General features: G+C 40.9%; 1 protein-coding gene across 1 annotated transcript; it reads left to right on the forward strand.

Annotated features, from left to right (window-relative positions):
• The first annotated feature begins 22,977 nt into the window (after positions 1–22,977).
• Positions 22,978–43,216, forward strand: LOC129532627 (solute carrier family 35 member F5-like). The gene is made up of 7 exons (XM_055382807.2): positions 22,978–25,408; positions 27,487–27,591; positions 31,483–31,642; positions 33,830–33,920; positions 37,718–37,872; positions 39,066–39,163; positions 41,796–43,216. The coding sequence occupies exons 2-6, from the start codon at positions 27,513–27,515 to the stop codon at positions 39,139–39,141; spliced, it is 561 nt and encodes a 186-aa protein (XP_055238782.1). The 5' UTR covers positions 22,978–25,408; positions 27,487–27,512; the 3' UTR covers positions 39,142–39,163; positions 41,796–43,216.
• Positions 43,217–72,089: the final 28,873 nt, after the last annotated feature.

The following is a 72,089-nucleotide window of genomic DNA, read 5'->3' on the forward strand; positions in this document are numbered from 1 at the left end:
GTTTCACCATGTTGGCCAGGCTGGTCTCAAACTCCAGACTTCAGGTGATTTGCCTGCCTTAGCTTCCCAAAGTGCTGGGATTACAAGCATGAGCCACCATGCCCAACCTGATGCCAGGAGTTTTAGACTAGCCTGGGCAACATAGCAAGACCTTGTCTCTACAGAATATTTAAAAATTAGCCAAATGTGGTGGTGCCTGTGTATAGTCTGTCTCCCTCTCTCTCTTTTTTTTTTCTTTCTAACTTTTTGTGACATGGTCTGGCTCTGTCACCCAGGCTGAAGTGCAGTGGTGTGATCATGGCTCACTGCAGCCTGAAACTCCTGGGATCAAGTGATCAATCCTCCCACCTCATCCTACCAAGTAGTAGGGACCACAGGTGTATGCCACCCAGGTCTTTCTATGTTGTCCAGGCTGGTCTTGAGCTCCTGGCCTCAAGCAATCCTCTCACCTTGGCCCCCCACAGTGCAAGGATTACAGGTATGAGCCACCATGCCTGGCCCCTACCCTGCCTACTGAGAACCAAAAGAAGGACCCAAATTCTCCTTAGCTCAACTCGAGCCATTTCCTGATTGCTTCATCAGCAAGGAGCTGGTTATTGGGCTGTCCAGGCCTCCCAAGCAGCACAGAAATGAGGTGAAGGAGTTTTCCTGTTGCTCCACTCTGTAAGGAGTTGGAGGGTGATGTTTACTCGTTTGCAGAGAGAGATGCCTTGTAGGCACCTCAGGATGGAGAGGACCCTGATTCCAATGTCCTTTTTTTCTTCAGAAACAGGACCTTGCCCTGTCACTCAGGATGGAGTTCAGTGCTCCTATCATGGCTCATTATAGCCTCAAACTCCCAGGCTCAAGCAATCCTACCATGTCAGCCTTCCCGTAGCTGGGACTACAGGTAAGCATCGTGACACTCAGTGAATTTTGTTTTTATTTTGTTGTAGAGATGGGACCTCAGTATGTTGCCACAGCTGACCTTGAACTCCTGCACTCAAGGGATTTTCCTGCCCTGGCCTCCCAAAGTACTGGTATTACAGGCATGAGCCATTGTGCCCACCGTCTCTGGTTCTTAACCTTCTGCCTCCCTCTTCCAGTTTTAAAGAATGCTTGTAAATACATGGGCTCTCCTAGATACTCCAGGATAATCTTGTTTTAAGGTCAGCTGATGAGCAACATTAATTTTATCTGCACTCTTAATTCTCCCTTCCTATGTAATTGTGCTGTGTAACATAGGACATGAGCAATTGGTGGTGGTGGGGGTTATTACTTTGGCCACCACAGTAACTATTTTATGCCAGGTACTCAGCTAAGCACTGGTGAATTAAGCATGAATAACACACACTCCCTAATCTCCATCCATTCATGAGAGGAGCACTTCACCTGCCATGCTCCTGAGAATCTCGGGAGTCAAAGAAGTCTTCTATGAGGAGGTGATGCCAAAGCAGACAAGTGACAGAGGAGTCGAAGCTAGCTAGGAAGAGAGTAGAGGTTTAAGGGGAAGCATATTATAAGCAGAGGATATTACCCACTTCAGAGACTCCCAGAGGAGAAAGAGTGTGTGTTCAAGGGGCAGATGAGGCTCAGTTGGACTCCATAGCAGATGAAATGGAGAGGGGCAAGCAGTGAGGCTGCCTTGCAAGGCAAGGCAGAGCAGGGGCTGTTAAGGAGTTTGGACTTAATCCCTGAGGCAAGGAGAAGTGATGTAAATGGGGGAGTAACATGATGAGATTCATGGATTAGAGACATGGCTCAGGCTGCTATAGAGAAGGCACCAGGGAGAGCAGATGGCTCAATGGGTGTGCAGGAGACCTCTCCCTGAGTTTAGGGAGAGGTTTTTAAAACAGAAGAAGTTTGAGTAATTTAAATGATGATGGGAAGGAGCTAAAAGTGGGGGATAGGTTAAAGATACAGGAAAGTGGGAGGAAGAACTGACAAGTGAGGTTCCAGAGAGGGCAGGAGAAGAGGAGATTCCCATAGGGGGATTAACACTTTCTTTTCTTTTTTCTTTCTAAGACAGGGTCTCACTCTGTCGCCCAGGCTGGAGTGCAGTGGCACAATCTTGGCTCACTGTAGTGTAGACTTCCCAGGCTCAAGGGATTTCTCCCATCCCAGACTCCCAAGTAGCTGGAACTACGGGTGTGCACCACCACCACACCTGGCTAATGTCTCTTTTTTTTGGTACACACAGAGTCTCACTATTTAGCACTGATTGGTCTCCAACTCCTGGCCTCAAGCGATCCTCCTGCCTAGGCTTCCCAAATTGCTGGGATTACAGGCATGAGCCACAATGCCTGGCCTCTGCTAGTTCCGTATTCTCTAGAGTTGTCTTTACTTTGTGCTAGTGTGTCCCTCATTGTGCTGATCCTCTGTAAAAATTAATCTTTTTTTTTTTTTTTTTGAGATGGAGTTTCACTCTTGCTGCCCAGGCTGGAGTGCAATGGCGCTATCTCGGCTCAGCGCAACCTCCACCTGCCGGGTTCAAGCGATTCTCCTGCCTCAGCCTCCCGAGTAGTTGGGATTACAGGCATGTGCCACCATGCCCAGCTAATTTTGTATTTTTAGTAGAGATGGGGTTTCTCTATGCTGGTCAGGCTGGTCTCGAACTCCTGACCTCAGGTGATCTGTCTGCCTTGGCCTCCCAATGTGCTGGGATTACAGGCATGAGCCATTTTGCCTGGCCAAAATTAATACTTTTTATATTAAATTTACTTATATACATATATATACGTTTTTTCTTTTTGATACCAGGTCTCACACTGTCACCCAGGCTGGAGTACAGTGGCACAACCTCTGCTCACTGCAGCCTCCACCTGCCAGGCTCAAGCAATTCTCCTGCCTCAGCCTCCCGAGTAGCTGGGATTACAGGTAAGTGCCACCACACCCAGCTGATTTTTGTGTTTTTTGTAGAGACGAGGTTTCGCCGTGTTTCCCAGACTGTTCTCAGACTCCTGAGCTCAAAGCAGTCCACCCACCTTGGCCTCCCAGAGTGCTGGGATTACAGGTGTGAGCCATCTTGCTCATTCTAGTTTAAACTTTTGAGTGGTTTGTGTCTCCTGATTGGACTCCTACAAATACAGAATTGATGCTAGGAAGGGTACCAGGAGATAGACGCACACAGATGGGATTTGGGAATAGGTTTGGTTATCCAAGGAGCAGAGCTGAGCTCCTTGCTAATGGGATATGGGATGCTGGTGATTTCCAGGAAGTGAGCTCACAATGACTCAAGCTGCCACATACTGTTGATTGTGAAATGCCAGTTGAAGTATATGTCCTGCGAGCTTAGGGGTGCTACAAGTTGACCACTGCAGCAGTAAAGATGTCTCTGAAGAATGGCGTGGGATGGATCCTTTCAAATGCACTTGAGCAGCGGTCTCCAACCACAGGGCCACAGAGCTGGAGGTGAGCAGCAGGCGAGTGAAGGGAAACTTCATCTGTATTTCTAGCCCCTCCCATTGCTTGCATGACCACCTGAGCTCCATGTCCTGTCAGATCAGCAGCAGCATTAGATTCTCATAGGAGCACAAACTCTGTTGTGAAGTGTGCATGTGAGGGATCTAGGTTGTGTACTCCTTATGAGAATCTAATGCCTGATATTCTGTTACTGTCTCCCATCACCCCAGATGGACAGTCTAGTTGCAGGAAAACAAGCTCAGACATCCCACTGAGTCTACGTTATAGTGAGTTGTAGAATCATTTCATTATATATTACTATGTAGTAATAATAGAAATAAAGTGCACAATATATGTAATGCACTTGAATCATCCTGAAATTATTCCCTCACTCCCAGTCTGTGGAAAAATTGTCTTCCACACATTCACTCTGTTTTTTGGTAGAGGCAGGGTCTTAATATATTGCCCAGGCTGATCTCAAACTCCTGGCCTCAAGTAATATACCTCTCTCAGCCTCCCAAAGTGCTGAGATTACAGGCATAAGCCACCACCCTCAACCAAGACTTTCTTAAACCAAATAAAAATTAAGTGAGATTACTTGAGCCCAGGTGGTCAAGGCTGCAGTGAGCCTGATTGCACCACTGCACTCCAGCCTAGGTGACAGAATGAGACTGTCTCAAAAAATAAAATAAAATACAAATTAACCCTTTATGACATTCCCAGTAACTTCCTAAGTGTTCCCCAGAAGTCTTTGAATTCTGTTTAATTTTCACATAACATTTAAGACATTTAAGAATTTATGTCTGTCTGTGTCATCCGTTTATGTCAAAAGATGTCTTTTTGTCACTTCCAGCTGGATCTACCATGAAAGACTTCTGAATCCAGGAAGAGAGACTGACTGGGCAACATGTTATTCAGGTACAAAAAGATTTGGACTGTAACTTAAAAATGATCAAATAATAGTGCATGCATCAAGTGCAATGGGAAGCTCTTCTGGAGAGTGAGAGAAGCTTCCAGTTAAGGTGACATTGAAGCCAAGTCCTGAAAGATGAGGAAGAGTTGTATGAGAGTGGGGAGGGAAGGGGGAGGTGGAGGGATGGGGAATGGGCCGGGATGGGATAGCGCAAACTGCCCGGGAAGGGAAACCAGCACCGTACAGACCTGAACGACGAAGATGGCGTATTTTGTTCAGGGAATGGTGAATTAAGTGTGGCAGGAATGCTTTGTAGACACAGTAATTTGCTTGTATGGAATTTTGCCTGAGAGACCTCATTGCAGTTTCTGATTTTTTGATGTCTTCATCCATCACTGTCCTTGTCAAATAGTTTGGAACAGGTATAATGATCACAATAACCCCAAGCATAATATTTCGTTAATTCTCACAGAATCACATGTAGGTGCCACAGTTATCTCCATTTTATGAATGGAGTGATGAAGCCTTAGGAATAATGAATGATTTGTGCAGGCTCACCTGGATATTAAGACTGAGTCAAATGTTGGGTCTGGTCTGACTTTAATGTTTGCTTTGTTCATGAGCACCACATATTGCCTCTCCTATGCAGTTAAGCAGGTAGGTGACAGAAAAGCCCATGTTTGTCTCTACTCACACACTTCTGACTGAATGTATGTATGGAGTTTCTACACCAAATTCTTCAGTGCTCTGGATATTAACTGGGTATCCCATGACTTTATTCTGACACTACCTGGAGTTAGCACAGACCCCACAAGTTAGGGGCTCAGTCCCACGAGGCCATCCTCACTTCAGATGCCAATGGCAAGTCCTAAGTTGTCACCATACTTTTGACCAACCTGTTACCAATCGGGGGTTCCCATAACTGTCTTCTTGGGTTTAATAATTTGCTAGAACAGTTTACGGAACTCAGAAAAACAGTTTATTTTCTTTTTTTCTGAGAGAGAGGGTCTTATTTTGTTGCCCAGGCTGGTGTGCAATGGTGCAGTCATAGCTCATTGCAGCCTTGATTGTCTGGGCTCCAGTGGTTCTCCCACCTCAGCCTCCCTAGTAGCTGAGACTACATGCCTGCACCACCACATCTGGCTAGTTTCTTTTATTTTTTGTATAGATGGGGTCTTGTTGTGTTGGCCAGGCTGGCCACAAATTCCTGGTCTCAAGTGATCCTCCCACCTCAGCCTCTGAAAGTGCTGGGATTACAGATGTGAGCCACCACATCTGGCCAGTTCATTTCCTATTACTGGTTCATTGTGAAGGATACATCTCAGAAACAGTCAATGAAAGAGACGTGCATGCTGGATGCAGTGGCTCATGCCTGTAATCTCAGCACTTTGGGAGGCCAAGGTGGGAGGATCGCTTAAACTCAGGAGTTTGAGACCAGCCTGGGCAAAATGGTGAAAACCTGTCTCTATAAAAAATTAAAAAATAATAATAATAACCGGTGTGGTGTTGTGCACCTAGAGTTCCAACTACTAGGGAAGCTGAGATGAGAGGATACCTTGAGCTGGGGACTGGGGAGGCTTAGGTTACAGTAAGCTGAGATTGTGCCACTGCACTCTAGCTTGGACAAAAGAGCCTGATCCTGTCTCAAAAAAAAGAAAGATACCCAGGGCAAATTAAGTTCGGAGGGGCACAGAGCTCCCATGCCCTCTGTTGAACATGCGACCCTCCCAGCATCTCCTGTGTCCAGCAACCCTGAAAGCTCTGCAAACCCCGTTCAGGGTGTTTATGGAGGCTTTATTATGCAAGCATGATTGATAAAATCTTTGGCTGTTGGTGATTAAGTCGGTCTCCAGCCCCTCTTCCTCCTGGAGTTCAGTGCATGAGGCTGAAAGTTCCAAGCCTCTTACCATGTGGTTGCGTGGTAATCAGCCCTCCTCTTGAAGAAATTTAGGAGCTTGCAGTCACCCAGTCATCTCAACAACATCCCCAAATGCATTCTTACCATGCTGGAGATCCCAAAGTTCTTAGAGGCTCTTGTGTTAGAAACCTTGGACCAAGACCAAATATTAAAACAAAAGATGTTCCTGTCACATCTATCACTGAGGTCTTTGTAAGAGCTTTAGAAGCTCTGTGCCAGGAACCAGGGACAGAGATTAAATATATATTTCTTTTCTTTTTTTTGAGACAGAATCTCCTGTGTCATCCAGGCTGGAGTGCACTGATGTGATCATAGCTCACTATAGCTTTGGCCTCCTGAGATCAGGCAATCCTCCCATCTCAACCTCCCAAGTAGCTAGGACTACACATGCATGTCACCCATGCCCAGCTCATTTTTGTAGAGTCAGAGTTTTGCCATGGTGGCCAGGTTGGCCGTGTTGGCCAGATGGGGTCTTCTTTTGTTGCCCAGGCTGGCCACAAATTCCTGGGCTCAAGTGATCCTCCCACCTCGTCCTTGTAGAGATGAGATTGAGTTATGTCGTCCAGGCTGATCTCAAACTCCTGGGCTAAATCGATTGTCTCACCTCAGCCTCTCAAGGAGCTGGGACTACAGGCGCATACCACCATGTCGGGCTAATATTTATTTTTATTTTTTTCTAGAGGGGGTGGTCTCACTGTTTTTCGTGCTAGTTTCAAACTTCAGGCCTCAAGTGTTCCTCCTGCCTTGACCTCCCAAAGTGTTGGGATTCTGGGTGGGAGCCACCATGCCCAGCAATCACAAGGGTCTTTATAAAAAAAAGAGAGTAGGAGACTCAGAATTGGAGCAGGAGATGTGGTGATGAAAGCAGAGGTAAGAGAGGGAGATTTGAAGATGCTTCACCTCTGGCTTTGAAGATGGAGTCAGGGGCCATGATCCAAGGAATGGGGGTGGCTTCTAGAAGCTGGAAAAGCCAAGGGAACATATTAGAGTCTCCAGAAGGAATGCAGCCCTGCTGACACCTTGACTTTAGCCTTAATAGACCTAGTTTGGGTTTCTGGCCCCTAGAACTGTAAGATGGTAGATTTGTGGTGCTTTAAGCCACTAAATGTAGGAAACTGCAAACTATGTTGCAGCAGCAAGAAGAAATGAACATGAAGCCAGGCATGATGGCTCATGCCGGTAATCCCAGCACTTTAGGAATTTAGGCAGGAGGATCACTTGAGGCCAGGAGTTCAAGACCAGTCTGGGCAACATAGTAAGACCTTGTCTCTACAAAAAATGAAAAAATTGGCCAGGCATGGTGGCTCACGCCTGTAATTCCAGCACTTTGGGAGGCCGAAGCGGGCAGATTACCTGAGGTCAGGAGTTTGACACCAGCCTGGCCAACATTGTGAAACCCCGGCTCTACTAAAAATACAAAAATTAGCTGGGCGTGGTGGCACACACCTGTAATCCCAGCTACTTGGAAGGCTGAGGCAGGAGAATCACTTGAATCTGGGAGGTGGAGGTTGCAGTGAGCCGGGATCGCACCGTTGCACTACAGCCTGGGCAAGAAGAGTGAAACTCTGTCTCAAAATAAAATAAAATAAAATAAAATACTAAAAAATTTAGCCAGGCATGGTGGCACGAACCTGGAGTCCCAGGTACTCGGGAGGCTGAGGTGGGAGGATCGCTTGAGCCTGGAAATTTGAGGTTGCAGTGAGCTGTGATTTCGCCACTGCACTCCAGCCTTGGTGACAGTGAGATCTTGAAAAAAAGAAAGAAGAAAGTAAAGAAAGAAGAAATGAGCATGGTGGGCATGGGGACAGATGGCAATGTTAAATAGAATAGTCAGGGGTGGCCTCCTAAGTGAAAACTGAGTAAAGATTTGAAGGAGGGGAAGGAGGTGGCCAAGGTGCTGAGGGAAGAGGATTGTAGGCAGAAACAATAGAATAAACTGTCTGAGGTGTGTCTCTGGCTCTGGAAGGAGGCCCATGGAGCAGATGGAGAGAGGAAGAGAATTAGGGGAGGGAGCCAGGGAGTTGCTGGGTGGGGATCAGTACAGATCACATAAGCCCTGGGAGGTTATTGCTGGGGCTTTGGCTTTTACTCTGACTGAGATGGGAACTGCGGGAGGGTTCTGAGCAGAGAGGCGACATGATCTGTCTCCCGATTTAAAAGCATTCTCTGGCTGCTGAGTTGAGAAAGACTGTGGGAAGATGTGATAGAAGCATGGGGGCCAAGCTTTGGCAACATCCAGGCGGGAGATGATGGTGGTCCTGACCAGGGTCGTGGTGGTGTTGAGAGATGGTCAGAGGGGAGAAGTAGGGGAGGAGGCCAGGGAGTTGCTGGGTGGGGATCTTTAGTAGATATCGAAGACAATCAACAGGATTTCCTGACAGACCGGATATGGGGTGTGAGAGAAGGCAGTGGTCAAGGTTGAGTTTGATTGTTACTGAAATTATTAAGTAATTTTAAAAAACACTACTGCCTTTCCCAATCCTACCAAGTATGGGATGCTAGATTAAAGAAATCTCTTCAGGCTGATTGCAATGGCTCATGCCTGTAGTCCCAGCTCTTTGGTAAGCAGAGGTGCGAGTATCTTTTAAGGGCAGGTGTTCAAGACCAGCCTGGACAACACAGCAAGATCTGCTCTTTACAAAAATATTTTTCAAAATTAAATAAATGTAGCTAGGCATGGTGATGTGTACTTGTAGTTTCAGCTACTCAGGAGGCTGAAGTGGGCAGATCTCTTGAGGTCAGGAGTTTGAGGCCAGCTTGGGAAACATAGCAAGAACCCTCACTCTACAAAAAAATTTAAAAAATAACCAGGCATGGTGACACTCAACTGTGCTACCAGCTACTGGGGAACTGAGGCAGGAAGATGGCTTGAACCCAGGAGGTCGAGGCTGCAGCGAGCTGTAAATGCACAGCTGCACTCCAGTCTGGGTGACAGAGCAGTACCTGTCTCACAATACAAATAAAAATACAAGTAAAATAATATCTCAAGTCAGAGCCTTTTGGCTCTGCAGCCCTTGAAACCCCTCAGCCGTGCAGTGGGGTTTGCATCGCTGGGAATGAGGAGACCCCTGCCCGGTGTTGTTGCCTGGCTAATCAGTGTTTTAAAAGATACATTAATCGGGGTGGGCGCGGTGGCTCACACCTGTAATCCCAGCACTTAGGGAGACCCAGGCGGGTGGATCATCTGAGGTCAAGAGTTCAAGACCAGCCTTGCCAACATGGTGAAACTCCTTCTCTACAAAGAAAATACAATAATTAGCTGCACATGGTAGTGGACGCCTGTAATCCCAGCTACTTGGGAGGCTGAGGTAGGAGAATCACTTGAACCTGCGGGGCGGAGGTTGCAATGAGCTGAGATTGAGCCACTTCACTCCAGCCTGGGCAAGAGAACAGACTTTGTCTCAAAGAAAAAAAAGTATTATATCAACATGTAATGGTTTTATTATTAATATGTAATGAATATTAAATATTTTTAAAATCTTATATCAACATGTAATGGCTTTAATATGTGATGAATAATATTTAAAAATTTGGGTCTTATTTTCTAGTTTTCATACAATTATCTACAGAAAGAAATAGTCTTAGAGATCTTCAATAAAGTTAAAAAAGGTAAAGGGATGTTAGACCCCAAAAGATTGAGAATTTCTAGTTTACAAATATTCAGACTAAGCCACATACAGCTTGCTACTTGAACTACTTTTTTTCTTTGTTTTTTATTGTAGGAGATGGGGTCTCACCCTGTCACCCAGGCTTGAGTACAGTAGTGCTATCACAGCTCACTGCAGCCTTGAACTCCTGGGCTAAGGGTACTCCTACCTGAGCCTCCTGAGTAGCTAGGACTGTAGGTATACATGACGATACTTGGCTAATTTTTAAATTGTTTTGTAGACATGGGGTCTCACTTTGTTGGCCAGGCTGGTGTCAAACTAATGGCCTCAAGTGACCCTTCCACCCCTGCCTCCCATCCTAGAGGTATGTGCCACCACAAGGAGCACTTGTTCAATTTTCTAAAGAAAAAATTTCTAAAGTAAGGCTGTGGGATGATGGCAGGAAGATAAAAGAAAAACGAAGAATAAGTTAAAATGACTTATTCACACATATTCTTTTGACAGCAAGAAGAACTTTTAGTATATACATTCCTTACAAACAAACAAACAGCAGATAAACAATGTTGTACAGGAACTTCAACACACACTGTACAATATTCCCACTTTGCTGACATAAGTTATGGAAATTTCGTGGTTTACTTGAGTGTCGCTACCAGTATTTTGCTTCTCTGATGATTTTTATCAACTTCCTCATCTGTTAACTTCTCTCCAAGGTATGTCATGTCATGACATACTGCTGTTGCACGAACACGGCCAGTGTCTTCCTATTAAACATGTAGAATGCTTTCCTAATTTCTCTTTTTACTCTCTGTCTTTGTGTTCTGCATTTTCCTTACTTTTGTTGTCAGAAACTCCAGAAAGTCAGTCGTACTAATTTATCACGATTTGCTTTATTTATTTATACTTTGCTTATATGGAATTTTGCCCAACAGACCTCATTACAATTTCTAACCTGTTTTATTTTGTTTTTTTTTTCTCTGAGACAGGGTCTCACTCTGTTGTCCAAGGCTGGAGTGTAGTAGTGCTATCACAGCTGACTGCAGCCTCAACCTTCCAGGCTGAAGCGATCCTCCCACCTCAACCTCCCACGTGGCTGAGACTACAGGTGCTTGCCACTATGCCCAACTAATATTTGGAATTTTCGTATACGTGGATTCCAGAGAGGTGACAGCGAAACGTGAGTAAGCATGGATTTTGGTATATGCAGAGATGGGGGCTGGAACTAATTCTGTATACTGAGGGACGGCGACTGTATATGTTTTTACAATTACGCTGTAGGATACATACTGTTGCGTAGCCTTGAAAATAATAATTTTTAATTGAGTGGAATAATAATAATAATATTGCTAAAAGTAGCAGCTGGCCAGGTGTGGTGGCTCACACTGGTAATCACAACACTTTGGGAGGCTGAGGCAGGAGGATGGCTTGAGGCCAAGAGTTTGCGATAGGCCTTGGAAACAAAGGGGGAGTCACCATCCCTACAGAAAAATACATGAATTAGCCTAGTGTGGTGGCATGTTCCTGTATTCCCAGCTACTTGGGAGGCTGAGGTGGGAGGATCACTTGAGCCCAGGGAGGCTGAGACTGCAATGAGTCATGATCAGGCCTCTGCACTGCAGCCTGGGTGACAGAGTGAGACCCTGTCTCAAAACAACAAAAAAGTAGCAGCTAACATCAACTGACCTTTTATACCAGGTGCCTATTGATATCATAGTTTAATTTCTTAGAACTGTTTCTTATTTCACTTACCAACTCTGTCTTCAGTTACTCCCAGATTTTTACTGTGTTTGTACAGATGACCTTTTGTTTAGATTGAATTGTCTCCCCAGAAGTAAGATTACTGTGAGTCATGGTGAATGGACATTCTCATTACCCTTGATGTAAATTGACAGGGTTTTGGGTGCCTCCCAGCCATAATCTTAGCACTTTGGGAGGCTAAGAGAGGAGGATTGCTTGAGGCCAAGAGTTGGAGGAGGCAGTATGGCAGTATGGTGAGACCCTGTCTCCATTATTTTAAAAAATTGACAGGCTTTACCCGGGAAGGCTTATACACAATGTAAACACCCCTCATAGTATAAGAAAGTGCCCATTTCACTGCACCTTTGCCAGCACAGGGTATTATAATTTAGTAAGTCATTTTTTGTTTGATTATTTTAAATAGACAAAAGACCTCATGTTACTTTACTTGTCACATTTCAACATCTTTCCTCAGCTTATTAGCTCTATCTCTTTTCTGTCTGTAAACAGTTTTTGTTGTTTTGTTCTTTGAGACAGGGTCTTGCTCTGTCACCAGGCTGGACTGTAGTGGCATAATCATGCCTCGCTGCAGCCTTGACCTCCCAGGCTCAAACTTCAGCATTCCGAGTAGCTGGGACTACAAGTGTGCACCACCACTCCCAGCTAACTTTTTTCTTCTTTTGGATAGAGACAGGTTCTCACTGTGTTGTCCAGACCGGTCTCTAGCTCCTGGCCTTAAGCAATCCTCGTGCATTAGCTTCTCAAATTGCTGGAATTTCAGGCATGAGCCACCATGCCTGGCCTGGGCTAGTCCTGTATTCTCTAGAGTTCTCTTTACTTTGTGCTAGCCAATCTCTCATTATGCTGTTCACCTGTTATAATGAATAATTCTCCGTATTAAATTTTACCACTTTAAACTTTTGAGTGGTTTATGCTTCCTGATTGGACTCTGACTAATATGTTAGGAAGGGTCCCAGGAGATAAACCCACACAGATGGGATTTGGGCATAGGTTTGGTTTCCCAGGGGGCAGTGCTGAGCTCTTTGCCAGTGGGAAATGGGATGCTGGTGATTTCCAGGAAGTGACCTCACAATGACTCAAGCTACCACTTACTGTTGATTGTGACAAAATGCCAGCTGAGGCACATGCCTTGGGAGCTAAGTGGTTGCTGCCCTTGACCACTATGAAGACTGGTGTGGGAAGGGTCGCTTTGGATGCACTTGAGCAGGGGTCCCCAACCCCTGAGCCATGGAGCCGTAGGGAGCCACACAGCAGGAGGTGAGTGGTGTCGAGTGAGGGAGTGAGGGAAGCTTCGTCTGTATTTACAGCCACTCCCCTTTGCTCACATTCCCGCCTGAGCTCCATCTTCTCAGATGAGCAGCAGCATTAGATTCTCATAGGAGAACGCACCCTGTTGTGAACCGTGCATGTGAGGGATCTAGGTTGTGCTGTCCTTATGAGAATCTAATACCTATTGATCTGTCACTTTGTCCCATCACGCTCAGGTGGGACCATCCAGTTTCAGGAAAACAAGCTTAACACGCCCACTGATTCTACATTATGGTGAGTTCTATAATTATTTTATTATATATTGGATATCTAATAAATATATATTTATTATATATATTAATATGTTAAATATATTAATATATTAAATATATTATTATCTATTGTAATAATGGAAATAAAGTGCCTAACAAATGTAAATGTGCTTAAATCTTTTGGCCCAGCTCCTACTTCCCGGCAGCCTCTCCAGGCCCAGAACTTTCTCCAGTCAGCCTCTACAGACCAAGCTCATGACTCACAGTGGCCTATTTAGGCCCATACCCCACCTCATGGCAGTCTCCGCAGATGAGCCTACTGCCTCACAACAGCCTCCACAGGCACAGCTCCATCGTTACAATGGCCTCTTTAGACCCAGCTCCTGCCTCCCAGCCTTCTCTCCAGGCCCTGAGCTTTCTCAAGTCGACCTCACCAGGCCCAGCTCATGCTTCTTTGCAGCCTCTCCAGGCCCAGCTCCTGCATCTTGGCCCCTCCAGGCCCAGCCTCTGCCTCCTGTCGGCCTCTACAGTCCCAACATCTACCTCACAGCAGATTCTTCAGGCCCAGCATCTGCCTCACTGTGGACCCCCCAAGCCAAGCTCCCAACCTTTCAGCAGCTTCTACACACCCAGCTCCCGCCTGCCAGTGGCCTCTTCAGGCCCATGGGGCTCATTCCTCACAACAGCCTTTCCAGGCCCAGTTTTTCCCTTCCGGCGGCCTCTCTGGGCTGAGAACCTCCTCAAGTCGGCCTCTCCAGACCACTTGCACCCTCCGGGCGTCCTCTCCGGGCCAAGCTCCTCTTCCTGGCTGTGTCTCCAGGCCCGACTCCTGCCTGTCAACAACCTCTTTGTACTCAGTGCCTACCCATCTCCTGGCTGCCTTGGTTAGCCCACAGCTTCCTCAAGCCACGCTCCCCAGGCCCAGGTCAGTCCTCACGGTGGCCTCTCCAGGATGAGCTCCTGCCCTCCGATGGCACCTGCAGGCCCCAAATGGTCTCCGGTCGGTGGGCTTCTCCACGCCAAGCTTGGGCCTCCCGGCGACCTCTGCAGGCCCAAGTTGTCCTGAAGTCGGCATCTCCCGGGCCTGCCTCCCAGCAAGTAAGCAAGCTCTTTTGGCTCAACTCCTGCCCAGCTCCCAACCGCCTTTGTAGGTCCCGAACTTTCTCCAGCCAAGTTCTTCGGGCCTAATTCCTGCCGCCCGGTGGCCTGTACGGGCCCAGAAATGGTTGGAGAGTGGCCTCTGCAGGTCCCACTCTTGCCTCCCAGGGGCCTCTCCAGGCCCAGCTCTTGCCCCCACGGCGGCCTCCTGGGGCCAAGTCCCTGCCTGCCTCCCAGCAGCCTGTGTGCAGCCCAGCTCCTCCCTCACGGTGGCCTGTTGATGCCCATGCCTCTGGTACCCTGCCCAGAGGCATGAGCCCCTGCCACACACTGGCTCCTCCCACGCTGAGAGAGGTCAGCATGAGCCGCTTGCCTCACACCGGCCCCTCCCATGCTGAGAGATGTCAGCGTGAGCCCCTTGCCTCACACGGGCCCCTCCCACGCTGACAGAGGTCAGCCTGAGCCCCTTGCCTCACACCGGCCCCTCCCACACTGACAGAGGTCAGCCTGAGCCCCTAGCCTCACACCGGCCCCTCCCAGGCTGACAGAGGTCAGCCTGAGCCCCTTGCCTCACACCGGCCCCTCCCATGCTGAGAGAGGTCAGCGTGAGCCCCTGCCTCAACAGGCCACCGTGAGGGAGGAGCAGGGTCGCACGCAGGCTGCTGGGAGGCAGGCAGCGACTTGGGCCTGGGAGGTCGTGGTGGGGCGAGAGCTGGGTCTGGAGACACTCCTGGGAGGTAACAGCGGGGCCTACAGACTCTGTTCTCCAGCCGGAGCTGGTACTGTTCAGGTACTGGGAGGCGGGATGTGGGTCTGAAGAGCTTGGTTGCAGAAACTTCGGGGTGTACAAACGCAGGCGGGAGCTGAGCCAAAAAAGCTTGTTTGCTGGGAGGCGGGAGATGCAACCAGGAGAAACAGCTGTGCCTGCAGAGGCCGCCATGTGGGAGGCGGAGGCCGGGCCTCCTCAAATCGGCCTCTCCAGACCCACTTGCAGCCTCCCGGCGTCCTCTCCGGGCCCAGCTCTTCCTCCCGGCTGTGTCTCCAGGCCTGACTCTGGCCTCCCAACAACGTCTTTGGACTCAGCTCCTGCCCAGCTCCCAGTGGCCCTGGTAGGCCCACCACTTCCCGAAGCCAAGCTCCCCAGGCCCAGCTCAGGCCTCACGGTGGCCTCTCCAGGCTCAGCTCCTGCCCTCCAATGGCAAGGTCAGTGGGCTCCTCTAGGCCCAGCTTGGGCCTCCCGGCGGCCTCTGCAGGCCCAAATCGTCCTGAAGTCGGCCTCTCCAGGCCCAGCTCTGGCCTCCCGGCGGCCTCTGCAGGCCCAAGTCGTCGTCAAGTCGGCCTGAAATTGGGCCTGGAAGAGCAGCAAGTCGGCCTCGCCGGGCCCAGCTCCGTCCTCTCGGTGGCCTCTCCAGGTGCAAAACTTCCTCGAGTCAGCCTCTCCAGGCCCAGCTCCTCCTGCCTCCCAGTGGCCTCTTTCAGCCCAGACCAGCTCATGGCTCTTGGCGGCCTTCCCAGGCCCCGCTTTTGACTTTTGGTGGCCTCTTCAGGCCCAGAACTTGACCTCCAGTGGGCCTTTGCAGGCCCGGCCTCCTGCCTCTCGAAGGCCTGCATGGGCCCGGACTCACAGCGGACTCACAGCGGACTCTCCATGCCCAGCTAGCTCTCGCCTCATTGCGGCCTCCCGAGTCCAAAGCTCCTGCCTCTCAGCCGCTTCAGCAGGCCCAGCTCCCGCCTGCCAGTGGCCTCTTTAGGCCCAGCTCATTCCTCACAACGGCCTTCCCAGGCCCCGTTTTTCCCTTCCGGCAGCCTCTTGGCCTCTAATTTGTTTATCTTTTGTGTATAAATCCCAAAATATTGAATTTTGGAATATTTCCACCATTATGTAAATATTTTGGTAGGTGATTTATTTGGGGTGAGTTTCTGCACCAAGCCCGAATTTTTTATTTTATTTTCCTTATTATTTGGTGTTAAACAGGTTTAATGACGGTCATGGCAACTTTTTGGCACAATGAAAAATATCGCCCATGATCAACGTGTTCTGTTCTGGGGAAGGGGGCAAAGGCAGGGTGAATCACTTTCTTAAAAAGTATAGCTCAAGTTGGGAGTGCAGAGGGAATGGGGAGAAAACCCTCCCACTGCCTGTGTCGAAGTGCAGGAGCCCCCACCCCCATACTCACCTGAGTCCAGCCCCTCTGGAGAAAGAAGGGGTGCATGAACTCCCCCTAGTCCACAGGCACCTCCCTGTGGCCCAAGGCCCTCTTCACACTCCATCTTGTAGCCCCAACAGGAGCTATTTTCCGAAAAGTGAAAAGCTCTGAAGGTCCCACAATTCATGGTATGTACACCTCCCTCACCAGGGGCTGCAAAGTGGCCTGGAGCTCCATACTGAGTAGAAGTCTTTGGGCCAGAGTCAGCATCTGGCTGACGGTCCGGATATCCTGGTTGGAGTGACCCTGGTGCTCCCTGCCAGGGCCTGGTGCCGCTTGCTGAAGATCATGACCGCCACTCATGGGCCACCGGATGTGGTCCTTGTCCCATTTGTTGGGGCTGCGTCCATCCTTCTCAGAAGATGAGTCCTGTTCCTTGCGCAGGGCACTGAGGGACTGGGCCTGACATCATCTGAGTGGTAGAGGCAACTGGGTGTCAGGAGACATGATGGAGAGGAAAGCATCATCATGGTCATTCTCTGTCTCACTGTCCAGCAGGGACTCCCCTGAGGGGCCCAGGGCTCCTCCTCCATGGTGGGAGGTGAGCTTTTACCAGGTTCCACCACCCCCAAAGTGTGTGGGGTTGCGGGCCCTGGGCTTTCAGGGCAGGTGGCTCCAGGGGGCCACCCAGGGTCAACACTCCCTGTCCCACCTGGTGGACGCTCATGAGCAACAGCTGCCAACTTGGCAGGTTGTTTTCTTTGGTTGGAGGCCACTGAGTGACTGGCAGGTTGCTGGGCCTCATGTGGCTGCAGGGAGGGGTGAGGAAGGGGATGGAGTACCAGGGGAACACGGCCGCAGAGTGACCTTCCACATTCCTCCACACGAACATGCTGACGCCACGGGAGGCCTCACTGAATGCAGGCCTGGGGGCCGAGTACTTGGTCCGGGCAGGGGATTCCTGGCAGGGGCTCACACCTCCTCACCCCCTCCTCAGCCAAGGTGGCTTGGGCCCAGAGAAGGGGAGGTTGGAGAGGAGCAGAAGGCCAGGCCTCAAGTTTTGTTTTTTTTCTTTGTTTTTTTTTTTTGTTTTTGAAATGTAGTTTGACTCTTGTCACCCAGGCTGGAGTGCAGTGGCACGATCTCAGTGGCCTTCATACCTTCCTAATTTTTTGTATTTTTACTGGGGGTGGGGTTTTGCCATGTTGGCCAGGCTGGTCTTGACCTCCCGACCTCAGGTGATCCACTCACCTCAGCCTCCCAAAATGGGATTACAGGCATGAGCCACCGCTCCCAACTTCATTCATTTTTACTTGAAAAACTCCATTAAGCATTTTTTTAAGGTAGACCTAGTGGTCCTGAATGCCCTCAGCTTTGTTTGTCGAGGAAACACGTTATTTCTTTTTTCTTTCTGAAGGGCAGCTTTGTCCGACATAGTATTAGTTGCTGGCAGTTTTTTTCTTTCAGCACTTTGAATGTATTATTCGATTCTGTCCTGACCTGCAAAGTTTCTTTAACTTTTGACTATTTGATTATATTGTGACTTGGTGAGTATCTATTTGGTTTGAACCTCTTTAGGAATCTTTAAGCTTCATGGATTTAGATGTGTAAATCTTTCCCATGATTTAGGCAGTTTTCAGCCATTCTTTAAATAAGCTTTCTTCTCCTTTCTCTACTTTCCTTCCCAAACTCCCATAACCTGACAATGGTTTGCCTAATGGTGTCTTGTTGGCTTTCTTTTCTCTGTCTCTTTTTTTTTTTCTTTTTCTTTTTTTGAGACAGAGTCATGCTCTGTCACCCAGGCTGGAGTGTAATGTGTGGTCTCGGCTCACATTGCACTCCAACCTCCGCCTCCTGGGTTCAAGCGATTCTCCTGCCTCAGCCTCCCAAGTAGCTGGGACTACAGGTGTGTGCCACCACACCCGGCTAATTTTTGTATTTTTAGTAGAGATGGGGCTTTGTCATGTTGGACAGGCTGGTCTTGAACTCCTGACCTCTTAATCTGCCTGCCTCGGCCTCCCAAAGTGTTGGGATTACAGGCTTGAGCCACCACACCCAGCCTTCTTTTCTCTTTTTTATTCTTTTTTTCTTTGTCCTCTGACTGGATAATTTCAGAAGATCTATATTGAAGTTTACAGATTCTCTCTCCTGTTGAAGTTTACTATTGTGTTATATCACCCAGTCTGGTCTTGAACTCCTGGGCTCAAGAGATCCTCCCACCTTGGCCTCCCAAAGTGCTGAGTTTACAAGCATGAGCCACTGCATCCAGTCAGTCCCAGCACTTTGGGAAGCTGAGGTGGGAGGATCACTTGAGCTTAGGAGTTTGAGACCAGCCTGGGCAACGTACTGAGAACTTGTCTCTATATTTTTTTAAAAAAAAAAAGTCTTTGGGAGGCCAAAGTGGGAGGATCACCTGAGGTCAGGAGTTCGAGACCAGCCTGGCCAACATGGCAAAACCCCATCTCTACTAAAAATACAAAAATTAGCCAGGTGTGGTGGCACACGCCTGTAGTGGTGGTGCACGCCTGTAGTCCCAGCTACTCAAGAGGCTGAGGCAGGAGAATCACTTGAACTGGGAGATGGAGGTTGCAGTGAGCTGAGATCACACCAGTGCACTCCAGCCTGGGCAACAGAGTGAGACTCCATCTTATAAAAGGAAAAAAGAAGAAAAGAAAAATTCCATATCTGAGTGTTTACTCCTGAGTTTTTGAGATTGTTATTAAGATCGTGCTCTACTGTGATGATTTGGGTTTGTTTGATAATCAGAAAAAAGCATATTCTTTTGGGTGTTCAGCCACACTGCTTTGGTGTCACAACTGCACATTGGTTTCACAGCTGCAGGACAAATTCGAGCATCTTAAAATGATTCAACAGGAGGAGATAAGGAAGCTCGAGGAAGAGAAAAACAACTGGAAGGAGAAATCATAGATTTTTATAAAATGAAAGCTGCCTCTGAAGCACTGCAGACTCAGCTGAGCACTGATACAAAGAAAGACAAACATCGTAAGAAGCAATAGTTTCTCCTACTATTCTGAGAGCCTTATCATTCTACATCCCATCTTCCTGTGAGATTGTCTTTGTAGCATTTAACTCTAATTGCAGTTCTCTTTTTAAAAATTGGCTTGCTTATTGTATACTTTCCCCAACTAAAGCGTGAACTCCTAGCAGGTCGTGGTGGCTCATGCCTGTAATCTCAGCACTGTGGGAGGCTGAGGTGGGTCGACTACCTGAGGTCAGGAGTTCGAGACCTATCTAGATAGGCATGTGAAATTATCTAGGAAATCAAAGGATTGCAGATGGAATCAGAACCACATTGCCACAGTTTCATTCTGGCTTCAGCCTTGAGTACAGTATGGACTGAATGGAGACTACTAGGCTCTCAGCCATCTGCTGCGTTCTGGTAGTGCTCTACAATCATGTGTCTCTACTACTTCTTTTCAATGTAAATACTAGTGTAAAACTACTCAGCCACAAGCTCTGAGAGAGATCGAGAGATGTCCTTCTCTTAATAGAGATAAGTCATTTGGTGGAATAACTCTTCGAGTCAACCAGTGTAAGTAACAGAGACACCAAAAACCAGCCATTAGTTTAGTTTGCTTGACCCAGCAATCTACCTCTTAGTATATGCTTTGGTGACACTCATGTACTTATGCACCAGGTGGCAGGTGTGTACTAGAATTAAGATATTCATAGTAGCATTGTTTCAGATAGTAAAAAAGTGTTATCCACAAAAAATGGATGAATTATCAGTGAAAATTACTGAACTTTGGACACACACACATCCTGCCAACCGTCATCAAAAAAAGTATTATTTCTTATTCTCCATCCTAACCTAGATAAGTGGAAGAGAAGAAAGAATTTTTTAAAAAAAGTCCTGATAGCTGGAAAACTTCCTTCACTGTATCCAAAGTTATGAGAACTCTTTGGGTTGTGTCTCCAAACTGAGATTCAGAAAAGCAATCACAATTAATCAATAAATTATCATTTTCATAGGACATTTCTAAATTTCCAAAGTGAATATAGCCTTTTATTTTTCAATCCAGCTAGCTAGCTAGGTCCATCCATATCCATGCACATCATCTGGTTTAATAGATTTCTCATTATGCTGTATTCATCTGTATATATTCTAATGTTGGAGAATTTTCTCAAATTTAAATATGATTTAGATAAACTTAACAGAGTGTCAGCAGTACTTAGATAAAGCAATTTTTTTTTTTTGAGAAATGGTCTCTCTGTCACCTAGGCTGAAGTGCAGTGAGGGAGTTATGCCTCACTGCAGCCTCAACCTCCCAGGCTCAAGTAATCCTCCCACCTCAGCCTCCTGAGTAGCTGGGATTACAGGTGTGCACTACCATGCCTGGCTAATTTTTGTATTTTTTTTTGTAGAAATGGGGTTTCACTGTGTTGCCCAGGCTGGTCTTTCTGGGCTCAAGCAATCCACCCACCTCAGCCTCCCAAAGTACTGGGATTACAGGCATGAGCCACTACATGCAGCCTAGATAAAGCAAATTTTTAAATTGATTTGATACTTGATTTTACTCATTAAAAAAACCTGAATGCTAATTGTTAACCAACTATTGTTAAATTTTAAGGGCAATTGGGTAGCATGGTCTTAGGTCTGATTATAAATGTTTGTCTTTTTTGGGAGCCTGTGATTTTTTCAATACAAAGCAGCTTTTAAAACATCTTGTGAGAACGGTATTTAGGAGGAGAACAAAAAAGGGAATTCTGAATTGTAATGACAGATGTAAACATGTCTTTCATTAGGGTTCACTTTGGTTTTCTTTTTCTTTAGTGGTTTTTGGCAAATTTGTCATATCAAGAAGCACTTTCAGACACACAAGTTGCTATAGTTAATATTTTATCTTCAACTACCAGTAAGAAATTTGTCTTTAAAAATCTGCATTATAAATCAGTGTATGTATTTCTGGTATATATATGTGTACATGTACAACATTTTAATCTTGTTATAGCTTCTTACATTAGTTCTAATATACATTAGTCTATTATAACTGCCTTTTAATCTGTATACAGTCAGGTGCTGCATATGATGTTTTAGTCTACAACAGACTGCATATACGATGGTGGTCCCATAAGATTATAATACTGTATTTTTACTGTACCTTTTCTATGTTTAAATATGTTTGGATACACAAATACTTACCATTGTGCTACAGTTGCCTACAGTATTCAATACAGTAGCATGCCATACAAGTTGGTAGCCTACAAGCAATAGGCTTATAGCATATAGCCTATCTGTGTAGTAGGCTATACCATTTAGGTTTGTGTGAGTATGCTCTATGATGGTGGCACAAGGATGACATTGCCTAACGACACACATTTTCTCTATATTTATCCCTGTTGTTAAGCATGACTGTAGTTTCATGCCTTAGCCTGTGCTATTTATGTTCCTTCAAATACTTTACAATATTTTTTATATAACAACATATTACAGTTTTATAGGCTGGCCTTTTGTATTGTAGTTGCCTTTCCCTTCACACATCCTTTCCAGAGATCTTTTTCTAGACCCTTTGGCTAAAATTTAATTGCTTATTTCAGAACTATAATTTGCCCTATGATAGGTGTTTTATTTTTAAGATTGAATCACCTTTCAAATCTGGAAGACAAAAGTATTTTTAAAGCTATAAAAGTAACTTTAGGGACACAGGCTTGATTATGATGATGTCAGCTTGTTACTCTGAATAAGATTTAAGTTTCCTATTAGTTTAAAATAAATAGGACTGTACTTGATCTGTACTGTTGAAATAAACATGGTTTAGTTTGGAGGCTATTTTATGCATGAACTTTAAACATTTCAGTCTAGTCATTACTTAACTGCAGTCATTTTCTTAGTTAAGAGTGACAAAAATAATTTGAAAGGTAGGTATATAATTTGCTTATTTAAACAATGAAGTTGGTAGTAAAAATGTAGACAGTATTTAAACTCATGTACCATTTTTAAATTCTTTTCTCCTCATAGGACTTTTTACCTTAATCCTTGCTGCAGTATTTCCAAGTAAGAGTGGAGATAGATTTACCCTTTCTAAACTATTAGCTGTAATTTTAATGTAAGCATGTAGTGTGATAGCTAGTTTACTCTGCTTAAAAATACAATATTACAATTTCTGATAGTGGCACCAGGGTAGTTTGTATTGTAAGAGCAAAGAAAGATGTGGATAAAAGAAGGCTTTAAGTGGACATGATGCTACTTAGCCCTGTCACATCCTGCACTAGGTTTCTAAACCTTCCTGGGTAGGGTAACCAGAGGGAAAACCCCAAGGCTGCTTTGGTTCCCATTCATGTGTCTGCAGACTCATCAAGTATCGGACTGACATTCACACTTAATGTGGCAGCTTAATCCTCATAATCTCCCAAGTTTCTATTTCTTTTTCTTAAGGCAATTTCCCCTCTTTGTTTTGATTTTTATTTCTCCTTTTTCTACTTCTCTTAGAAAGCTAACATTCAGTTTTCTCTAATTGTCTAAGCCTCAGGTGATGTTTCAGTTATTTTCTGTATAATTCATTTGGCAGTTTTGCACTACTGCATAATATGAGTGTTGCTGATAACTATACTTAAATATTTTAATTTAACTTTGTGTATGTTTGTCTTGTCTTCCCTACTGGTTTGCAAACACTTGAAGGCCATAGCCTTGTTTTATATTTGTGTCATCAAAGACCTAGCATAGGGCTTTGCCCATAGACAGTATTGAAAAAAGATGTGTTGGTTTAATAAAACTTATTTTATGAAACAAAATCAGAGAAGGTAGCAGGATGATTTGATGGAGAGTAGTGTTTCTTGGTTATCAAAGCTGAGATTGAATAAGAGCTCTGCTGTTTGCCCTGGGGCAGTTTCCTTAAACTCTGAAAGGGTTTCCTAGTTGAGAAAATGATATTATCTATTTTACCTTGCAGCCTTGTTTTAAAGTTTAGTGGTAATAGCTATGAAGTGTCTGGTATTGGGCAATCATAGAAGACTGGTAGCTCTTAATATTAAATGTTTTTCTTTTTTAGTTATAAGGGTAAATTAACCACGGTTGCTCCAATGGGCAGCTGGTTGATCCAACTAATTTATCATTTAGACTTTATGGCCACTAGGGATTTATTCTTTTACATGGTTTACTAATGTTTTAAGCCGAGCAAATTTTTGCATTAGGGAAATATGTTTGTATTGGAGAAGTAAATGAGGTTTTATTTAACTTTATTTAAAATATGTGCTAATTTATAACTTTTCTTCGTGGTATCTTAATAAAGACTTGATAAAGAAGGAAATGGATATAAAATATTGAACTTGTAAGTATTTTGACAGAGTACATTACTTCTTCTCATTAAAGTAGGTAGACGAACAGAGGTTGGCAAACTATGTTGGGTCAGCTGCTGGTTTTGTAAATCAGATTGTATTAGAACACAGCCACTCTCATCTATTTGCAAATTGTCTATGGCCATTTTAGCACTACAGAGGCAGAGCTGAATTGCAATACCATGTGGCCCAGAAGCCTAAAATATTTACTATCTGTACCTTTAAAAAAAAAGTGTTACTTAGAAATTTTTTGAGTAAGTATATGTTCTTAAGAATTATGTATTAAACATTGTTTAATATTTTGTTTTGAATTGGCGTTTTACTAAGAGATTCAATTTCTGAGGCTATAAAAAGAATTTTACATAGCAACAATCTTGAAGGGAATCTAAGCAAAGAAATCTCATTTCATCAATTGAGAGACAAGAGTGTGGCCTCAAGCCAAACAACTTGGAATCCAATCCCATCTCCATCATTACTAGTTTTGAGATCTTGAACAAGTTCCTTACATTTCTGTGCCAATTTTCTCATCTGTATATTGGGGATAATAATAGGATTTCTCTCATAGGATTATTATGAGGATTAAATGAGTAGAAGTTCTAAAGTGCTTGGAACAATGTCTGATACACAACAGGAGGTGCTCACTATATTTAGCCATTATCATAATCATCATCATTTAAATGGAAACAAAATCCCTGGTTTCTAATATATTGTGGATACTCAATAAATAATAGCTGAATCTGAATATGAACAGTGATTATTACAGAAAATTGTGATGATTTAATTGAAGGGTTTGCATATTTAATGTAAGGACTACACTTGAGTTCTGATGACATCTTTCCGTAAGGGAATACATATTTTCTTTCATCTTCCTCTCCCACTGCCACACTGGTCTTTCTCATCAGGGTGAGAGAATTAGGCTAATTTTTTTTAATTAGCAATATCTCATCTACTTGAAAACGTGTTACAATTTATAAGATTCATAGAAATAGACAATGTAAAGAGTTCCCTGAGGACAGGAACCACATCTGTATTGTTCACTTCTGTAACCCAGTGCTTTGCCCATATTAGATGCCCAGAAAATAACAATTGAGTTTATGAATGACCTCTGATATCTCTACATCCTTAATTCAGTCTTATTTTTATCCACTAAAATCATGAGATTAGTGAAATTGTTTAAGCACGTAAGGATAGTTTTACTGTTAATTTAGATTTTACCAATAAGCAAGAGTAGTACCATTGGTGGATTTATATGGGTTTGATATATTTGTATAATCCAAAAGAAAGATTGGAAAGGGATGACAAGTTGGTTAATTCATTCTTAACTGAAAGACAGTGGATAGCATAGCACATAAAAGCACTGGACTCTGGAGTAAAACTGCCTGTATTTCAGTCTCGGCTATGTGATCTTGGTCAAGTTACCTTACCTCTTTATGTATTAGCTTTCACATGTAAAATGGGAATGGCAGTAATAAGACTTCCTTATAAGGTATAATATTGTACATTTTGTGAGGATTAAATGAGTTAATACAAATATAACACTATATTATATTGATATTGTTAGATATTATTATTGAAATTGCTAAATTATTTGATAGTTTTACCCAAAGTTGAGATTAGTCTTGATCACTTATAAATAATTTTTATCTTTATGATTAGCCTTTTCAGAATTCTTTAGCTCATCATTAATGACTGTTATTCTCATAGCATTGGAGGTGTTGTACTGGTAAACCTGTCAGGGTCTGAAAAATCTGCTGGAAGAGGTACAATAGGTAAGTACTTGACTCTGGATTCTCTCTGTTAGAGTAAACAAGAAAGATACATGTGCGTGCTCATGTGCACAGATGAACGTACGAAGGGTAGGCCCTAGCAGGGTTTTTTTTTTTTGAACTTTTCCTTTGGAAATAACATAAAAAAATGCGTAAATAGTTTAGTGAATTCTCATAGCCTTCACCCAGATTTTTCAAATGTTAACAACTTACATAAATATTATACAGTTATAAAAATCAGAAATTAACGTTGATTATGATACTGTTATCTATAAAGCCTTTTCAAATTTTGCCATTTTTTCCACTAATGTTCTTTTTCTGATCCAGGATCATTTATTGCATTTAATTGTCGTGTTTCCTTAGTTTCCTTTAAATGCAGAAGTGTTCCTCAGTCTTCTTGTCTTTTATGACCTTGACACTTTTGTAGGGTACCACCTAGTTGGTTTGTAGAATGTTCCTCAATTTGCATTTGTCTGACATTTTCTTTGGTTAAATTGAGGTTGTGCATTTTTGGTAAGAATATAATGGAAGTGATATTGTTTCCTGATCAGTGCATTCTACCAAAAGGCACATGATATTGATTTGTCCTGTTGCTGGTAATGTTAATTTTAAGGTGGTTAAAATTAACCACCCTACTCCAGTGTAAAGTTACTAATATTTCCCACTGTAAGTAATAAGCATCTTGTGGGGGATACTTTGAGGCTATACAAATTTCCTGTTGCTGTCATATCTTCACCCACGAATATTGTCATTTACTCTTGATTCTTGATTCATAGTTACTGCTATGGTGAACACTTAGATTTTGATCCATTGCTTAGACTTAACAAAAACAAAAGTAATCAGAACCTAGCTGGGCTGAGCATGGTGACTCATGCCTGTTATCCCAGTGCTTTGGGAGACCAAGGTGGGAGGATCGCTTGAGGCCAGGAGTTCAATACCAGCCTGGGCAGCATAGTGAGACCTCATAATAAAAATTAAACCTAGATTAATTATTTCTCTTTGAATACTTCTTTAGATATTTGAGGTTTATTGAATAGAACAATGCTTTCTGAATTATTCCTAGCTACTACCCAGTGAGCTGTGCTTTGAACCTCCTCACCTCTTTCTCACCCAGAGCAGCTTTGTGTATATAAAACAATGTATGTATTTGGTATGTGCATGTGTATGCAAGATTTTGTTGACAGGCTTTTCCTTAGCTTTAAAAAAAGTTTGAAAATAATAAAAAAAAGTAATAAAACATTCATCTTTTGAATAATTGATTAAAGTATTGAATATGACCACTTGGCAGAACATTATTTAGCTGTTTAGAAAAGTTTAAATGTTTTTGAGAGTTAATAAAGAGAATCAGTATTTATTATTCATGTACTGTGAGATCTGTATTATGTTAGCTATTTCGGAACATTAAAAAGTATAAATTATGTGTTTGCAGTTTTCAAGGAGTTCTTGATTTGGAACAATATGAGATTTATAAAATGAAGCTACTAGGGATTAAACTAATACCATACTTGACAATAGTAAGTATTGTCTAAAACAGAAGACAGGACAGAAATACAGCCGATTAGAAAGAGGATGCTTTGTGGAAGAAACGGAACTTTAACAGAGCCTTTAAGATGGGAGTGGTAGTGCAATACATATTAAGAATGGTATATGGGGGTAAGGAAGACAATACAAGCAACAGCTTAGTGATGGAAAAAAACATTTGTTAAGTTGGAAAATGCCAGGTGTCAAGATTGTTTATGTAGGGTAAAATAAGAAACATGCATTTCTAAATTAAAAACAAAGTGTTACTTTGGAGTTGTATTATTATAATATGTATAGGTTTTGGTCGGATCATTGAGGTGAATGCTTTTGCATTTATTTGTTAACACATTAAACTCCTTCCTGTACTCCTAGAAGACTTGGATGGGGTAGGCTATACCTTTTCATTATATATCTTTATATCAATATAAAGGTGATTTATATCATTATATATCTTTTCACTTTTGTATATTCTTGCAATATTATCTGACACATTATTGGATTTTAAGCGTATATTGAGTGAGCTAATGAGTGATTGCTTTAAATCACGTCCATTTTTACAGGTTCCATTTGGTCTCTTGCTGGAGCCATGCTCTATGCTGTCTATATTGTTATGATTAAGAGAAAAGTAGATAGAGAAGACAAGTTGGATATTCCAATGTTCTTTGGTAAGAATATATGTAACTTGGGAGGCTATTTACTCTAAATGATTAACACAGGGTTTTGCTTTTGTTTTTTGGAGGGAATAGGGAAGCCTTTTTTTTCCTTCCGTATGATTCTTTAAAACCATTTAAAGATTATGAAGGCCAGTCCCAATGTTTTCCTTACTTTATCCTGCATAGTTGTGCACCTATGAGGGAGTGCCCGTCTCCTCAGTGTGAGACAGAAAGAAACTCCTAACACTTTTTTCAAATTGATGTCTTCAGACTGCAAGTCAGATATTTATCTCACGGATAGGACAGATTTATGCTCTTATAAGCATGTGAGAGTTTACCTGCTGTATTTTACATTTTGCCATTTTTGAATAGTTAGCAAAGGACTGGGGAGACTGCCCCTGAATTATATGTTAATGCTGTCGCAGTCTATGTACTTATGTACATTAAAAATTGTGGGCCATTTAAATGCTTTTCATTTGCATTTTATCTTTAAGACACAGACACTTTTATAACATAGATTCATTCTCAAATTACCCAATTATAGTTTCTGGATATGGTTTATAAATTTTCCTTTGCCTGACATCAGTTCAGGAAAGAACTTGCGATATCTGTAGGACTGCAGATGAAGAACACATTGACAAGATAATCTTTCAAAAGATATCTGAATATAAATAGATAAAGAAGCTCCGTGATAAGAGTTCAAAGTGCAGCTTACAAGGAGTCAGGAGACCTGGAATCCAGCTGTTGTAACTTTATTTATCTCACAGGCATCTGAAATATGAGGAAATTGGACTAGATGAATGGCCTCTAAACTGTGATTTAGGGAATAGGTAGGCTTCTGCGATGGTTGGAAGGAAATACAGTTGCATGCAGGGGTCTAGTTCTTGGACTCCTTTGCTGCTTCACCTGTGGAACAGCTCTACTTTGTTGAGCATTTTGCATTAGAATTTAATTTATAGTAAAGATTTTTCTTATGGCTGGGCATTGTGGCTCACGCCTGTGATCCCAGCACTTTGAGAGGCTGAGGCAGGAGGACTGCTTAAAGCCAGGGATTCAAGATCAGCCTGGGCAACATAGGGAGACTGCATTTCTATTTAATTTTTTTTTAAAAAGACTATTTTAAAACTATTTTAAAACTAAAAATAGATTAAATACTTGTACCTAAAGACTAACAAAAATAAAATGTTTGAAAAGCCATGAGGCTGAATGATTGCTTAAATTCTTTTTAAATATAGAATTCAAGAAATATAGCATAATAGCCAGGTTTGGTTACATGTGTTTGTAATCCCAGCTGCATGAGAGGCTGAGGCAGGAGAATCACTTGAGTCCAGGAGTTCGAGTCTGCAGTGAGCTATGATTGTGTCTCTGCACTCTAGCCTGGGTAACAGAGTAAGATGCTGTCTCTTAAAAAAGAAAAGATAATTTTAATGATATTTTATTTGAGAGTCATAGAAAATTTTATTTGGAATGGAATAAAATGCTAGTTTTTTTTAGTGTTATAGGTAGGTGGTTGGGTCAGTGGTACTTTTTAAAAATTTATACATTGACAAGTTGCAAGAAAAATTGCTTAATTTACTCATATTAGGGAGAGTGCATATAGACATGTGGCTTGTGTTGGTCCTGTTCATATGTGATGTGATATGTAAAGCAATATTGATCTGCCCTGGGCTTTAGAATAGACAGGATTTGGAGAGGTTAGGATTGGGATGTTGGGGGCTCTTCAGGCAAGGGAGTGTGAGCAGAGGCTTAACAGGGAGCAGTGAGTAGATCTGAATGATTGTGCTGGAACTTCGCTTTGTGGAAGAAGAACAGAAAGGCATGTGGCGCCAGATTCTGGGCAGTCGAGGGAATAGGTGGGGTCATTGGGACTTTTGTCTCTAGGTCAAAGGATGTTAATTTATGTGGGATTTCATAGACTCAGCACTTCAGGGACTAGAAAATAGATTTAGATCTTGGTAATGCCACATTTTGGTGTTTCATTAAAACAACTTTGTAATGTTATTTAAGCATTTTAGGTCATGTGTCCTTGCTGTATATGCGTTCTTTTGTTGTTGTTTTTTTAATCAATAGATGTAAGTTGGTGTATTAGTCTGTTTTCACACTGCTATAAAGAACTACCTGAGACTGGGTAATTTATAAACAAAAGAGGTTTAATTGACTCACAGTTCTGCATGGCTGGGGAGGCCTCAGGAAACTTACAATCATGACGTAAGGTGATGGGGAAGCAAGGCATGTTTTACACACTGGCAAGAGAGAGAGAACTTGAGAAGGGGGAACTGCCAAACACTTTAAAACCATCAAATCTTGTAAGAACTCACTATGATGGGAACAGCATGGGGGAAACCACCCCCATGATCCAGTCACTTCCCACCAGGTCCCTCCCTGACACGTGGGGATTACAAGTCAAGATGAGATTTGGGTGGGGACACAGAGCCAAACCATAATAGTTGGGCTCCCTAAAACAGGATATGAGATGGGGAATTTGTGTGGGTGATTTTTTGTGGGGAGTTCACTGAAGGAAAAACTTGCAGTGAAGGAAGCAAGATAGAGAAGGGGAAAGAACCGTGTGGAGCACAAGTATAACTGAGGTTTGGCCCAATTCATTGCAGGTACTGAGGCGGGGAGCAGAGGGAGAGCAGCTAATATGTCTGGGCCTTGAGTCGTGATGGCTGGCCTCGTAAAGCCTCCATCAGTTAGTCATGAGCTGCAGAAGATGGGGTGGAGTGGAGGGTGGGAACTTGCTGGGAAAGGCAGACTTATTTGCCCCCCTTCACAGAAGTGGGGTGGCTGTGAGTCTTTAGCATCAGACAGAGAGTGGGTGCTCCTGCCCTGTTAAGATTTAACTAGGCATCCTAATGACTGGTTTATTATTTAGGTGACATAGTAAGTATCAATTATATACCTACTGTAATTTAATTTTCTTTTAAGAAAGCTGTATAGTTACATAAATCATATAGTAAATTTGTGACATAAACTGTATAGGAAGTACAACAAAATTTATTATAGAATTGTAATCTTTTTTCTTTATATTCTTTACTTTTACTTGTATATAGTCATATATAAACTTAATTTCTGTAATAATATTAGCTAACTTTTATTAAGTGCTTACCATGTGCCAGATACTATGCTATATTGTATGTGTTTTGTCTAATCTTCCCAGAAACCTAATTAAATATTATTAAATGTTATTTTATGCTTATAGATTGGAAAACTGAGGCTTAAAGAGGTATAAGGCTTGCACTACTATTGAGTGATATATAGAGCTGGGATTGGACCCAGGCAGTCAGACTGCCGAGTACACACTTAACCACTATGTGGGATGGCTTTCCTTAATAACTAGTCAGTGGTACTTTGCTCATACGTTGAATAGCTCTTTGTGTGTACATACTTTCTCACTAACTAGTTAGAGGTCTGGGAATGCAGGAACCAAGAGTTTTATCTCCTTTGGAACCTTCTTCCATTATTGCTCGCAAAGCACAAGTGTTTTGGACATAAATAATTGAATCAGAGAGCAAACCATCTAATTCCTCAAAATTAATTTAGGCTGAGTACACAAACACATACATACCAGTTATTTCTTTTAAGTTCTAGGGCACTATATTATCAGTAGCTAAGGTTAACAACCCTTCTTGTTGAGTTGTCCTAAGTGGTTTATTCCATAGTAGTTGCTCCCATACAATGTGGATAGTTGAACTGAGTGATCACCAGTTGCTTCAGACAGTTTTTTTTTTAATGGTGTTGAGCTATTCACAGGACTGACTTAAAAACAAACCAACAGAAGTTTTAGCTAAGGAAACCTCCCAGAGTGCTTTTGTGCAAAATCTAATTTTGATTTTAGAGTTAATAAGCTTGGAAAATAGAAATAAATCAATTTTAACTCTTGTCTCTTTTATACACGTTCAGGTTTTGTAGGTTTGTTTAATCTGCTGCTCTTATGGCCAGGTTTCTTTTTACTTCATTATACTGGATTTGAGGACTTCGAGTTTCCCAATAAAGTAGTATTAATGTGCATTATCATTAATGGCCTTATTGGAACAGTACTCTCAGAGTTCCTGTGGTTGTGGTATGTACTGTTTATTCTCCAATTATTATCAGTTGATTAATTTTTGGATATTTTAAGCGTTTATATTTGTCTGTTTGCTGGTGGCCCTTCCTGTGCACCCCATTCTGCAACACACATGCAACTGAATACTTTAACTCCACTAGAGCAGGGACTTTGTTTTTTAACTTCTGTGTGCCCATTCTAGAGTAGTACCTTGTCCACAGAAGGAGCTCAATAAATACTTGTTGAATGAAAGAATGAATATGAATGGTGTAAATCTGTAAAAATGTTTTAGAAAGTGGAGTATTATGCAAATGAAAGTAGTCATTATCTAATGGATATCCAAACATGTGAGGTATGTGTGCCAAGTATGAGTGCATGAGTTCTAGTTGAGAATCCAGGAGATGGTGCTTATTTAAGAGGCTTTGGAATATCTGTTTGCTTGTTCATAGGTGTTTTTGTTTTATTTATTTTCAGGACCTTTCATATGGGTGAGCCAGATATGTAAACCTTAAACTGTGATTGATTTGAGATGTTAACATACTTTGATATGCTGTATATCCAATATACTGATATGCGATAATAAACTTAAAATAGTTTGAAGACAGTATCATGTATGGAGTTTGAGAGACCTTTCAAATAACAGAGCTTTATACTTAGTCCTATTTTTATTTAATAGAAATTTGAAATGAATAGAATGAATAAAACATAAGTGAATAAAATGAATTTTATTACATACCCATTGAAACTGTTAACTAGTTTTCCCTTGCAAAAGACTGCAACAGAAATAGACTTTTTTGTGGAGTCTTCCTTAATGCTCTGCCTATAGTGCTGTGTCTCCCTGCCCAGTTAAGAAATACCTATTTTCTTGGTATCCCCCATATCACTCTCTTTTGTGTAATACTTAAAGATTTACTTTGTATTGTAGTAATTTATGTTCTTATCTAAACTCCTTTGCTGATCTAAAATTCTTTAAAATCATAATCCATTTGCTCATTAATTTTTTCATCTTTAGTTATGTACATTTTAGATACTCGATTTTTTTAACCTTAACTATTAACAGATGACAAAAGGCTTTAGCCTTTAGCTAAATTGGATCCACCTTAACAGCTGGATTAAGTCAAACAGGCTTTATAATTCTACCTCTTTTTTTTATTATAGTACTCTGCATGATAAACATCCAAGAACATATGCTGTATTTGACCCCGAATGCTCTTTTCACAGAGCAGCTAAGTAGTGGGAACCACAAGTACTTGTTTCCTTTACCTCATCAATAAGGACTCGTTGTTCAGCCTCTGTTCATTACTTCTAGTGACACTTTATTGAGAGATAGCCCCTTTTATTGCAGGACAGCGTTATTAATTCTGACATATACTGAGCTAGATTTTACTTGCCTATAACTTCCATGGATCTGTAGTCCTAACGATATACATTATGGTTTTATCTTGGCTTATAATTCATTTTCTCCTTATATGCCCAAATTATCAGTCTTTATAAATGGCTCATCTGTCTCCATTGGGTGTAATATTTTCTTTCAATTCAACAAAATTGTATGCAGATAGATATTTCAAAATTTCATACCCACATTGATAATTCAAGGTGAAAATAAAGAGCTTACTTAGCTTTTGGTTAGGACAATTGTTAGAAAAATGGAAAACAACAAGAAAATATTTTTTAAGAATATTCAAGTCTTTCTTTTTTTATGCCAAGCCAAATCAAAAGAGTAACACATGATTTTAGTGTTCATGAAGGTGAGATATTTTTGCTTGGTGACAGAATCACATGTTGGCTTATCACTTCCTTAAAGTCTACGTGTGAAGTATTGTCCTGCAATGTTAATAATGCTGTTTTCTTTGTTATCTACAAATCATCACAAAACTGTAATAACTGTTCAACAGTTTTTTAAAAAAATTAATGAAATATAAGCTATACACCCAAAGTTGAATAATATCTGCAAACAGATCTTGAAAATAGCATAAAATATTTTGAGCTTTTTATACTTATATATTTGTATTTTTAATATTTGAAGAAAAACTTTGAGAATCATCTTAATAACTTTATTATATTTTATGTTTCAATCCATCCTAGCCCCTTATCTTTGCTCCTGATCTCACAGGCCTATATTATAGGATAGAAAGTCTTTGTTCAGTGTTTTTCTTTGGTTGTTTAATTTTTTAAATATAGAAATGTATATTTTCTTTTTTTTAGGGGCTGCTTTCTTACCTCATCATTGATAGGCACACTTGCACTAAGCCTTACAATACCTCTGTCCATAATAGCTGACATGTGTATGCAAAAGGTAAGGAAACTATTTATTATTCATAGATATTTTAGGTGTGTTATTAAAACAAACCTAATGAAAGTTGAGATGTGATTAAATTATAAGGATACAAACATAAATAATACTTGATGCTTTCTCTCCCAAGGTGCTTTACTACATAGAAATATAGAAAGTACCGAAGAAATAGATAATTTCCATTTTTAGCTTTTCCATTTTTTCCCTAAATTTCTAAGTTAAGGGCATCATCTTCATAGGTAGTTCTCCAGTTTTTGAGCTGATTCTGTTCCAGATGTTCTTTGGTAAGTCACATTTTATCATACAAGCATTTTAGTTTCTGCGATAAACCCTGTCACAGGCTCCTTCACACTGTGCTGAATGAGCAGCACAGGAATCATGCTGTTTGCAGTAAAAGTTAGCCATCTCTCTCTGGACTCAGCAGAGTGGGTATCCCATCCCTTTTCTCTGAAGGCCTAGTATGGATGTGGGGATTCTCGTGATAAATATTGGCAATGCTAACACCACAGAAAAGAGAATCTGGGATGTTGCTGCCAGCAGCCTAGAAGGGAAGAGTTTATTCAGTGCTCCTGAATGTAGCAGGAAGAACAGAGGTATGCTGTTGCCCAGCACTGAAAGATGGAGCATAGCCATTTATCACACAGTTCAGTATATGTAGGCATTTAACTTTTAACTGCAACTACTAAGTCACAGAAGTGTGTGTGTGTGTGCGTGTGTGTGTGTGTGTATGTGTGTTTTAGTCTAATATAATTTGAAGAGGGAAATACTTCAAGACCCAAAGGCTTATAATGTGTACAAGCAATAATCAAAATTTTAAACCTATTTTTCTCTAGGTCTTAGCCAGGCACAGTGGCTCACGCCTGTAATCCCAGCACTTGGGAGGCCGAGGCAGGCAGATCACTTGATGTTAGGAGTTCGAGACCAGCCTGGCCAGCATGGTGAAACCCCGTCTCTACTAACAATACAAAAATTAGCTGGGTGTGATGGCAGGCACCTGTAATCCCAGCTACTTGGGAGGCTGAGGCAGGAGAATCACTTGAACCCGGGAGGCGGAGGTTGCAGTGAGCCAAGATCATGCCACTGCGCTCCAGCCTGGGCAACAGAACAAGACTCCATCTCAAAAAAAAAAAAAAAAGATAAAAGCAAAATATGCTTAGTGCTGTATATCCTCTTTATTTATAAAATAATTCTTTACTGATATTTAACTTTGTTTTATGGTCAGTAAATTCTTATTTGTCATGGTTAAAGAACTGAGATTCTTTCCTTAATTGAGAATTAATTATCTTACATAACTTGCATTTTCAAAGAATGTGGATATTCTATATAACACTAACATTGCACATTATTACACATCATTCTTTTATAGATTTAAGTAATATCTAGGCCCTTCTTCATCTTCAGGTCATAATCCTGAATATGAACCAAACTGGTTGTGAAACTGGGAAGGTGCTACTTGTTAGAGGATTTTGGTAGACTACTGTGTAAATCATCTTTATTGTACTGATATTTTAAAAACAAAAGCTTTCGTAGATTGAAAAAAATTGCAGCTTAATGTTCAGGAATTTTTAAGAAAATAGTCACAGGGGACCTAATTGTATTAAATGATTAGTCATTTCATAATTATCATTACAAACAATAATGGTTATAATTTGTTTAATAAAGTATTTTAGGGTAAAGACAAAACGGGGAAATGTATGCACATGCAATTAATTATAAAAACATAACCAAACTTTAACTGATTGCCCAGTTCTGGATATGAAGACAATCAAGAAAAGATTTGGTGTTCTTGATTGTCTTCATATCTAGAACTGGGCAGTCAGTTAAAGGAGCAGGCTGTGTGTTGGTGTCAGGATTGAGGTTAGGGAGATTCCATCTGGAAAAAGCAACAGTGTGTGTCCAGAACTGTAACACAAACATGATAAGAGAAATATACTTTTCTAGGGTTTTTAGGTTTAATTAGCTAACTGTATTTATATATAGCTTCTGAAATGTTAGCATTTATTAACATTGTGCTTGAAACAAATTGGTTATTTAAATCTATTTATAATCATTTTATATAATAGAAAGCATCCTTGATCATATTCTATTTGATATTCAGATATATTTAGGAATTAGAAAAAAAATTTTTGTTTACATAGGTAATTTTCTTTGTTGTAATAAATGGCTTCATTTCTTTTGTCTTAGCTTGTTGGAAATCAAATTAGAAGTTTTTTATTATGAGACAACATATAAACAGCTACATTGTGGAAAGTGAACTTGCCTTCTAAAGTCTTCTAGGGCTTTATCTATCTTTATTAAGTTTGCTTTGATTCAGTTATGAAATAAGGTTTTTAGTTGAATATTCATGAAATAATTCTATCAACTATATCTACATTTTTAATCGCATTATTTATAACTTCTTAATACCTTTTCTGATCTTGGATAATTTAAATGCAGCATGGTTTTTCCTGATTATTAGTCATTCTGGCAAATATTCCAGGAATATGTTAAAATATATTGGTAATTTCATAACTAAATGAAGGCTTTTCAGTTTAATGACTATTCTTTCCGGGGTGTTCTTAGGCTGACTCAGTCATTGTATATGAATACCATAGAAATAGGGCATGCATGTTAAAAATTGTCAGTTATTATTCTTGTGTTATGCATTGTGAGTTCCCTCATAAAAGACATTATGCTCACAAAACTCGTTTACTCTGACTAATGGTGCTATGAAATGGAATAGTATATGTTTTCCACCAGAGGGAGTCTTACCTATGACTCCATGCCCTTTTTTTTTTTTTTTTTAATTCTCAAAGAGGGCAAACACAGTTTTCCTTCCCTATTTTATAGATAGAAGTTACTATTTTCATCATTATTTTTAAAGCAAACCTCCTGTGTGTTACACTTAAGTCTCAGTGGTTGATCAGTGTAGGCTTCTTTGACAATCGTTTCTGATCTTTAGCTGAGTCTAGATGGTAAAAGTGAACCAGTGAAAGGGAAGAATGAGTTTTGTTTTGGATGGCATCTCATTATTTTTTATTTTCTTTTTATTTATATATTTGTTTTTCTTATTTTTTTTCTTTTTGATTTTAATACCTCCACCCTACTTACAGATATTTTTTATTTTCTTGACAAGCCTGATAAATGATGGATTGGAGGATCAGACTTGTTGACATCACTGATGAGGCTTGTCTTGTTGCTTGTCTTCTCTGGCTAACATTCCTTAGTAAAAATATTTCTATTTTTTTTCTTTATTTTATTTGGTCATTATTTCATTTTGAGCTTTTTTCATTTATTACTAGATAAGCGAGTTTTGAGTGTCAAATTTGCACTTAATTTGTTTTTGGTACTGTCATAAGGACTGTAGCATACACAGCATACTACAACTGTAACTTTTTATGAAAATATACATTTTTTGAAGATGACTTCAGAAACTGAGGGAGAGAGACCCACTTGAGACTAGGCAGCAAACTGTGAAGGAGAAATGAGCAACATGGTGTGCAGGAGCAAAGTTTCATACTGTATATCTCTACTCTAAGTGTACAATGCCTATAAATGGAAAGTATGCTTTCTTGGCTTTCCTTTAGCTTATTTTCCAAGCAAGAACTATTGTTGTTGGTAATTTAGGTACATGGAATAGTAAGTTGAAGTCTTGAATTCTTATTTAATAATAATACACTTAATACATTGTCAGTGTTTAATTTTGTCTTCCCATTGTTCTTATTCCTGCTAGTTTTCACAAATAGAAAACTTACACTGAAGGGGAAAATTGCCTTAATGATCATTGTGGGTGTGTTTTTTCCTCTATCTTTTATTTTTAGGTGCAGTTTTCTTGGTTATTTTTTGCAGGAGCTATCCCTGTATTTTTTTCATTTTTTATTGTAACTCTCCTATGCCATTATAATAATTGGGATCCTGTGATGTTGGGAATCAGAAGAATATTTGCTTTTATATGCAGAAAACATCGAATTCAGAGGTACGTTTAGTCCCAATACACATTTTTAAAAATAGTGTTTGCTAGATAACTGAGAATTGCATCATGCTGGCCTAGCTTTTAGAGATTTTGTGAGGAATTATTGAAAGATGATAACTTATATGTTACGGCAGATGAAAATAATTTGTTTAGATCTTTTGGGTAATAAGATTCTTTCTCTTTCTTTCTTTCTTCTTTCTTTCTTACTTTCTTTCTTTCTTTCTTCCTTTCTTTCTTTCTTTTTCTTTCTCTCTCTTTTTCTTTCCTTCTCTTTCCCTCTTTCTTTCTTCTCTTTCTTCTTTTTTTCTCTTTCTTGACAGAGTCTTGCTCTGTAGCCCAGCCTGGAGTGCAATGGCATGATCTCAGCTCACTGCAACCTCTGCCTCCTGGGTTCAAGTGATTCTCCTGCCTCAGCCTCCTGAGTAGCTGGGATTACAGGCGTGCACCACCATGCCCAGCTAATTTTTGTATTTTTAATAGAGGCAGGTTTCACCGTGTTGGCCAGGCTGGCCTTGAATTCCCGACCACAAGTGATTTGCCTGCCTAGTATCTATATTTTTTTTTAAAAATAATATGATTCACAGGTAATACCAAAAGGTTTACTGTTTTGCCATAACAAACTTAAATATAGAAAACTTTTATTGGTTTGAACATAATTCATGATAGAATAGTATTTCCTCAGTTTTTCTTTCCAATTTCTTTCTTTTTAAGAATGAAAGCTTTTTACATTTTGCTATAAAAAGAACTTGGTTCCAGTGACTCTGGAGCTCAAGACCAGCCTGGGCAACATATCAAGACCCTGTCTCTAAGAAAATTAAAAAAAAAATTACCCAGACACAATGGCATATACCTGTAGTCCCAAGCTACTTGGGAGGCTGAGGTAGGAGGATCACTTGAGCCCAGGAATTCAAAGCTGCAGTGAACTATAATAGCACCACTACACTTTAGCCTGGGTGACAAAGTGATACCCTGTCTCTTATTTAAAAAACAAAAAGTGAGACCCTATCTCTTATTTAAAAAACAAAAACAAAAAACGCTAACTTCGGACAAGTTCTTGGGAAATTTTATCCTAGTGTTGGTTCTGCCACTGACTTGCATCCTGTCCACATAGCTTCAGCCAATGGAATAAATAAGGTTTGAGGTTCCTTTTCAGCTCTAAAGCTTTCCTTAATTATTGCTTTTTTTTTTTTCTTAAGAGTTCCAGAAGACAGCGAACAGTGTGAGAGTCTCATCTCTATGCACAGTGTTTCTCAGGAGGATGGAGCTAGTTAGCTGTTTGTTGTCTGTAGCCCAGGTTTGTATGTGAGCTGGGTTTAGTATTGAATAAGGTTCTTATCTGTGTCATATTCAAAGGGTTGATTTTCTATAATTAGTTGTTTGAGAGGCAATACAGCCTTAGAGGCTAAAGGGGCTAAAGCCTGGACTCCAGTTCCGTCTTCTCCACATACTAGCTGTGTGGCCCTATGCAAGGTTCTTAATCTCTTGATGCTCCGGCTCTCTTATTTGTGAAATGGGATTACAGTAGAACCTCCCTTATGAGGGTGTTAAAATAGTAAATACTTGGTAAATATAAAGTATGTATAATAGTGCCTGACTCAAATGATCAGAAAGTTTTAACTCATTTTTATTCATGCTAAGGGTCATTTTATTTAATAATATGCTTTAGAAAAATATTTTTTCTCTGATGATAAAAGAAAAATGTAATATCCTGGGGTACAATATACTGGTTGGAAAATACTAGTCTTTATGTGTGTGTTTTACATAACTGGCACAGTGTTTATCCTCATTCTCTGACATTGCTTTGTCATTTAACAATGCTTCTGGAATATTTTTCCATTTTTTACATTTTAAGAAATAGTGTCTTTTATATGTCTTCGATGATAGAGTACATGACATTTAATATTTTGCTGAATGAAAGCTTGAATTAAATGTAACATACAGATTTTGCAGGTACAAAAGTGATTATTTAGAATGAAAGATCACAATAAACTACTAGAATTTTTCTAGTTTTTCTAAGACATTTGCGGGTACAAAAGTGATTATTTAGAATGAAAGATCACAATAAACTACTAGAATTTTTCTAGTTTTTCTAAGACATCTTTAGGCAATTTATATTGAAATGTTTCTTGATTGCTACTGAGTTTTTCCTCCCTATCTAGAACATTGTACAACTCCTGTCAGTTGTTAACACTTATATTAGGCTTGAAGATTAAGTTTCGTTATCCTCATGGTAAACTTGCTTCTAACCTACAGCTAATGGTCCTGGTTTTCTGTTTTTCTTTAGTGTGCTGTTTTTAAATCTAGTTTATACCTGCACATGGTTTGAGCTCTAGTTCTCCAAGACTTTTTGTACAAGGCAGTTACCCCTGCCCTTCCCTGCCCTGCTCATCCTGCTTTCATTTTCTTCCCACTCTGAGGAAATTAAACTCTTCTCTGATTCTTTTGGTATTTTCCTTCTTGTCTCCCTAAGTATCACACTTATGACTTGTGTTTCATGAGTTCTCGGTTTTAGGCATCTTCAGCTGACTTTCCCACTAAGATCAATGAGGACAGATTATTTTCAAGTTTACTCCTCCTCTGCTCCCACCTCATATGCCTCCTGTCTCCATATCAGTTCGGCCTCCTCATCATCCCTGTATAGTTATTGCATAATTTTGGATAGATCTGTAGTCAGTGTTTATATTGTTGTCACTAAAAAATTGTTACTTATAACTGAGCTATGTAGGATTCGTCCTGGTATTTCCCTTATCCAGAGATTCTCTGTTACTACCCTTTTTGGAGAGTAAACCTTAAAGTCTTCTCCTGGGATAGAGAAAAGGCACTTGGCCAACTGTGAAAAGTAAGAGAGGGCATCTGAGTGTCTGTCTGCTTTTTCTATAGACATTATACCAGTCTTCTTGTTTTTAGTCGTTTCTTCACCCCTCCTTACAGAGATATCTGGTCCTGTTTTTCCATTGCTAACCAAGAGTTGGCTGTTATTTTCTCATCTCTCTACTTTTGTTTTTGTCCATGTGGTTTATTCCTTTTAAGAAAAAAATTCCAGGCTGGGCATAGTAACTCATGCCTGTAATCCTAGCATTTTGGGAGGCCAAGGAGGGAGGATCACTTGAGCTCAGGAGTTTGAGACTAGCCTGGGCAACATAGTGAGACCTTATTTCTGTTAAAAAATATATTTTTTAACCCTTTGTTTCCTTTTTAGTGAGGTTTTGGAGAACAAGTGGAACTAAATATATGTTTATGTGCCATCTTTAAATTTAAAAAAACGTAAACACAATTACAGTAAGTCCTCACTTAACATCATCAGTAGGTTCTTATAAACTGTGACTTTACGCAAAATTACAGCAAAACTTTTTTTTTTGCATCAACATTATAACATAACAACACTGAACGAAAAAATGTTATTCGGGGACCTAAAGTCAGTTTCCTAGAACCTATGACATTAAATGAGGACTTTGTATTCTTGAAAGCTTTTTAATGCTGTAATTTATGCATTATTTTTCTTGGGTATGCTGTGCATTGTTCTCATACTCACACTTAAACCTACCCATATCCAGCAAGGTTTCAGTATTTTTAGAAGTGAGAGCTGTGTAAAGAAGAGAGTGAAGACTAGAGAGGATGGATTGCAATAGAGTAGAATAGACTGGGCAGGTGTCTTTGTCTTTGCAGGAGTAATGTTGGAATATACCAGGAGTACAACTAACTGCTAATACACAGTCTTTAGTGTTGATGTCAGCTTTTGACATTGCTATAGAAGTCACATTCATAAGTTCTTAGTACTCCAAATTTGAGTATCCAGTTATTAAGTATGTATACAGTGAAAATAGGTATTTCAATCTTAAGATAATTTGCTTTTTAAAATGTAAACTATAGAAAACTAAAACTGTGAAATTATAATCTAATCACATTTCTGTGGTTTCTGTTTTTAGCTTGATAATGGAACTATACAGCTAAGAGACAATCTCTGGCAAGTTTTTGTAGAAAAAATGTTTCAGTGCCTAGTCTGAAAAATAACAGTTTCAGTTCTTTGAAACTCTAAAATATATTTTTCTCATACCTGTTTTCTTCATTTTCATAATGAAGCACTTTGCTATGTAGCTGTGTACATATCACTACAGTTATAGGAAGTTTCAGTCTACAGTCCATCCAAAGGACCAACCTGCCTTACACATCTCAAGGAATTCAGCTGTTGAAATCATTTGAACTAATCAAGGAATAAATCCTAATGTTCTGGGACTTTATTTTCACATGTTAAATGCTGGAATATATTATGAAAATGTTTTCAAGAAATCACTTAAGTGTTCATAGACCAGTATTTCTGACAGGTAAAATGCTAAAATAAGCTACCTGTAATAAGTGTGGATTATATTTTTGGGTTTTGTAGAATATTGCAAATTAACTACACAAAAAATGTTTAATTTATACAACAAGCATGTTTGTGCAAATTTCATGGGACTTTAAAAAGAATAAGTATTTGAGAAAATATCTGGTTCACTTACACTACATTTACTGCATTATTCTTTTATAGCATTAGGTGCCTTGTATTTTAAATCTGTGACAAACCGTGGCAAATTTTTAAAGGGGAAGTATTATTATAAAATGAAGAAATATGTATTTCTAAAGGCTATATTGCTGTAAACTTAATTGATAAAGCTCTGTTTAATTTAGAGTTTTGAAGAAATAGTCTCCCTTCAATTAAGAAATTTTCATAACGGAATGATTTAAATTGAAGTGACAAAGAGTATTATTAAAATACAATGTTTATACGTGTATTTGTGTATTGTAGATGTATCAAGTGATTTCTAATTTTTTTCACATATGAATGTGCCAGATTACTCTAGAACTAGATGTCTCTTCTTTAAATAATTTTAGTTTTCCTGAATAAATTTGTAATAGTTAAAGTACCAAGTAAGTAAGGTGAGAAGGGATTCTGTTTTTAAAATCACATCAGAACTTTTCCTCTACTAAGATTATAAATTAAATGTAAAATACTCCTAATTGCAATTCTTAAACTTAGGCCTTACATGTACTTATTATGCAACTGCTCCTGGACTCTATTCACCATAGATATCAGTAAACGTATGTCCCAGGATTCACAGGCTTTTGATTAATCAATATTCTTTTCAAGTTTTCTGTGTGAAGAGTTTAGTTCTCTTCAAAATTTCTTAACTAATCTGATTTTTAAGAATTCTCTTTGCAGTGTTTAGCTTCCTATTCACATTCTTAAAATTGCTTTGGTGTTACCATGAGTCTAAAATGAAGTTTAGCCTTCCTTTTGTTTCATTCTGAGAACTTCTATATTATATTACCTTTAAAAATTGTTTATGATATTAAATTTAAAATACAAACAGCTCTCTCTCTTTTTTTTTTTTTTAAATCATCCAGCCCAAAGTGGCAAAAACAGCTCTTTTCTCATTTGGCACCACCAATAATGCAAGTTAAAAATAATGTTGAGTTTATTATACTTTTGACCTGTTTAGCTCAACAGGGTGAAGGCATGTAAAGAATGTGGACTTCTGAGGAATTTTCTTTTAAAAAGAACATAATGAAGTAACATTTTAATTACTCAAGGACTACTTTTGGTTGAAGTTTATAATCTAGATACCTCTACTTTTTGTTTTTGCTGTTCGACAGTTCACAAAGACCTTCAGCAATTTACAGGGTAAAATCGTTGAAGTAGTGGAGGTGAAACTGAAATTTAAAATTATTCTGTAAATACTATAGGGAAAGAGGCTGAGCTTAGAATCTTTTGGTTGTTCATGTGTTCTGTGCTCTTATCATCACACAGGTCATGTGTTGTTCCTCAGGATTCTGGAAGTACTAAGCCGTAGTTAACAGGCTGGATAGACCTTCAGCCAATCTTCTTTCATTATACTGCTGCTTTTCTGTTTCTTAAAAAACAAAAATCAATGAACAACTTCTTTAGAAGGAAGCACCACTGTTCTATTGGTTAACTGAAAGTATGAATCACTGCCGCTTTGCTTGCCCACCTGTTGGCTTTTTCTCACAGGTTTTATTTATCTGAATGATTGTTGCATTTGAATACTGTAGCCATGGTGAGTGAGCAGTTGAAGACTTCCTTTCTGCACCTTCATAGTTAAGGGTTCATCTTCTCAAGAAATAAAGTTGTGCTGGGTTGTTTCAATTCTGTAGATCACCTAGAAACAAGGTAACAAGGCCCTTGGATCACAATGAGCACATTGCAGGTCTTTGGAAATGCTGGGAAGGGGTTACATTCAAGTAACTGCTGACGTCCTTCCTCTCTGTCAGACCCATGTTGGCCTGTAATTATATTTTTCTGAATCTAAAAACAAATAGAAATTTCTGATATCTTTTCAGTCTCCTACTTTTCTTTCCATTCATCACTTAAATCTCATTATTGTATAACGTTTCAAATTATGACCTGGATTGAAGGAAGTCTGTTTTGTCAGGGACTTTGTTAGGTGAACATCAGAATCTCAACTACAACAAAGCTGAAAAATGAGGCAGCCTTAACAGTAAATGCTTTTGGGCCGGGCGCGGTGGCTCACGCCTGTAGTCCCAGCACTTTGGGAGGCCGAGGCGGGCGGATCACGAGGTCAGGAGATCGAGACCATCCTGGTTAACACAGTGAAACCCCGTCTCTACTGAAAATACAAAGAATTAGCTGGGCGATGTGGCGGGCGCCTGTAGTCCCAGCTGCTCGGGAGGCTGAGGCGAGAGAATGGCGTGAACCCAGGAGATGGAGCTGGCAGTGAGCCGAGATCAGGCCACCGCACTCCAGCCTGGGCGACAGCGAGACTCCGTCTCAAGAAAAAAAAAAGTGAATACTTTTGAAATGAGTGCTTTTTGAAGCTTAGAAGAACCATTAGGTTTATGTAAAGCACCCATACTTATTCCTTTAAATAAATTTTAATTTAAAAACATTGAGATATTGGCTTCTGTCAACCTGATTTAATTAATTCTTTACATTAAGCTGATTTTCCCCCTGGCAGCTGACAAATAAGTTCATTGTTCTTGTAGAAGTGAGCTCACAAGGTTAAATGTGAATGTTCTCAAAGGTACACAGCCTTGTTTCAGACGAATTTTAGTGCCCACTGTAAAATCAATCATGCAGAGCCAATTTGGGGTATGACTCCAAGGTATGCAAGGTATGACTCCTCTGGAAGCCAAGTTTTTTCATAGGGCACTGTGGTAATACCCATAGCACTAATCCTCAGTGTGCTGGTTGAAGAAATAAAACGTTTTTAAAGAAGGATAAAGGAGGAATTAATTAGAAAATGTTTTTTCCACATATTAGCAAATAAATGAAATGTCATTTTCATATTAAGTAATTATAGTTATGATCTTGCTTCATTTCTACCTACTCTCCTTTTGAAATATTCTTTATTACTAAATAATATTTTAGGAGGAGTTAACAGAAATAATTACCTGTAACATCTGCAGATAAACTTACATAGCTAACATTGTGTGCTGACTTTTTTAAATGGTGAAGTGGCATTAATGAGATGTTCACTTTACAGAATTTGAAGTTTGAGTTCTATTTTAGTAGTCTGCCGTGTCCCCCAAATCCCATTTAGATAAATTGAGGTTCATTTTTCACATAGACTTGCAATTTTTAGACACCACATTTTTTATAGTAACAGCCTCATTTGCCTGTACAATAACTAATAATACAGTATTTCATAGGTACATTGTATGTGCACAGGAAATTTTTCTTTAAATCTTAAGAGCCTTTAATAAACGAGATATTTTAATATTTTAATGTTACTACATTTAAAAAATAGTGTTTTCCTACAAAATTTTCTGTATTCAGTATACGTTAACTATGAAAATGTCAAACAATGAAATCATTGAAATATATTTAAGGAAAAATTACCAACCAAAAGTAATGAGTACCCTCTATATGCATATTTGCTGGAATGTTCATGTGAAATGGTAACATTTCCAATAACAGCATTTTGAATCTGGGGTGACACAAACATGATTTTTATTTTTGAGCTAGGGATTTTGAAGGAGAAGCACCTAGATGAAGACACCATTTCATTCATGATATTTTAAAATTAGAAAAGTAAAGCTTCTAAATTGAAACTCTTAACAGGTCACTTCATGAAATTTTTAGTTTTAAATTTAATTTTACATGAGATGTCTTTCTGAAGAGCTACTTTTATTAACTTTCACTTAGATCGTTGTATGCTAGGCATTCAGTATTTCTCTACTTGATTTTCCTATGCCTAGTTGTGATTACAGCAAGTATTTAATAATAAAGTCAGTCATGTGAGAGTATCCATTAATTTCAGTGGGTCCTTGGAAGGCAGGCAAAAGATTTCTGTCCAAGAGTCTTATTTTTGACATGAGATGAAATTCTTTTTTTTTTTTTGAGATGGGGTCTCACTGTGTCACCCAGGCTGGAGTGCAGTGGCAGGATCTTGGCTCACTGCAACCTCCCAAGCTCAAGCCATCCTCCCACCTCAGTCTCCTGAGTAGCTGGGACTACTGGCATGTGCCCCCATTCCTGATTACTTTTTTGTATCTTTGGTAGAGATGGGGTCTTGCTATATTGCCTAATTTTTGTGTTTTTAGTAGAGATGGGGTTTCACCATGTTGGCCAGGCTGCTCTTGAACTCCTGAGCTCAAGTAATCTGCCCGCCCTGGCCTCCCAAAGTGCTGGGATTACAGGCATGAGCCACCATGCCTGGCTAAAACCAATTCTTTAGATTGTTTTTACCACCATTTGCTTACTTGGAATAGCTTTCACATTTATTTTTCTTATGAAGAAATCCAGTGTCAGTCAGACCAAGTAACATCAAAGCAAAATTTCATTGAAGCCTATCCTTGTCTTAATTATTCTAAAATAAAGTACAATAAAGTGAATTATTTTGCCCTTTGTAGTAGCATAGTGTTAAGTTATATATATATTTTAATATGCATACTCCTAAGTAAAGTTTCAGAGACCACATGCTGGAGAGCAGTGGCTTTCAGACAGCATCAGCATCACCTGAAGGCCTTGTTGAATACACATTATTGGAAGAGAGGGGAGAACACAGGCTCATGCCTGTAATTCCAGTGCTTTGGGGGACTGAGGCAGGAGGATCACGTGAGCCCAGGAGTTCAAGATCAGGCTGGGCAATACAGCAAGACCCCTGTCTCTACAAAAACAAAAACAAAAAACAAACAGGCATGATAGTGCATACCTGTAGTCTGAGCTGCTTGGGAGTCTGAGGCAGGAGGATCACTTGAACCCAGGAGTTCGAGGCTGCAGTGAGTTATTATTGGGCCACTGCAGTCCAGCCTGGGCAGCAAAGTGAGACCCTGTCTATTAAAAAAACAAAACCAAAAACTTGATTGCTGGGTGCCACCCTAGAGTTTCTGATTCAGTAGGTCTGGCGGTGGGGATGGTGGGCCTGGTAATTTGCCTTTCTAACAAGCGTCCAGGTAATGCCCCAGCTGCTGGTCCCAGGACCACACTTTGCAGATTATTACTCTGAGAAGAGCACTAACTCTGACGTTGGATTCCTTCTGTTCCTCATTAGTGAATTTATTTGGGGGAGATTATTCAATCTGGTAGATCCGCATTTACTTAGCTGTGAAGTGGAGGTTAATGCAACCTGCCTGAGACTGTGAGAATGAGAAACTCTAATTGAAATACCAGGCCCAGCATGCCTGGATACTTGAAAAATGCTGACTCCCTTGGTCAGTCCTTCCCTCACTCTTCTTAGCTATAAAGTGAGGAGTGAAATTCAGTATCTTTTAAGATTCCTCTCAGGTGTAAAATGCTGTGATTCTAAAAGTTTAATTTTGTAGTTCCAGAGACAATGCCAAACACCTGTGTGTACTTAGTGCTTTGTAAAGAGTGGTGATAGCAGTGACACCACATAGGCCGTAGTTTTGTAGTTCCAGAGACAATGCCAAACACCTGTGTGTACTTAGTGCTTTGTAAAGAGTGGTGATAACAGTGACGCCACATAGGCCGTAATTTTGTTTTTGCTTTTGTTAGGGTGTTCAGCATCTTGACTCCTTAAAAGTTTTCAGTCAGATTTATAAAGCAGCATTGAAGAAGTTGTATTATGTTTGAGTACAGTTGGAATCCGTGGCAGTTTTATGGAGGCCGAATATGTCAGATGAATAGGCTAATTTTCCTGAGTTGCTGGCCTTATTAGTCCCTACTGTGTTGCCCCCTGGTTACCTAATGCATGTTCAAAAGGTATAGTTTTCATCACCTGCTTGATCTTGATTTTCAGACAGCATCAAATCAGTTGCAAAACAAATCCAAGCTAAAATTGTGAGCGTATGATTAATTTACTATAGCATGTAATTATGCAGTATTTTATTTTTTATTTTTTATTTTTTTTTGAGACAGAGTCTCGCTCCATTGCCCAGGCTGAAGTGCAGTGGCATGATCTCGGCTCACTCTAACCTCTGCCTCCTGTGTTCAAGTGATTCTTCTGCCTCAGCCTCCCGAATAGCTGGGATTACAGACATGCACCACCACGCCCAGCTAATTTTTTGTATTTATAGTAGAGACGAGGTTTTACCGTGTTGGCCAGGTTGGTCTTGAACTCTTGACCTCAAGTGATCTACACGCCTCGGCCTCCCAAAGTGCTGGGATTATGGGTGTGAGCCACTGCGCCCAGCTATCCAGTATTTTATTTAAAAGTTGTCACTAAGGTGTTCACTATTGTGAATTTATAATCTTAAAAGGTGGGGATGCTAAAAGTACCAGACTAAAATACTACGAGGTTTTCTCATCTTTTAATTCCATTTTGTTAGAAAAAAATAATCACAACCAGGGTTCTTTTACCTTTCCCCAGCCATCTAGACTGCTTTACTGCAATGTTGGGAAGATTGCATACAATAAAAACTGTAGCTAGTTGATTGGGATTTGGGAAAATTGAATCAAGCATTTGCATTCATCCAGAATGGTCTTAAACTGCTGACTGTGGGGTGCCCACAGGATGATCACTGGTGGCATGCGTGGGAGGAATTTCCTTGGATACTGCAATTGCATTTGAAAGATCTATTTTCCAAAACCCGAGCAGAGAGATGCTAGGAGGAATGCAGACAGGACATTGAAAATGCGAATTCCCTTTACTAGTAGAACATGAAATATCTGATAATGGTTTAAAAAAAATAAGTGTCAGGATACATTGTAGTATAAAGGTTCAACTAGTATAATTTAAAATGAGTCTTTATATTCAGGCCAGGTGCGGTGGCTCACACCTGTAATCCCAGCACTTTGGGAGTCTGAGGCGGGTGGATCACCTGAGATTAGGAGTTCAAAACCAGTGTGACCAACATGGAGAAACCCCTTCTCTACTAAAAATACAAAAAATTAGCCAGGCATGGTGGTGTATGCCTGTAGTCCCAGCTACTTGTGAGGCTGAGGTAGGAGAATCGCTTGAACCCAAGAGGCAGAGGTTGCAGTGAGCTGAGATCACACCACTGCACTCCAGCCTGGGTGACACAGCGAGACCCTGTTTCAAAAAAATAAGAAATAAAAATTGAGTCTTCATATTCAAATTAGTATATGAGGTTAGGCAACAATTCTTGTATGGGACCAGGTATATTTAATTTGCCTTTCTTTGCAGTCATCCTAGTAAATCCTTGTAAAGGGTTATTTTATATACAATTTTGTAGTATATTCTAAATCCCCTTTGGCAAATAAAGCTGAAGTTATCTAGTGTCAGCATACCGTGATTTGTATATTTATATAAGACAAGATTGCATCATTCTGATTAAGTTGCAGCATTTTAGTTTTATCTGATAGGCCTGTATTGAGTAATCAGTAGCTATGTGCAAATATTAAGTCAACTTAATTACCAGACCCAGAAGGCCAGAGGTAATCAAAGAGTACTTTTGGAAGATGAAATATTTATAATGAGTTATGGAAACAATGTTTTAGAAGTGTTTTTCTTGGTGTAATTTAATGCAGATTTTTACCTCAATTTTGTTAAAAAACTTGATAATTTGATCCCTCCATCTATTTAATATTTAATATTTTCACATTCTAGAGTATTTAAAATTTAAACACAATTATAAAATTAATTATAATTCCTACTTATGTTAGCTATGATTTAGGGCCAAAACTACCCTGGTTTTGTCTGCAACTTGAAACATTGTGTATTTTAAAGTATATAATTTGGGAACATTATTTTATAGACTGTGGATAACCAAATATAAGATTTGTGATTTTTAATGCTTCATTTGTGTAAAATCATTTGTATATTCTATTTATAGTATGCATTTTCTAGCTCATTAAAAGTACAGAAAAACCTCAAATCTGTCCTTATACAAATATTTGATTTCTAGTTTCCTTTTATTAAAACATTTTCACTCATTCATTCTTTCACACCTTAGTCTCTAAGATGTGTCTCGGGTATTTGATAAAGTAGGTCTTCTTGTGGAGCACATCACTCAGCTTTGGAGACCAAACATTAAACACACTGAGTTGCATCTTATGCATGTTAAGGTCTAAAGCCAAAAGGTGAAATTTTTGAATAATCAAATTGCCCTTGGGAGGGTCCTGAATAAGAGATCTACATTCCGTCTCATGATAAGTCCCTTCCATTGAACTTTTCCTCCAAAATTGGAATAGAAATTAGCAACAGCAGAAAGCCAATGCTATCCCTAGGATGGTGGGGTGGAGGGAGGAAGCCGTCATAAAGCTCAAGGCCAGGGTCACCCAGAGGAAGCACAACCCCCGCAGCAGAGCACAGGGGCCTTCAGGGTGCTGCAGCTGGAGGCAAAGAAGGAGGGAAAGAAATACTTTGCTTTGCTTTGCTTTGCTTTTTGCCATTGACTCCCAGTGGCAGGAGCTGACTGGAAGCCAGCTGGCACAGGAGCTTGGAGCTTGGCGGTATCCCTCTGGTGTCGACTCCCCTGACTTAGAGCAGAGCCGCAGACCTCAGGTCAAGCAGGCTCAGAATTGGCACATTTGCACTGGGGACCATATTGTATGGACAACACTTACTTTCAACAGTAGAATCACAGCCTGCGAAGATGTCACAGTACAAGAAATATTCTGGAACCAAGATCACCTTTATCCATGTCAAGTCCACTCCAGAAAGTGGAATTAGGGGAAAGTACCTGCCCTGGACTAGTATTTCGAATCCCTTCCCTCCTCTACTTACTCCCCTTTCCCTTTTTCTTCTCCCAAGCTGAGCTAAAGGGAAATGTGAAGAACATTATTGCCTCTTTAAAACCAAACATATATAAAATATGAAAAATATTTTTCAGTGACAAAAGATAAGAATGAAAGCATTCAGGATAGTGTATTCATAGAAGCTTTGGGAAAGAGTAAAAATAATTTCTTAAATTTTTTTCTTGAAAGACTGAAAATAGAATCTTAAGGAGATAGTGTTCTTAAAGCCTTGATCTGACTACTTGACTACTTATAACTTCTTTCTTCATCTACTAATTATTTTGAAAAGTCACTTAGTCATTTGTCAACCCTAACCTTTAGAGATAAACATTTAAAATCAGTTCACTAATCACAGCATTTTTTTTTTTTAGATGGAGTCTTGCTCTGTCGCCCAAGCTGGAGTGCAGTGGCGAGGTCTCGGCTCACTGCAACCTCTACCTCCTGGGCTCAAGCGATTCTCCTGCCTCAGCCTCCCGAGTAGCTGGGACTACAGGCGCACGCCACCACACCAAGCTAAATTTTGTATTTTTAGTAGAGACGGGGTTTCACCATGTTGGTCAGGATGGTCTCGATCTCTTGAACTCGTGATCCGCCCTCCTTGGCTTCCCAAAGTGCTGGGATTATAGGCGTGAGCCACCACGCCCGGCCCACAGCATCATTTTTCAGGGGTCTCTAGGGTGACGAGGTGTGTGGGTTTGCCAAGGACAGTCCTAGTTTCTACCTGCTGTCCTAGGACAATCATGAATAGTGCCCCTTTCAGTTTCAAAAGTGTCATAGTTTAGACATTAAATTACCTGACCACCCTTATATGCCCCATGTTTCTTAACATCTAGGCTGCGGACAAAATTCACATTTTCTGACTGTCAGTCTAGTGTTCTCTATACTAGACTGATATGGATCCACAAAGGAAGCAGTATTGGCCAACAATTAATCTTCAGTCTTTGGATTAGTGAGAGGTGACAACGTGCTGGCAGCCGTCACAACCCTCGCTCACTCTCCCCGCCTCGTCTGCCTGGGTTCCCAGTTTGACGGCACTTGAGGAGCCCTTCAGCCTGCCGCTGCACTGTGTGAGCCCCTTCCTGGGCTGGCCGAGGCCGGAGGTGGCTCCCCCAGCTTGCGGGGAGGTGTGGAGGGAGAGGCGAGGGCGGGAACAGGGGCTGCGCGCGGTGCTTGCGGGCCAGCGCGAGTTCTGGGTGGGTGTGAGCTCGGCGGGCCCTGCCGGCCCCGGGCAATGAGGGGCTTAGCACCCGGGCCAGCGGCTGCGGAGGGTGTGCTGGGTCCCCCAGCAGTGCCGGCCCACCGGCGCTGTGCTCGATTTCTCGCCGGGCCTTAGCTGCCTCCCCTCGGGGCAGGGCTTGGAACCTGCAGCCCGCCATGCCTGAGCCTTCCCAGCTCCGTGGGCTCCTGTGTGGCCAGAGCGCCCCCTGCTCCACGGTGCCCAGTCCCATCAACTACCCAAGGGCTGAGGAGTGCGGGCGCAGGGCGCGGGACTGGCGGGCAGCTCCACCTGTGGCCCCTGTGCGGGATCCGCTGGGTGAAGCCAGCTGGGCTCCTGACTCTGGTGGGGACTTGGAGAGCTTTTATGTCTAGCTAAAGGATTGTAAATACAGCAATCGGCACTCTGTATCTAGCTCAAGGTTCGTAAACACACCAATCAGCACCCTGTGGCTAGCTCAGGGTTTGTGAATGCACCAATCCACACTCTGTATCTGGCCAATCTAGTGGGGATATGGAGAACCTTTGTGTCTAGCTCAGGGATTGTAAACGCACCAATCAGTGCCCTGTCAAAACAGACCACTGGCTCTCTGTAAAATGGACCAATCAGCAGGATGTGGGTGGGGCCAGATAAGAGAATAAAAGCAGGCTGCCGGAGCCAGCAGTGGCAACCCGCCGGGGTTCCCTTACCAAGCTGTGGAAGCTTTGTTCTTTCGCTTTTTGCAATAAATCTTGCTGCTGCTCGCTCTTTGGGTCCACACTGCCTTTATGAGCTGTAACACTCATGGTGAAGGTCGGTAGCTTCACTCCTAAAGCCAGCGGGAGCACGAACCCACCAGGAGGAATGAACAACTCCAGACGCGCCGCCTTAAGAGCTGCAACACTCACCGCGAAGGTCCGCAGCTTCACTCCTGAGCCGGCGAGACCACGAACCCCACCAGAAGGAAGAAACTCCGGACATGCCGCCTTTAAGAACTGTAACACTCACCGCGAGGGGCCACGGCTTCATTCTGGAAGTCAGTGAGACCAAGAACCCACTGAGTCCGGACACATTAGGATGTTAGAGTCCTACCTTCAAAGCATTTTTCTCCTGGAGTGGACTTTGCACAAATGGTAGGCCGATTGTGGAGTCAGTGAAGAACCAGGCTAATCCAGCTTGTTTTATTGGCCCCAATTTTTCTTCTCAGGGCCGTAAACCAGTTATTACCAGGAAACAAAAGCAAAGTAAGTATTAAGTTTTGAATTGGTATTGAGGAGAAACATCTAAAATCAATTCTCGCCAATCTAATTAAATTAGATTCCCAAACCTTAAGAAGCTTTGCAATTACTGCCAAAATGTCTCAGAGGGCATTAGGTTAATTGAAGCTGGAGAGGAGTGAGAAAAGAGGCAGCTGCTAGTCACTGAGAATAAGGACTATTTGCTGTGAGGTTTGTAGGGGCAGCACTTTGCTGTTGGGGTTTGGTAAGGGGATTTGTTTTAAAATTGGAATTATATTTTGTTGGCTTTTAATCAAAAGCAGGGAAATATATTTTTTCCTACGCCTAAGAATTTACATAAGCTAATTTGTTCCATAATTAGAAAAATCCTTGCTTTTAGCATATGGACTATAACAATAGGGGTCGTAACTCATGAGTCGTGTGACACATTGTTTCCCTTTGGTGAAGTTTTACTTTAAGATCTGTTGAGTATATCCAGGGAGAGAGATGAAGGTCAAGACATGCTTATTTTTACAGAGAGAGAGAGAAAGAGATTCATTAAACTTTGAGTTATACTTTATTTTTATTTATTTATTTTTTTGAGATGGGGTCTTGCTCTGTCACCCAGGCTGGAGTACAGTGGCATGATCTTGGCTCATTGCAACCTCCACTACCAGGGCTCAAGTGATTCTCCCACCTCAGCCTCTCAAGTTGCTGGGACTACAGGTGCACACCAACAAGCCTGGCTAAGTTTTTTGATTTTTAGTAGCGATGAGGTCTTGCTATTTTGCCTAGGCTGGTCTCGAACTCCTGGCCTCAAGCAATCTGCCTGCCTTGGCTTCCCAAAGTGCTAGGATTACAGATGTGAGCCACCGTGCCTGGCCCATATTTTACTCAGTAGGAATCTTTGCTATTTGCTATGATTTTTAATTCTTCTTGCATGTTAATTTTGCTTCCCCAATGAGTATGTTAAATGTTCTTTAAAATCTTCCTGTAAAAAAATCATAAACATATTAAACAGCAGTTCTCTAATTGAATGTGCTAATTTGATAAATATTTGAGTGGATACCTACTATTTGCAAAGTTTCAAGGAATACAGTGGTGAGTAAGATAGTCTTTTTTTTTTGCTCTGTCTCCCAGGCTGGAGTGCAGTGGTGTGATCTCGGCTCACTGCAACCTCCGCTTCCTGGGTTTCAAGTGATTCTCCTGCTTCAGCCTCCCAAGTAGCTTAGATTACAGAAGCACATTACCATTCTTGGCTAATTTTTGTATTTTTAGTAGACATAGTTTCACCATGTTGGCCAGGCTGGTCTCGAACTCCTGAGTTCAAGTGATCCCGCCTGTCTCGGCCTCCCAAAGTGCTGGGATTACAGGTGTGAGAGACTGCACTTGGCCAATAAGATAGTCTTTAATGTCAAGGAGTTTGATTTTTTTCTTGGCGGAGGTGATAAGAAAATATGTCGAAACAATAACATAGTTTACTGTAGTTGGCATCAAAGGAATGGGGAAGGGCTTTTTACCAAGCTTGTCTAGCTTGTGTACCGCAGACTGCATGTGGGCCAACACAAATTCATAAACTCTCTTTAGACATTATGAGATTTTTTTTTTTTTTTTAGCTCACCAGTCATCATTAGTGTTAGTGTATCTTATGTGTGGCCCAGAAAGCCAAAAGATCAGACACCCCTGCACAGAGAAAGTAGCGCTTGAGATGAACTTGAAGGTTGAAATTAAACTTTGAGAGGTATTGTTGGCAGGCAGGAGATAGGAAGCAAATAACTGCATCGAGTTGGAGAAATTTGTTGGTCTTTGGGGAAAAGCAAGTAGTTCAGTCTGGCAGGAGTTGGAATAAGTGTTAGGGAATAATGGGAAACAGAGTTAGAAAAGCAAATTGTGAAATACTGTGTATCAGTCGGCTTAGGCAGTTAAACTGCAGTAACAAAGGACTCTCCAAATCACAGCAATACTACAAGGTTATTTCTCTCTTACATTAAATTTCCCTTGTGGGTATCTGTAGCTCTGCTCCATGGCTCCTTTGTTCTGGGGTCAGGCTGCAGAAGCAGCTTCGATCTGGGTTATCATCAATTCTGACCAAGGGAAAGAAAATATGGGAGAACTGTTCAATAGTTTTCGTAGTGTCCGCTTGACTGTGGCATATGTTACAGCTGTTCACGTTTCATTGGCCAAAGCAAGTCACTTGGCCATGCCTGCCATCCCTGGGAAAGGGGAAATATAATCCTCTTACAGGAAAGGATAAAAAATATATAAAACAATTTACCAAAAGCCTTGAAAGCCAATCTGAGTCTTTTGCATTTAAATCTTTAGATGGCTTGGAGCCATGGCAAGTTTCTGGACAAGATAATATGGCTTAGTAAAACAAACAAACAAAAACATCAGGGTGTTTGTTGTTGTTGTTGTTGTTGTTGTTTGAGACAGAGTCTCGCTCTGTCACCCAGGCTGGAATGCAGTGGCGCGATCTCGGCTCACTTCAAGCTCCGCCTCCCGGGTTCACGCCATTCTCCTGCCTCAGCCTCCCGAGTAGCTGGGACCACAGGTGCCCGCCACCACGCCCGGCTAATTTTTTGTATTTTAGTAGAGACGGGGTTTCACCGTGTTAGCCAGGATGTTCTCGATCCCCTGACCTCATGATCCACCCGCCTCGGCCTCCCAAAGTGCTGGGATTACAGGCGTGAGCCACTGTGCCCACCCCAGGGTGGTTTTTATGTTGTGTGTGTGTTTGTGTGTATGTGTGTGCATGTACATACAAATTATTTAGGGTATTTATTATAAATGCGGGTTCCAGGATTCCAGAAGGTCTGATTCAGGGAGCTCACGAATCTGCCCGGTAGCAAGCAGCCAGGTGGAGAGAATGTAGATTGTCCACAGACCTCATTTTATAAAACCCGGATCAAGGAATCAACTGAGAGTGCTCAGGCAAGTGTAGGTGAGATGGGTCAGTGAGTGAGGGAACGGCAGGTAGGTCATGATTGCAGAGGCCCAGATGCAATGTTGGCACATGGTAAATGGCCAGTACGGAGGCAGATAGATAAGAGAGAACAGATGGAACTAGACTTACTCAAGGTGGGAGGCTATGGTGCAAACAGCCAGGAAACAGGGTAGTGGAAGGGGCAAATCTTGGGAGCTGAGATTAGGAATATCAGGGGATCTTGATCTTCCCTGAGGAGGAGGAGGCAAGCCTAGCTGATGCAAGAGAAAGCTGAGAACTTGAGGAGAGCAGAGGCAATAAACAGGAAGTCGCAGGAAACTCAGTGCCTGTAAGCAGCTATGGAAAACTTGACTAAAAGCGGCCACATAAATTTGATTTTGTATTCGGCCAGAAGAGGGCACTACAGTAGCACATATGCTGATGTCTGGGCTCGGCCGCCCAAACTGAGTCATGCCAGCTCCTGTCCAGTAGGATTATTAACCCGACCCACAGTGCAGTATTTTGGGCGATTCATTTATTACTTTTATAGCTGTGAATCTTTTTAGAAGGAACTTTAAGGTTTCTATTTATTAAGGAATCTGGGGTTATTTTGTTTTGAACTGTGAATTCCTGTAGTCAAAAAGAAATTCCACGGAGTTTAAGGGAATTATTACCCATTTATTGGCATCACTTGAGGCATGGAGAGGAGATTAGGACAGAGAGGAGAAAAGACCTAGAAGACAGAAAAGTGCATTTGAGGCATGACTTCTGGGAGTGTAATTGCTGAGCCCAAAAGGTTGGAATCTTACGGGTTTTGTTTGTTTGTTTGTTTTTGAGATAGAGTCTCGCTCTGTCGCCCAGGCTGGAGTGCAGTGGCTTGATCTCGGCTCACTGCAACCTCCACCTCCCAGGTTCAAGCGATTCTTCTGCCTCAGCCTCCTGAGTAGCTGAGATTACAGGCATGCGCCACCACGCCCAGCTAATTTTTGTATTTTTAGTAGAGACGGGGTTTCCCCATTTGGCCAGGCTGGTCTTGAACTGCTGACCTCAAGTGATCCACCCGCCTCAGCCTCCCAAAGTGCTGGGATTACAGGCATGAGCCACCGCGCCTGGCCTATTTTTATGACCAAATAATACTCCATTGTGTGGACAAACTACATTTTGTTGATCTATTCATTAGTTGTTGGGTGTTCGGGTTGTTTCCACCTTTTGGCTATTATGAATAGTGCTGCTGTGAATGTTTGTGTTCAAGTTTTTGTGTGGACACGTTTTTATTTCTCCTGGATATATACCTGGGAGTAGAATTGCTGGATCGAATGGTAACTCAGTATTTAATGTTTTGAGGAACTGCCCAGCTGTTCTACAGTGGCTGCACCATTTTTCCTTTCCACCAGCAATGTATGAGTGTCTCAGTTTCTCCACATCCTCAACAACATTTGTTATGCTCTGTTTTTTAGGGGCTTTCTTGTTTTCATACAGCCTTACTCGTAAGTCGAAGTGGTGTATCACTGTGATGTTTTGGTTTCGTTTTTATGGTCTATGCTTGATATAGTTACTCTTATGTGTCAACTTGACTGGGTGATGGGATACCCAGCTGGTTGGTTAAACCTTATTTCTGGTGTGTTTGTGAGGGTGTTCCCAGAAAAGATTAGCATTTGAATGGTTGGACTGAGTAAAGAAGATGGTCAACATGGGTGGGCATTATCAATCTACCGAGGGCCTGAATAAAACAAGAAGGCAGAGGAAGGTTGAATTAACTCTGCTTGACTACTGAGGTGGGACATCAATCTTCTCCAGCCCTCACCACTCCTGGTTCTCAGGCCTTAAGACCTGGACTAGAATCTACACTATTGATTCTCCACCTCTTGGACTTTGGGACACCACAGGCTTTCCTGGGGGTCCAGTTCACAGGTGGTTCACAGCGGGACTTAGCCTCCAGAATGATGTGATCCAATCAATATGTCTTTAATTTAATTTAATTTAATTTTACTTAAATTCTAGGATATATGCATAGAACATGCAGGTTTGCTACGTAGGTATACATGTGCCACGGTGGTTTGCTGCACCTATCAACCTGTCATCTAGGTTTTAAGCCCCACATGCATTAGGTATTTCTCCTAATGCTCTCCATCCCCTTTCCCCCCACCCCCAATAGGCCCTGGTGTGTGATGTTCCCCTCCCTGTGTCCATGTGTTCTTATTGTTCAACTCCCACTCATGAGTGAGACATGTGGTGTTTAGTTTTTTGTTCCTATGTTAGTTTGCTGAGAATGATGGTTTCCAGCTTTATCCATGACCCTCCAAAGACATGAACTCATTCTTTTTCATGGCTGCATAGTATTCCATGATATATATGTCTCACATTTTCTTTATCCAATCTGTCATTGATGGGCATTTGGGTTGGTTCCGAGTCTTTACTATTGTAAATAGGGCTGCAGTAAACACACGTGTGCATGTGTCTTTATAGTAAAATGATTTATAGTATACCCAGTAATGGGATTGCTGGGTCAAATGGTATTTCTGGTTGTAGATGAGCCAATCAATAGCTTATAAACAAGCAAACAAATTCTACTGGTACTATTTCTCTGGAGAACCCTGACTAACACAATGCTTTATTTTTTTCTTACTGTGGTAAAATATGCAGCACATAAAAGTTATAATTTTAGCCTGTTGTTGTTGTTGTTGTGAGACAAAGTCTCACTCTTGCCCAGGCTGGAGTGCAGTGGTGCAGTCACAGCTCACTGCAGCCTCAACCTCCCAGGCTCAAGTGATCCTCCCACCTCAGCCTTCCGAATAGCTGGGACTACTGGCATGTACCACTACACCCAGCTAATTTTTTATTTTTTGTAGAGCTGGGTTCTCCCCATGTTTCCCAGGCTGGTCTTGAACTCCTGGGCTCAAGGAATCCTTTCACTTTGGCCTCCAAAAGAGCGGGAATTACAGGTGTGAACCACTGCACCTGGCCTATTTGAGGCATTTTTAATTGTACAGCTCAGCGGCCTTCATGACATTCATATTGTTCGCATCATGGTGGTTTTGGTTTGCATTTCCCTGATGATTAATGATGTTGGGCATCTTTTTCCTGGGCTTGCTGGCCATTTGTATATCCTCCTTGGAGAACTGTCTGTTCAAGATCTTTGCTCATGTTTGATTTGGGTTGTGTTTTTATTGTTGAGTTGTGACTATTCTTTATATATTATGGATACTTGTCTCAATTGTAATGGCAGGATTTTAGCTTATGGAGGTGACTGAATGATGATGTGGAGAGGCCAATGTTACTGAAAGAAGAGTTTTCTTACAGTTCCTGAGAGGAGGGGACATGCCACAACACGCAGGGCCACAGCGAAAGCGTTAGGATGGTCAAGAGGCAAAAGATGAGTGAGAAGGCATGGGCCATAGCCCTTACTGGAGTTTCTGCAGGAAAGGCAAGGCAGGGCCGGGCCATCAGTTTAGGACTGGCTACTTTGAATAACATGGGTGAGCCTGGGCTATAGGGGGTGGTCTCTAGTTGCCTGGAACCTGGCCTTGGGATGATTTAGGATAAGGGAAGTATTGGTTTGGTGTGTGAGAGTTATATAGAAGGTAGGTGGAGGCACAGACTTGGATCAGCCTGTCTGCACACGAAAGGAGAATTCCAGGCAACTTGACGTATATTTGTAAAATTGTTTGATAATGCATTTCCATGTTTTTGGAAACAGTGAATCAAACGTGGACGGGAACAAGTCTCCCTCACTTGCCTCCTGCACCCAGCCTTGCCTCAGTGTGGGAATGCCCCATCCTTGGAGGGGAATGCCCCTTCTTGAAGGAGAGAGGTAAACACTTGTCTGCTGGCCTTGCAGTTACTAGATGCCAAATAGACATAAAGAATTTAAGGCCAGGCGCAGTGGCTCACGCCTGTAATCCCAGCACTTTGGGAGGCCAAGGCGGGCAGATCACTTGAGATCAAATCACTTGAGGTCAGGAGTTTGAGACCAGCCTGGTCAAAATGGTGAAACCCCATCTCTACTAAACATACAGAAATTAGCCAGGTGTGGTGGCGTGTGCCTGTAATCCCAGCTAATTGGGGGGCTGAGGTGGGAGAATGGCTTGAACATGGGAGGCGGAGGTTTCAGTGAGCTGAGATCGTGCCACTGCACTCCCACCTGGGCAACAGAGCGAGACCCCATCTCAAAAAAAAAATCTGGGAAATCACAGGACTATATTAGACAGACCCTGAACAGATATATACAGTTGGCAAACATATTCTCTCATTCTGTGGGTTGTCATTTCACTTTTTTGATAGAGTTCTTCAATGCACAAAAGTTTAAAGTTTTGTTGAAATTCATTTCATCTATGTTTTTCTCTTGTTGCTTGAGCTTCTGACACACACTGTGAGGGAGTCAGGATTCTCAGAACAAAGAACCCATTGCCAAATCTGAGATCATCAGGATTTATCCCTGTGTATTCTCTTACATGTAGGCTTTTGTTTCATTTTGAGTTAATTTTTTATACGGTATGAGGTAAGGATATATCTTATAAAAATTTTTATGTTATAAAGTGATAAGCCAAAGCCTACAAAGGACAGTCTGGTGATATTTATTGCAAATGTATATCTCTCCCAATTCTATTTCTAGGAATTTATTCCATAGATACAACGCAAAAGATATATGTATAAGGTAATTCACTGCAGCATTCTTTTTTTTAATAATAGTAAAGCATTGTAAACAGTCCACGTGTCCCTCAATAGAGGCTTTGAAATAAATTGTGCAAAGATAAAATACTATAGGGCTACAAAAAATGAATTTCTGTATGTGCTGCTTTGGAAAGCTCTCCAAAAATTATTGTTCAATGAAAAGAAAAACAAGGTTTAGAACAGAATGGTTTTTTGGTGTGTGAAACATTTGGGACAATAAGATACACGTTTATTTTTGAAGTTTTTAGGTTTTTTTTTTTTTTTTTTGAGACAGAGCCTGCGCTCTGTCGCTCAAGCTGGAGTACAGTGGTGTGATCTCGGCTCACTGAAACCTCTGCCTCCTGGGTTCAAGTGATTCTCCTGCCTCAGCCTCCTGAGTAGCTAGGATTGCAGGCACATGCCACCACACCTGGCTGATTTTTGTATTTTTAGTACAGAGGGGGTTTCCCTGTGTTGGTCAGGCTGGTTTCAAACTCCTGACCTCAAATGATCCCCCCTCCTCAGCCTCCCAAAGTGCTGGGATTACAGGCATGAGACACCAAGCCTGGCCTAAGTTTTAAAAAAAATTTAATTAAAAAATAATTGCATGTATTTATGGGATACAGTGTGATGCTTTGATACACATATACACTGGGGAATGATACAACCAGGCTAATTAGCATATCCATCACCTCCGATAGTTACCATTTCTTTGTGGTGAGAACATTGAAAATCCTCTCCTTCAGGTCTTTTCAAATACACAATACATTAGTATTAACTATAGTCATCACGCGGTGCAATAGAGCACCAGAACTTAATCCTTCTAACTGATGAGAACTTTGTACCCATTGACCAACCTCTCCCCTTTCCCTGCCCGCCCCTCCCTCCAGCCTCTGGTAACCATCATTCTACTCTCCACTTCTGTGAGTGTGACATTTTTAGAGTCCACACCTAAGTGAGGTCATGTAGAATTTTTGCTCTGTATATGCACATGTCTCTTGTACAAGTAAAGACGCTCTGCAAATTTTAAGACACCAAGGATGGGGCATTCCCACAGCGAGGCAGGCTCTGGGTGCAGGAGGTAAGTGAGGGAGTGTTGTTCCAGTCCAGATTTGATTCACTATTTCTGAAAACATGGAAATGCATTACCAAACAATTGGACAAATATACGTTAAAATTTAAAAAGAACCTTCTGCAGAAAAGAAAGGAGCAATGGGGATAAAACAGCCACACGGTCATGGGTGTTGCACGTATAACATTTTGTTCCAGTTGAAGCTCCGTGTTTTCTTAGCCAGTTTTCTCGTGACTACTGATGTACTAAGTACAATCGCACCGGAGCTGGCCGACTCCGGGCTGTGGCCACGGATGTCAAATGACAGCCCTGGCCTCGTCCACACAGTAAAAAGCAGACCTCACAGGGGATGGTTTACCATCGAGGGGTCCAGACAGAAAGGCTGTTCTAGAACCCCTCTCACTTAAAGAGCACAAATCCGAATGAATACATTGTTGTTTTACCAGTAAGGTTCTTGACACTGATGACTTACCTTCCTATCCCCAGGAAACAGACGGTAAGTGTCCTTGAGAAGAATATCCCTTCACAGCAAATTCACATCTGTCCTTCAGCCTAGAGAGATCAGACAGAGATGAAGACCTCACCACTAAAGACCCACTCTCCTAGCTGTTTTGGAGAGGTCGCTCTTGTCTTTATAAACTTCTGAAGTTGTCTCTTGGCATATTTCCCTCCCCTCAAATCCTTATAAAAACAGGTGTGGCTAAAGCCTGTCTTTGCTGAAAGAACACTCTCTTCCTTAATAGAAAATTCTCTATTGAAAACTTATTTTCCCTGGCTGGGCGCAGTGGCTCAAGCCTGTAATCTCATCACTTTGACAGGCCAAGGCGGGTGGATCACACAGTCAGGAGATCAAGACCAGCCTGGCCAACATGGTGAAATCCTGTCTCTACTAAAAATACACAAATTAGCTGGGTGTGGTGGTGCATGCCTGTAATCCCAGCTACTTGGGAGGCTGAGGCAGGAGAATAGCTTGAACCAGGGAGTTGGAGGTTGCGGTGAGCCGAGATCGTGCCACTGCACTCCAGCCTGGCGACAAAGTGAGACTCCATCTCAAAAAAAAAAAAAAAAAGAAGAAAAAAAAGAAAGAAAGTAGTTTCCCTTTCTGGCTTCTGTGGTTAGCGGTGCAACAGTAGCAAAACTGGTCTCAGACATGTGAGTGGGAGGCAGGAAATCTGCAAAGTGACAATGGTCACCATGTGTACTTTTTACCCTTTCTGTGTGCTAGACCAGAGGCCCATGCTGGCGTGCCATTCTGACATGCACTGTGAGGGAGGTGACATTCTCAGAACAAATGCCGCATGTGTGGAAGATGGAGGAGCCCCGTGCCAAATTCCTTCTGTTTTTATCCTCCTTCCAGTAGGAGCCCCAGATATCAACTCCACAAATTTGAAACTGTGCCAGACCAGAGTGTGTAGAGAAGTGATTGGGGAACTGTGGGAGGGGGAGAAGATAATATTGGTATAATAAAATCAAATTCGGGGCTGGGCATAGTAGCTCACGCCTGTAATCCCAGCATTTTGGAAGGCCAAGGTGGGTGGATCACTTGAGGTCAGGGGTTCGAGACCAGCCTGACCAACATGGTGAAACCCTGTCTCTACAAAAAAATACAAAAATTAGCCAGGTGTAGTGGTGCCTACCTTTAGTCCCAGCTACTCTGGAGGCTAAGGTAGGAGAATGGCTTGAACCCAGGAGGTGGAGGTTGCAGTGAGCTGAGGTCGTGCCACTGCACTCCAGCCTAGGTGACAGAGTGAAACCCTGTCTCAACAAACAAACACACACAAAAAAAAAAAGAAAAGAAAAAAGAAAAAATCAAACTTGAAAAAGAACCCCATTAAAAAGAAAAAAAACTGATTTTATAACTATAATAAAACTATGCTATAAATATAATAAAATGCCATGGAACATAACATATTTCTCCATTTATTTAGATCTTCACAAAACGTTTCGAAATTCTCAGTGTATGAGTCTTACACTTCTTTTGTTGATATTTTCCCAAGTGTTTTATTATTTTTTATTGTATTGCGAGTGCAATTTTTTTCCTTAATATCATTTTAGATTGTTCATTGCTAGCATATAAAATACAATTGATTTTTTATATTGGTTTTATATCCTGCAACCTTCCTAAACTTACTCATTAGTTCTAGCAGGTTTTTTAAAATAGATTCCATCAGATTTTCTACACACATCTTCTGTGATTAAGGACAGTTTTATTTCTTTTTTCCCAGCCTGGATGCCTTTTATTATTTTTTTCCAGTCTATCCCTGGCTATAATTTTCAGTAAAATTTTCAATAGAAGTGTTAAGAATGGACATGCTTGTCTTGTTTCTGATCTCAGTCTTTCACCATCAAATATCACATAGATACAGGTTTCTTGAGAAAAGCTCTTTATAAGGTTGAAGAAGTTCTGCTTTTTTCTACTTTGTGGAAAGTTCTTTTTATTTTATCATGGATTTTGTCAAATGATTTTCCTATATCTGTTGATAATCATGCGATTTTTATTCTTTATTCTATTAATATGGTATGTAATATTAATATATTTTAAGATGTTAATCTAACCTTACTTTCCTGGGGTAATTCCCACTTTGTCATGGTGGGTACTTAAAAATATATGTTTATGTATTCAGTTTGCTAGTATTATTTTTAAAGAGTTTTTGCATCTATTTTTATGAGAGATTTTAGTTGATAGTTTTTCCTACTTCTGATATCTTTGTATTGTGTTGGTATCTGGGTAATGATACTGGCCTCATCGAATGAGTTAGGAAATATTTCCTCCTCACCTATTGGTATCGGTTGAACTGTGCCCTCCTTCCCAAATATATACGTTAAAATGCTAAGTGCCAGTGCCTCAGAATGTGCTCTTATTTGGAGATGAGGTTTCTATAGAGGTAATCAAGTTAAAATGAGGTCTTTAGGGTGGGTCCCAATCCAATACGACTGGTGTCCTTGTAAGAAGCGGAAATTTGGACACAGACACAGACAGAGGGGAGAGAATGTGAAGACAGGCGGAAGATGACTCTGCAAGCCAGTGAAAGAGGCCTGGAACAGACCCTTCCCTCACAGTCCTTGGAAGGAACCAACCTACCAACACCTTGGTCTTGGACTTGTAGCCTCTAGAACTGTGAGACAGTAAATTTCCATAGTTTAAGCCACATAGTGCAGTACTTTGTGATGGCAGCCCTCATAAACAAATACACAGATTTTCTGAAGAGTTTGTATAGGATTGGCAAGATTGCTTCCTTAAATATTGGATACAATTGACCAGTAAAGTCATCTGGGCCTAGAGTTTTTTTTTGTGGGAAGATTTTGTTACTAATTCAATTTCTTATTTGTTATCAGTCTCCTCAGATTTTAAATTTCTGATTGAGTCAGTTTTGGTAATTTTTGTCTTTCTAGGAATTTATACATTTCATCTATGTTGTGTAATTTGCTGGCATAAAGCTGTTCATAGTATTCTCTTAAAATCCTTTCTGTAGGGTCAGTAGCTACATTCCCTTTTCATTCCTGATTTTCATAATTTATGTCTTATTTCTTTTTTTCTTTGTCAGTCTAGGGAAAATTTTATCAACTGTATTTCTCTTTTCAAATAATCAGCTTTTGACTTTCTTCCTTACTGTTTTTATTTTATTGATTTGTATTTTGATTGCTATTGTTTCCTTCAATTTACTTTGGGTTTAATTTGCCCTTCTTTTTCTACCTTTTGAAGTGAAAGATTAGATTATGGATTATAGATCTTTCTTCCTTCTAATTTAAGCATTTAAAGCTATAAACTTTCTTTTAGGCTTTGCATTAGCTACCCTCAGAGATTTCAGTGGTTTTGTTTTCATTCAGTTTGAAATGTTTTCTAATTAACCTTATGATTTTTTTTCTTTGACCCATGGTTATTAAATTATTTATTTATTTATTATTTTATTTTGGGGGGGTGGGTGGTGTTTTGCTCTTATTGGCCAGACAGGAGTGCAATGGCACGACCTCGGCTCACTGCAGCATCCACTTCTCAGGTTCAGGTGATTCTCCTGCCTCAGCCTCCTGAGTAGCTGTGACTACAGGCGTGTGCCACCATGCCAGATAATTTTTGTATTTTTAGTAGATACGGGGTTTCACAGACGGAGTCTCATGCTGTCTTCCAGACTGGAGTGCAGTGGCTCAGTCTCAGCTCACTGCAACCTCTGCCTCCCAGTTCAAGTAATTCTCCTGCCTCAGGTTCCTGAGTAGCTGCGACTACAGGTGCGTGCCACCATGCTGGCTAATTTTTGTATTTTTAGTAGATATGGGGTTTCGCCATGTTGGCCAGGCTGGTCTCGAACTCCTCACCTCAGGTAATCTACCCTCCTCAGCCTCCCAAATTGTTGGAATTACAGGCATGAGCCACCGCTCCTGGCCTCCATGGTTATTTAGAAGTATGTTTTTCAAATGTTTGAGGGTTTACCAAATTTCTTTCTGTCGTTAATTTTCAATTTAGTTCCATCAGGGTTGGAGGACATACTTCAGATGACTTCAATCCTTTTAAGTTTATTGAGACTAGTTTCGTGATCCAGGAAAGGCTCTATCCTGGAAAATGTTCCATGTGGATGTGAAAGGACTGTATACCCTGCTGTTGGGTGGGAGCATTCTATATGTTAGCTGGGTAAAGTTGGTTGACAGTTGTGCAAGATTTATATATCCTTATTCATTTTATGCCTAGCCATTCTATCAGTTACTTAGAGAAGGGACTTAAAATTTCTAATTACAATTACTAAATTGTCCATTTCTCCTTTCCATTCTGTCAGTGTTTGCTGCATGTATGTGTTATTCAATGCCTATGTCTTTATAATTGTTTTATGTTTCTGATGTTTTGATACTTTTATCATTATGAAATATTGTTGCTATTTATCCCTACCAATATTTCTTGATTTAAATTCTATTTTTTTTCTGATATTAACATAAGTACTTCAACTCCCTTATGGTAACATTTTGTATGATTTACATATATTTTCTCCATTCTTTTTTTTTTTTTTTTTTTTTTTGAGACAGAGTCTCTCTCTGTCACCCAGGCTGGAGTGCACTGGTGCAATCTCAGCTCACTGCAACCTCCGCCTCCCACGTTCAAGCGATTCTCTTGCCTCAGCCTCCTGCCTCTTGAGTAGCTGAGATTACAAGTGTGCACCACCAGGCCCAGCTAATTTTTGTATTTTTAGTAGAGATGGGGTTTCACCATGTTGGCCAGGCTGGTCTCGAACTCCTGACTTCAAGCGATTCGCCCACCTGGTCCTCCCAAAGTGCTGGGATTACAGGCATGAGCCAGCTATATTTTCCCCATTCTTTTACTTTGTAACTACTTTTGTCTGAATTAAAAGTGCTTTTCTTGAAGACAGCTTATGTAGTCATGTGTCAATTAACGACAGGGATGTTTTGAGAAATGTACCTTTCCAGAAACCTAGATGGTATAGCCTGCTACACACCTAGACTATAGGGTATAACCTAGTGATCCTAGGCTACAGACCTGTACGGCATGTTACTGTACTCAACACTGCAGGAAATTGTAACATAATCATGACTATTTGTGTATATAAACATTTCTAAAGATAGAAGAGATAGAGTAAAAATATGATATAAAAGATAAAAAATGTAACACCTGTATAGAGCACTTCCCATGAATGGAGCTTGTAGGACTAAAGTTGCTTTGGGTGAGTCAGTGAGTGAATGGTAATTGAATGTGAATGCCTAGGACATTACTGTACCCTACTGCAGACTTTATACACACTGTACACTTAGGCTACACTTAATTTATTAAAAATGGTTTTCTTTCTTCGATAATAAAATAACATTACATACTACAAGTTTTTAAATTTATACCCTTTTATTTTTTTGAGGCAGAGACTAGCTCTGTTGCCAAGCTGGAGTGCAGTGGTGTGATCTTGGCTCACTGCAGCCTCTGCCTCCTGGGTTCAAGCGATTCTCCTGCCTCAGCCTCCTGAGTAGCTGGAATTACAGGCACGTGGCGCCACTCCCAGCTAATTTTTGTATTTTTAGTAGAGATGGGGTTTCACCATGTTGGCCAGGATAATCTCAATCTCCTGACCTTGTGATCTGCCCACCTCGGCCTCCCAAAGTGCAGGGATTACAGGCATGAGCCACCAAGCTTGGCTTTTATCCTTTTTAATATTTTAACTTTTTGACTTTTTTTGCAATAACACTTAGCTTAAAGCATATATTGTACAGCTGTACAAAAGTATTTTCTTTCTTTATAGCCTTATTCAATTTTTATTTCTAAAATTTGTAATCTTTTTCCCTACTTTTCAAACTTCTTTGTTAAAAACGAAGAGACAAACACACACATTAGTCTAGGGCTCTACAGGGAGGGTCAGGATCATCAATATCACTGTTTCCCACCTCCACATCTTGTCCCACTGGAAGGTCTTCAGGGTCAGTAACATGGACGGAGCTGTCACTTCCTATGACAGCAATAATTTCTTTGGGAATATCTCCTGAAGGACCTGCCTGAGGCTGCTCTACAGTTAAAAAAAATAAGTAGGTGTGCACTCTAAAATAGCAACAAAAAAGGTATAGTACGGTGTATACATAAACCAGTAGCGGAGTCATTTATTATCTTTATCAAGCATTAGAGACTGCAACTATAATTATGTGGGCTATACTTTTACATGACTGGTAGTAGATTTGTTTACACCAGCTTCACCAGAGACTCATGAGTAATGCTTTGTGCTGCAGCGTTACCACAGATATGACATCACGAGGCAACAGAAATTTTTCAGCTTCTTTATAATCCTATGGGACCACCGTCCTATATGCGGCCTGTCATTGACTGAAATGTCATGGTGTAGCACACGACTGTATTGGACCGTGCTTTTTCGTACATGTTGATAATGACTGCCTTTTGATTGGAGTGTTTAATCCATTACATTTAATTTAATTGTTGATATCTTTGGATTTACATCTGCCATTTTACTATTTGTTTTTGTATGTCCCATGTCTTTTTTCCCCCCATCCTATTTTGCTGCCTTCTCTTGTGTTAAACACATCCTTTTTTTTTTAAGTGTGAGACATTTTAAGTCCTAGGTTATTTTATTAACTATTTTGAAATTTAATTTTCTTTGTGGTTACTCTAGGGATTATAATACATATCTTATCACAATCTACTTTAGCTTAATGCTGGGAATTTTGAAAAATATAACAACTTTGTTCTAATATAGCTCCATTTCCCCATTCTTTGAGCCATTAATGCTATATTTATTATACTTATATATGCCATAAATCCGACAGAACAGTGATAGAGTGATTGCCTTATGCAGTCATATAATATTTAAACAAACATTTTAAACTATTTTATATTAACAAATGTGTATATATATATATCATATGAACTTACATAATCTATAAATATATATTTAAACAGAACATTTAAAACAAACTCATATAAAAAAAGAGAAAAAAACCTGTTCATACAGCCCTTTATGCTAACCCACATATTTATCATTTCCATTGCTCTTCATTTCTTTCTGCGGATTCATTTTCTGGTACCATTTTCTTTCAACCTGAAAGTCTTCCTTTAGTATTTCTCATGGGACAGTTCTGCTAGCTACAGATTCTGTTTTTGTTCATCTTTCTTTTGAGCAGAATCTCGCTCTGTCACCCAGGCTGGAGTGCAGTGGCACGATCTTGGCTCACTGCAACCTCCACCTCCGGAGTTGAAGTGATTCTTGTGCCTCAGTCTGCAGAGTAGCTGGGACTATAGGTGACTGCCACCACGCCCAGCTAATTTTTGTATTTTTTGTAGAGATGGGGTTTCACCATGTTGGCCAGGCTGATCTCAAACTCCTGAGCTGAAGTGACCCATCCGCCTCGGCCTCCCAAAATGCTGGGATAACAGGCGTGAGCTGCTGTGCCCGGCCTGTTTTTGTATATCTTTGAATGAATTTATTTTAGCTTCTTTATATATATATATATTTTTATTATACTTTAAGTTATAGGGTACATGTGCACAACATGCAGGTTTGTTACATATGTATACATGTGCCATGTTGGTGTGCTGCACCCATTAACTCGTCATTTAACATTAGGTATATCTCCCAATGCTATCCCTCCCCCCTCCCCCCACTCCACAACAGGCCCCAGTGTGTGATGTTCCCCTTCCTGTGTCCACGTGTTCTCATTGTTCAATTCCCACCTATGAGTGAGAACATGCGGTGTTTGGTTTTTTGTCCTTGCGATAGTTTGCTGAGAATGATGGTTTCCAGCTTCATCCATATCCCTACAAAGGACATGAACTCATCTTTTTTTATGGCTGCATAGTATTCCATGGTGTACATGTGCCACATTTTCTTCATCCAGTCTATCATTGTTGGACTTTTGGGTTGGTTCTAAGTCTTTGCTATTATGAATAGTGCCACAATAAACATACGTGTGCATGTGTCTTTATAGCAGCATGATTTATAGTCCTTTGGGTATATACCCAGTAATGGGATGGCTGGGTCAAATGGTTTTTATAGTTCTAGATCCCTGAGGAATCGCCACACCAACTTCCACAATGGTTGAACTAGTTTACATTCCCACCAACAGTGTAGAAGTGTTCCTATTTCTCCACATCCTCTCCAGCACCTGTTGTTTCCTGACTTTTTAATGATCGCCATTCTAACTGGTGTGAGATGGTATCTCATTGTGGTTTTGATTTGCATTTCTCTGATGGCCAGTGATGATGAGCATTTTTTCATGTGTCTGTTGGCTGCATAAATGTCTTCTTTTCAGAAGTGTCTGTTCATATCCTTTGCTGACTTGTTGATGGGGGTTTTTTTTCTTGTAAATTTGTTTGAGTTCTTTGTAGATTCTGGATATTAGCACTTTGTCAGATGGGTAGATTGTAAAAATTTTCTCCCATTCTGTAGGTTGCCTGTTCACTCTGATGGTAGTTTCTTTTGCTGTGCAGAAGCTCTTTAGTTTAATTAGATCCTATTTGTCAATTGTGGCTTTTGTTGCCATTGCTTTTGGTGTTTTAGGCATGTAGTCCTTGCCTATGCCTATGTCCTGAATGGTACTGCCTAGGTTTTCTACTAGGGTTTTTATGGTTTTAGGTCTAACATTTAAGTCTTTAATCCATCTTGAATTAATTTTTGTGTAAGGAGTAAGGAAGGGATCCAGTTTCAGCTTTCTACATAAGGCTAGCCAGTTTTCCCAGCACTATTTGTTGAATAGGAAATCCTTTTCCCATTTCTTGTTTTTGTGAGGTTTGTCAAAGATCAGATAGTTGTAGATGTGTGGTATTATTTCTGAGGGCTCTGTTCTGTTCCATTGGTTTATATCTCTGTTTTGGTACCGGTACCATGCTGTTTTGGTTACTGTAGCCTTGTAGTGTAGTTTGAAGTCAGGTAGTGGGATGCATCCAGCTTTGTTCTTCTGGCTTAGGATTGACTTAGCAATGCAGGCTCTTTTTTGGTTCCATATAAAATTTAAAGTAGTTTTTTCCAAGTCTGTGAAGAAAATCATTGGTAGCTTGATGGGGATGGCATTGAATCTATAAATTACCTTGGGCAGTATGGCCATTTTCATAATGTTGATTCTTCCTATCCATGAGCATGGAATGTTCTTCCATTTGTTTGTATCCTCTTTTATTTCATTGAGCAGTGGTTTGTAGTTCTTCTTGAAGAGGTCCTTCACATCCCTTGTAAGTTGGATTCCCAGGTATTTTATTTTCTTTGAAGCAATTGTGAATGGGAGTTCACTCATGATTTGGCTCTCTGTTTGTCTGTTATTGGTGTATAAGAATGCTTGTGATTTTTGCACATTGATTTTGTATCCTGAGACTTTGCTGAAGTTGCTTATCAGCTTAAGGAGATTTTGAGTTGAGACGATGGGGTTTTCTAGATATACAATCATGTCATCTGCAAACAGGGACAATTTGACTTCCTCTTTTCCTAATTGAATACCTTTTATTTCTTTCTCCTGCCTGATTGCCCTGGCCAGAACTATGTTGACTAGGAGTGGTGAGAGAGGGCATCCCTGTCTTGTGCCAGTTTTCAAAGGGAATGCTTCCAGTTTTTACCCATTCAGTATGATAT

Source organism: Gorilla gorilla, chromosome 2 (assembly GCF_029281585.2).
Source record: "Gorilla gorilla gorilla isolate KB3781 chromosome 2, NHGRI_mGorGor1-v2.1_pri, whole genome shotgun sequence".
NCBI lineage: Eukaryota > Metazoa > Chordata > Mammalia > Primates > Hominidae > Gorilla > Gorilla gorilla.

Coding starts and splice junctions, on each gene's coding strand:
- LOC129532627 (XM_055382807.2), top strand. CDS start 27,513: ATGCTCTATGCTGTCTATATTGTTATGATTAAGAGAAAAGTAGATAGA. Junction 27,592..31,482: donor GGATATTCCAATGTTCTTTG/GTAAGAATATAT, acceptor ATACACGTTCAG/GTTTTGTAGGTTTGTTTAAT. Junction 37,873..39,065: donor AGAAAACATCGAATTCAGAG/GTACGTTTAGTC, acceptor TTTTTTCTTAAG/AGTTCCAGAAGACAGCGAAC.